Source organism: Nicotiana tomentosiformis, chromosome 1, assembly GCF_000390325.3.
Source record: "Nicotiana tomentosiformis chromosome 1, ASM39032v3, whole genome shotgun sequence".
Lineage (NCBI taxonomy): Eukaryota > Viridiplantae > Streptophyta > Magnoliopsida > Solanales > Solanaceae > Nicotiana > Nicotiana tomentosiformis.
Window position 1 is genome coordinate 149,838,826 of NC_090812.1, and position 72,089 is coordinate 149,910,914.

At 38.5% G+C, this 72,089-nt stretch overlaps 2 protein-coding genes and 2 pseudogenes across 2 annotated transcripts; 1 reads left to right on the forward strand and 3 right to left on the reverse strand.

Moving 5' to 3' along the window:
* Nucleotides 1-9,012: 9,012 nt before the first annotated feature.
* LOC138891568 (uncharacterized) lies at nucleotides 9,013-22,494 on the reverse strand. Its single transcript, XM_070175084.1, has 9 exons — nucleotides 22,356-22,494; nucleotides 22,058-22,292; nucleotides 21,846-21,949; nucleotides 20,494-20,833; nucleotides 11,139-11,220; nucleotides 10,765-11,010; nucleotides 10,223-10,698; nucleotides 9,493-9,676; nucleotides 9,013-9,297 (listed from the first exon to the last, which is right to left on the reverse strand). Exons 1-9 carry the CDS (start codon nucleotides 22,492-22,494, stop codon nucleotides 9,013-9,015), a joined length of 2,091 nt encoding a protein of 696 aa, XP_070031185.1.
* Nucleotides 22,495-38,436: 15,942 nt separating this feature from the next.
* On the reverse strand, nucleotides 38,437-40,472 carry LOC117275561 (interactor of constitutive active ROPs 3-like). The gene is made up of 3 exons (XM_070175087.1): nucleotides 40,439-40,472; nucleotides 39,469-39,633; nucleotides 38,437-39,056 (listed from the first exon to the last, which is right to left on the reverse strand). Exons 1-3 carry the CDS (start codon nucleotides 40,470-40,472, stop codon nucleotides 38,437-38,439), a joined length of 819 nt encoding a protein of 272 aa, XP_070031188.1.
* Nucleotides 40,473-42,192: 1,720 nt separating this feature from the next.
* On the reverse strand, nucleotides 42,193-44,848 carry LOC138891569 (probable LRR receptor-like serine/threonine-protein kinase At4g36180; annotated as a pseudogene).
* A 9,297-nt stretch (nucleotides 44,849-54,145) lies between these two features.
* On the forward strand, nucleotides 54,146-60,226 carry LOC104091372 (putative disease resistance RPP13-like protein 1; annotated as a pseudogene).
* Nucleotides 60,227-72,089: the final 11,863 nt, after the last annotated feature.

The window sequence follows — 72,089 nt, forward strand, 5'->3', positions numbered from 1 at the left end:
TAAACTCAGGTTTCTGATAATAAAACAAGTTGAGTGAGTGTATGACTCCCTATAGGCATGGTTTCCACAAGTGTATAAATCACATCGAATACAATAACAAACAAGATCAAGTAGATCCTATAGGCATGTATGCTACCCTATATGCAAGCATTAGAATATACTCGTTTTTCTAATTTCACTAACACCCCAATTGTTTGTTATTGCAAATTATTACAGGCCCAATTAATGAACATAAATACAAATATAACATGCGAAAAACTGCAGGCTCAAAAAATTAAAATAACCTAGTATTGCTTGGGCCTTCAACAAGATCACTTCACACGAATGCACCTATCAAATAGGAGAACAAGCCCATTTGTACAACCAAGGCCACACGTGAATTCATACTAGGTCAGATAATTATAGATTGACAATTCTACCCAAATAAATTAACGAACCATACATGAAATCAATTAAACAGCCTTGAGGTAATACCTCATAGAGACGGGATTGTATGACAATTAGCAGGATTCACATAAAACATAGTGGTAATTCGGGAGAAAGAGTTACAAGATTGACTAAACAAAGAACATGGGAATTATGAGAATTAGCAAGGCTTAACTTCAAAAATGGTGAATTTGACACGGCAAATTATCAGCATATGTTCAATCATTCAGCAATTGATGGCATGCGGGGGACAAACATAACATTAAAGAATTTAGGGGACATGCTACTTAGATTAATAGAATGAGTATGCCAGACACATATAAAGTGAATACGCTAAACTTTCCAGAATGAGTTTAAAGTAAAGAATTAAACCAGAATTAGCCTGAAACTAAGGTTCTATGTCATGGAGGTCTGATAGAGTTATAATTAGAGGGCAGCAAGTAGTAAACATGCAAGTGGGCATGATTTGTAATAGCCAGTGAGAATCCTATTCATGCTGAGTATAACACAAAGGTTCCCAAGCTCAAAGACATCATGACAGAAAGACATGTGAACTTAAAGTCGAGTAGAGCAGGCAGATTTCAAAACTTATACCAGTTGACTATGCATAGTAAAAGCTAAGTATAGTGAAATTCAACTAGAAGATTAGGACAATATGAAAGAGTGCACAACATTATAGTTCTCATTAATAGAGCCACTTGTTTTTGCTTAACATTGAGACAGTAATTGACATATAAGATTCACGTAAGCATTTAGTAGATACATAAATGATTCATCAGAAAGAAGTTTATGTAAACAAGTTCTGGGTAGGAGATGATCTCCTAAGAGTTCCAGTATAAAAAATTCAGGCAAGGCATGAGAGAAGACTCATAACAAACAATGGGTGGTCAGAATAGCAGGACATGCTTAAGGTAATCATGAATCATTCAAGTTGCACACATATATTGGCATGCCTCGAAAACCAGAATTCAAAAAGGTTCAGGTACTAGCAAAACATAAGGGTATAGGATAATTCTAAGGTAAACAAGAATATGAACATAGGCAAACAGTAATATATTTATTCACGGAAGCCTAAATGACATGAGCATACAAAGCATGAATACAAGCAAATGAGAATGAACTTGCGAGCGTCTCAACACTTACAAGTTTGCTGAACTAAGGAGCAAATAAGGTAGAAGATTAAATGCCAACAGCAGCTCGCTTATCAGTAGCAAAGAGAGAACAACAAAAACTCTAAATTCTCAGTGTGTCAGAGTTCCCAAGGGTCTCTGATGAACCCCTGCCAGTGCTCACACTGAGAGAGGTTCGAGAATCGAATTTCGGTGGCCTTTGCTTTCAGCCGGCCAAGAGCTAAAGTTCAGAACAAAAGAATGAGAGAATAAGAGAGCAATAGCTTTGAATTTCAGTGAATCCAGTGATTAAAGTCTGTCCAAAAGGGAAATTAGGGAGCGGTTTATATAGTAATGGAAATTGAACAAACAAACAAGGAAACACTGTAAAATCAAACATAATAAAGGAAATATAGCATGTAGAATCAGTTTAGAATCAGATTAGGAGAAACATTTGGTAAACTCTAGTTCATGATGGAGAACCAAAATTGTTAAAAATCTCATTGAATGGGGAAAAACTATGTATTACCATAATCTTGTAAGTAACAATGAGGTAACGCGTAAAAGGTAAGAAAATCACAGAAGGAATCAATAACTTGATCGGATTCGGAGAAGAATGAGGAAGACGGCTAGGGTTTCTGAAAGAGGTAGTGTTTGAGAGAGTATAGAGGCAGCTGGAGAAGGGAAATGGGAATTAGGGTTTGAGGATGGGTAATTAAAAGGGGGAGATGGTTTACGGGTCGTTGATCTCTAAGATCAACAGCCAAGATTAAAAGAAAAGTGGGGGCGGGTCATGGATATGGGTCCCGACCGGGTTAGAGTTGGAGGGCTCGTCTGGATTGGGCATTGTGAATTGGGCCAGGGGTTTGGGGTGTTTGGACCATTGTTATGGTCCGAAAATTGGCCTAACTTTGGCTATGTTTTAAAATACAAGAAATTAGAGAAAATAATTTAATAAATAATTAAATAAAATATATTAAATGCTATTTATGAAACTTAACACTTTAAAACAACAATAGAAGATTAAAAAAATGTAAAAACTAATTTTGACCTTGAATAGAATGACAAAATGCAATAAATTATAAAAATAGTCTATTATTGCAAGATTACGTATTTGGCATAAAAGTACAATAAATTTGATTATATAAAATGAAGTAAAATATTATGAAACATATATATGGATGTAAAAAATAATTTTGGATAATAAGATCATAATAGAATAATTTCAAGGATAATTTATAAATATTCAAATAATTTAAATGAAAGAAAATTAATTTTAAAGCTCTAAACATTATGGAAAATTGTAAAACAAATGCTTGTGTAACTCTTGTAAATTAAGTAATGATGCAAATTGACATTTTAAAAATATTTTTTTTTTTAAATGTAAGGGCAAAATTAGGTCTCAACACCCCTAGGACTCCATAAACCTAAGGCTCTGATACCAAGTTTGTCACGATCCATTTTCTGAGCAAGCCGTAACCAGCACCGGATTACTAAACTTGACCGAGCGAACCAACTCCAATATTTATTAGTAGTAACCACTGAAATACTGCTAAGTTATTATCAAAATATCTAAATCTTAAACCACTGACTGTGTCTATGAAGCCTCTACTGATAAACTGACGCGCTGCTTAGGATATGCGATTTCATGGCCCGTTCTCTAAGTAAACAAAGAAATAGCTAAATACTAACGACTCAAAGGAGTACTCCAACAACAAAAGCGAAGCTCACCAAAACCACTGGAAGTGAGGGAAGTCCTAACATGTCGCCTTCCTGCAAAAACGGTTCCTACGTTGTACCGCAGACCAATGTAGGTTCCCAAAAGAGATCCATTGGACTCAGTGAGTCTCAACAACAGGGATACACTACGAGGAAAGATTCTAAATGCTTGGAAAACATAATGCTTCTAAGAACAATTATAAAATAATTGCATAATTTCCGTTTATGAATATTCTAAAAGAAATTCTTTTTTTTTCTTTCTTAAAAACAAATACTTCACTTTATACTTTGGGAGTTCCAACAATCCTAACATATTTCTATCTTAGTCGTCATGTGACCGGCACAATCCACGAGGTGCCACTAGCTTCATGGTTCTCAGCGCTCATGTATCATACATTAACATGGCTAAGTAAATTCTTAGCAACGAGACCATTGGCTCGTGTTCTCCCTACATTGGTACAAGTAGTTTCAGGAAGTTAACGCCTTGGTCAGACCCTCGGCCTGGACGAGGATACTCCTAAAAATATTTTATTCCTAAAACTTCTTCTTGTGACTTTTCAAGTCTAAATGTTTTTCTCGAATATCCTATACATACTCATACTGATATCCTTAAATGTAAAGCATGGCATAAGAATGAAATAAACATTAAAAATTATTTCTAAAGATTCTTGCTTCTTCATGAATTTTCAACATGAAAATGGCATATAAGAATAACACAAAAATATGAAAATTTATGCACATATATCATAATAAATCTTTCAAACTTTAGCTAGAACAATTTTAAGTTAATAGGTACTCACTCGCTCCAATTAAGTACATATTAACTCTTTTAAACAATTCATCAAACACCTTGTATGTGTGCTTTTATGAGTTAAACCACTCTAGTAAGGGGTTATATAAACTCACCTCAAACTTTCTTGAGCCAATACGTAGGACCCAGACCAGTTTATACCCGTCAAACAATCGTTTCTACAACAATCAGTACATTTTAATCAATTTTAAAGTTTTACACATAAACATAGAATTTACTGTTGATACAGAGAAAGAAGGAGATTAACAATTCAATCTTACCTACTACTGTAGGATAATTGACAATAGAAAATTTTATATACCTGTGTTCAAGAACTAATTATTTATAAAGAAGCCTAGAATTTTCGTTGCCTGCGTGAATAGTTCGCTCCCTCTATTGCTTGAGCAAACAGAATGTTAATTTTGTTTTGTTCTTATAAGGCTTTTTACGCCTCTTGCCTTACAACAACCCTTTATGGGCTTAGGCTTGGCTCGTGCTTTATTTTATTGGTTTTTGCTTTTGATTTAACCAGTATTTAATTATACATACTTTTAATAATTAATAATATTAAAATTATTAATATTCCCCTAATTGTATATCCAATTATTGATAAATAGAGAAGTAACTAAAAAATCAATCACAAGGGTTTAAATCCATAATAGAAGAATAATTTAAGATTAAAAAAAATTAAATTCTATATTTAGCGTATCTTGAAACTTTTATAGATTTGAGGAGTGTTACAATCTCCCATCTTTAAAACATTCATTCTCGAATGTTGCTAGGGCCTTATTCTTAAGCTAACAAGCATTCCTTAGGTTCTTGAACTTCTTAAGTTTTCTTAGCACTACTCACTTTCCCAAGGGACTCAAAATTTTGGCTAACTCCCTAATTTTTTAAAACTTTAGGCAGAGTTTCCCTTGTAAATTGGACTATCCAAAAAATATCCTTGTCACAAATACCACAACTACACCAACCACAACCAAATATACCATAACAGGCCATTCATAGGCACCATACACAACTCATAAACTAATTACTTACATTCCGGCAAGGAGGTACCACAATAATCAACCATAATTTAAAGCCCAATACTTCAGCAAAAAGTAAATAACATTAATGAATTAAATGTACTCTGGCATGGTACTAAATAATTTAATAACTAAATATACTCTGACAGGAACTAAAATACTTCAACAACTAAGTATAATATAGCAAGGACAAAAACACATGTTAACTTATATTTAATAAATGAGATATAAATGCCAAGCCAAACTAGGTTCATATACCTTGTTCCTCAAATAAATAAAGATACTTCTTCCTCGTATCTTCCTCGACCTCCCATGTAGCCTCTTTTGTATCATGATTACTCCACAAAACGTTTATTGATATTATATCTTTTGTTCTCAACTTTCTTACTTGCCTATCGTGAATTTCTATAGTTACCTCTTCATAAGTCAAGCCTTCTTTAATTTCTATGGTACTGGAAAGTATTATATGTGACTCATCATAAATGTACTTTCTAAGCATAGACACAAGAAAGACAGGATGAACAGAGGACAACTCACGAGCAATGCTAGTTCATAAGCCATTTTTCCTTTCTTCTCTATAATCTCATAAGGTCCGATAAACCTAGGACTAAGTTTAACTTTATTACCAAACCTTATAACTTCTTTCATTGGTGAAACTTTCAATGTCACCAACCATTAACTCTAAGTCACGATGTCTCTTGTCAGAATAGGACTTTTGACGACTCTGAGCCGCTTTTAGTCTTTCTTTGATTAGCTGGAGTTTCTCTAAGGCCTCACAAACAAACTCTGGACCTATCAACAGCACCTCTGCTGGTTCAAACCAACCCACTGGAGACTAACATCTTCTCATCTTCGCACCTCTGCTGGTTCAAACCAACTATATAGTTTAATGGATATTAAATTTTCACCTTCCAACTTCATTGTATCTGTATAGCTATGCAAATGCGGGCTGCTGGAATAGTAGCACATTTATTGGCCAAGTGTTCTAACATGTCCTTTTCTTTTCTTTTCAGTTTTGTTTTTCTGCGTTGTTGAGAAAGGAAAGTTGGTGAGATATTTAAGTTACTCTGAGAGAGGACTTTCTATTAGGCCTTTCTACTATGGTTGCGTTCGGCCAACAGAAAGCAAACGACGACATAATTATTGGACTTTCTGTGTTAAGTAATCCGAACTTCTGGATGTGAATGGTTAGAGCAAACTAACTGCACTATAAATTGTATGCAAAACAAAGGATATTTTGAGGAGAGAATGTTAAGTTATTAATGATAAGAGTGACACGACCCAAAAATGACTGTCGTGATGGCACCTATCGTAGAACTAGGAAAGCCACAACTCAATATTTTCAACACAGTAAAACCCTTTTAGAAATGACAGCGGAACAATGGAACATTTAGAAAGAAATCCTTTTAAAAATAGAATTTAAAGATAGTGACGAACTCAACCGAGACATATAAAATGAAAATAACTATGCAGAAACGTAGACATGCTATCAAATCAATAGGCAACTCAAAACAGTAAAGTAAAGCATATCCGAACAGTGTAATGAATGTAACTCTGTTATCTACACATGCCAATGCACATTCTATAAGTGATGCACCATATTGTGAGCCTCAAGTGCTCACACTCTCGATATCTCAACCACTCGGTACTGTATATGGCCCACACGACCCAGGGAAGATCCATCCTAGAAAATATGCAACACTGACCATAGGTCACCCACTACCGTAGAAAGGCCAATCCAACCATGTGGAGAAGATCCATCTCCAGGTATCAAGTACTTCAGACACGATCCATGTCCAGGAAATATCCATCCCTCAATAATATCAACCGCGCTCTCTGGGGTGTGTTACCAACTCTGGAGGGGTTCCTAGAGCCCAACCGCTAGCATAACATCAATAAAACTGCTGCGGCGTGTAGCCCGATCCCATATCTGTCACACACAATCAGCTCTCGGCCTCACTCAGTCATCAATCTCTCCAGTCTCACTCATGGCCCCAAAATGTCATGAAATAATATATAACAACTGAGACTAGTATACGACATGAAATGCATGTATATGACTGAGTACGAAATATCAGTAAAAGCAGTAAAGTAACACCAAGAAACGACCACTATGGGTCTCAACAGTACCAGCATAAAGCCTAAACATGATATCTAGCATGATTTACAGCTCAATTACTTTATCACATGATAAAAATACGGATATCTGCAAGATATTATCACTACACAATGCCATGGATTCAACCAGAACACAATTCTCATGGTGAACGATCGCACGCCCGTCACTTGGCATATGCCTCACCTCAATACCAATCATATAATACATATGTCGGGGTTTCAAACCCTCAGAACCAAGTTTGAAAGCGTTACTTACCTCAACTGCGCAAATATCCTACTCTGAAATGCCTTTGCCTCTCAAATCGGTCTCCAAATGCCCAGAATTTAGCCACAAGCAGTATGAGGTAATCAATATAGGCTAAAGGAATCAATTCCATAAAGAAAACATGAAATTCTACCACAAAAATCCAAAATCGGTCCGAACCCGGCCCTCGAGCCCACGTCTCGAACTCCGACAAAAGTCATAAAACCCAAAAGCCCATTCACTCATGAGCCTAACCATACCAAATTTTCTCATATCTGATAACAAAATCCCAAAGCCTAACTCAAGAGTTCTTCCTCTTTTTCCCTAATTTCTCACCCCAAATCACAAATTAGATGATAAATTTAAAGATGTAATCATGGGATTTAACCAAAACAAGTAAGAATTACTTACCCCAATAAACTCCACGAAACTCCCTTCAAGAATCACCCAAATCCATGGTCTCTAGCTCAAAATATGAAAAATAGGTTCAAATACTCATTTTTTAAATTAATACTGCCTGCCCAGATTTCCCACTTCGCGAACGTGACCATCATCTCGTGTTCCCGTAGACCAACTCAGACTGCCCCTCACCTTTACTATTTGCGAATGCGAAGCTTAACAAACTCTGACCTTCGCGAACACGATCCTTACCTCGCGAACGTGTAGACCAAGGGCCTGAGTTCACCAGTTGCCTCTTCTCTTCTTCCCGAACACGAAGAACAAACCCTATGTTCTCAAACTCCAGGTACGCTTCGCGAACGCGAGACCTGCCTCGTGAACGTGTAAGAGGAAACCAACAACAGTAGAAACCAATAGTTATCATCCAACAAGCAAAGTCCAAAATGATCTGTTAACCACCCAAATCTCACACGAGGTCCTCGGGACCTCAACCATACATACCAACAAGTCCTAAAATATCATACGAACTTAGTCGAATCCTCAAACTACCTCAAAACAATATCACTAGCATGAATTACACACAGATTCAAGCCTAATGAACTTTGCAATTTCCAAATTCTAGAAACGACACCGAAACCTATCAAATCACGTTCGATTGACCTCAAAGTTTGCACACAATTCAGAAATGACACCGCGAACCTACTCCAACTTTCGAAAATCCAATCCGACCCCGATATCAAAATTTCCACTGCAGGTCAAATTCATCAAAATTCCAACTTTCGCCGATTCAAGCCTAATTCTCCTATGTACCTCCAAATCATATTCCAAATGCGCTCCTAAGTCCAAAAATAACCTAACAAAGCTAACAGGTTCATCAAAATTAAAATCCGAGGTCGTTTACACATAAGTCGACATCTGCTCGACTTTTCCAACTTAAGCTTCCAATTAAGAGACTAAGTTTCTTAATTCACTCCGATATTACTCCGAACCCAAACCAATTACTCCGGTAAGTCATAATACAATTGTAGAACACAAAATAAGCAAAAAATAGAAGAACGAGGTTGTAACTCTCAAAACGATCGTCTGTGTCGTTACATCCTCCCCCTCTTAAACAAAACGTTCATCCTCGAAAGGGTCTAGAAACATTCCTGGAGTCTCAAATAGGTGTGGATATCTGCTTCACATATCCTGCTCGGTCTCCCAAGTGACCTCCTCCACTGGCTCACCTATCCACTGCACCTTTACTGAACCTATATCCTTTGACCTCAACTTTCGAACATGCCGCTCCAAAATGGACACCGGCTCCACATCATTAGTCAAATCCCCATCCAACTGAACCGTGCTGAAATCAAAAATATGAGACGGATCGCCGACGTACATCCAGAGAATAGAAACATGAAATACTGGATGCACACTCGACAAGCTAGGTGACAAGGTGAGCTTGTAAGCCACCTTCCCGATCCTCTGAAGTACCTCAAAAGGCCCAATGAACCAAGGGATCAAATCTCCCCTCTTCCCAAACCTCATAACGCCCTTCATGGGTGATACCTTCAGCCTAACCTTCTCCCCGACCATGTAAGACATATCACGAACTTTCCTGTTGGCATAGCTCTTCTGCCTAGACTACGTAGTGCGAAGCCACCCCTGGATCAATTTCACCTTGTCTAATGCATCCTGAACCAAGTCTATACCCAAGAGCCTAGCCTTACCCATCTCAAACCATCCCACCGGAGATCTACACTGCCTTCCATATAACGCCTCGTACGGAGCCATGTGAATGCTCGACTGATAACTGTTGTTGTATGCAAAATCCATGAGCAACAGAAGCAGGTCCCATGAAGCCCTAAAATCAATGACACAAGCACGTAGCATGTCCTCCAATATCTGGATAGTGCACTCAGACTGTCCATCCGTCTAAGGGTGAAATGTTCTGCTCAACTTAACTTGAGTGCCTAACTCTCGCTGCACGGCTCTCCAAAACTGCGATGTAAATTGCGTGCCTCTATCTGAAATGATGGAAACCGGCACACCATGAAGGCGAACAATCTCTCGGATGTAAATCTTAGTCAACTGCTCCGAAGAATATGTAGTACCAACTGTAATGAAGCTCACGGACTTGGTCAGCCGATCCACAATCACCCAAATAGAATCAAACTTCCTCGAAGTCCGTGGGAGCCCAAATACAAAATCCATGGTGATCCACTCCCACTTCCACTTCGGGATATCTAACCTAAGAAACAAGACACCTGGTCTTTGATGATCATACTTTACTTGCTGACAGTTGAGACACCGTGCTACAAAACCCACTATATCTTTCTTTATTCTCCTCTACCAATAGTGTTGTCTCAAATTCTGGTACATCTTTGCGGCACCCGGATGGATGGAATACCGCGAGCTGTGGGCCTCCTCAAGAATAAACTCCCGTAGCCCATCTACATTAGTCACACATATCTGGCTCTGCATCCTCAACACCTCGTCATCACCAATAGTCACATCCCTGGCATCACCTCGCCGAACTATATCCTGGAGGAAAACTAGGTGGAGGTCATCATACTGACGCTCCCTGATACGATCATAAAGAGAATACTGAGACATTACGCGAGCCAATACTCGACTCAGCTTAGAAATATCCAATCTGACAAACTGGCTAGCCAAGCCCTGAACATCCAATGCCAATGGCCTCTCTGCGGCTGGAAGATATGCTAAGCTACCCAAACTCTCTGCCTGGTGACTCAAGGCATCGGTGACCACATTGACCTTCTCAGGATGGTACAAAATGGTGATATCATAGTCCGTAAGAAGCTTTAACCACCTCCGCTGATGCAAGTTAAGATCCTTCTGCTTGAACACATGCTGCAAACTCCGCTGATCAGTTTAAATCTCATAATGAACACCGTACAAATAGTGCTGCGAAATCTTCAAGGCGTGAACAATAGCTGCTAACTCAAGATCGTGGACATGATAGTTCTTCTCATGGGTCTTCAACTGGCATGAATCATAAGCAATCACTGTACCCTCATGCATCAGAACACACCCAATATCGATCCGCGAAGCATCAAAATACACTGTGTAAGAACCAGAAGTTGATAGCAGAACTAGAATTAGAGTCGTGGTCAAAGCAGTCTTGAGCTTCTGAAAGCTCTCCTCGCAGTCATCCGACCACCTGAATGGGGCACCCTTTTAAGTCAATTTGGTAAAGGGTGATGCAATAGATGAGAAATCCTCCACAAAATGACGGTAATAGCCCGCTAAACCAAGAAGGCTCTAATTCTTAGATGCTGGACTGTAACACAATCCTTAAATACTGTAACACAAGAAAGCTCCATAAATCTTCTCTTCCTCAATCGCTGTAACACAATCCTTAGATGTTGGGCATGATCCTCCTGCCTACGAGAGTACACCAGGATATCATCAATGAATACAATAATGAATGAGTCAAGATAAGGCTGAAAATAAATTGACCCGACCGGTCATTTTGAAAATTTAAGCTCCGTTCGGCGGCATAAGGTCTGGAACAGGTTTGTATGGTGATTTTGGACTTAGGCGTGCGTCCGGTTTTGGGTTTTGGGGTCCGTAGGCTGATTTGAAGGATTTCTGTGAAAGTTGGAAAAGTTGAAGTTTGGAAAGTGAAAAGGTTTGACCAATAGTGGACTTTGGTGATATTGGGGCTGGAATACGATTTTGAGAGTAGGAACAGCTTCGTTATGTCATTTGGGACTTGTATGCAAAATTTGACGTAATTACATGTTGATTTGATAGGTTTCGGCACGAGTTTTAGAAGTTGGAAGATTTGGAAGTTCATAAGTTCGATTCATGGTACGATTCATAGCTTCATCATTGTTTGATGTAATTTAAGGCATCGAACGTGTCTGTGTTAGGTTATTGGACTTGTTGGTATGTTTGGACGGGTTCCCCTGGCGTGTTTCGGTTAAGTTTCGGATGTTTTTCATGGTTTGAAACAGGTCTGATTCTGGTGTCTCGCACCTTCAACATTTTGGAGTGCAGGTAGAGCTCCGCTAGTGCGTGAGTCTGATCGCTTCTGTGCTCAAAAGGGCCTGCTTTTGCAGTCTAGCTATCGTACATGCGAAGAAGCTCGCTTCTATGTTTCCCCCTTTCGCTTCTGCGGTGCCGCTGGTGCGGCTGTAAATCCGCAGATGCGGTTCTAGGCCTGGCTAGCTGAGTTCGCAGATGCGGACTCTTTCTTGCAAATGCGTGTGCGCATGTGCACCTCCTTGTCCGTAAATGCGAAAATCCTGGCAGAATCATTTAAGTCGAGGGTTTGGCCATTTTCTTCATATTTTGAGTTTTAGACTTCAATTTTGGGAGCTTCCTTGTGGAGTTTTCAAGAAAAACAATTGGGGAAGTGTTCTTAATTTAATATTCCATGAATTTATCTTAAGTTTTATCATTGAATTTGTGTTTTGAGTTAAGGAAAATGGTAATTTTTTGAAGAATGTTTTCAAAATGAAAAATCATGATTTGAGGGATGAAATGGTATCGGAATTTGATAATTTTAGTATGGTTGAACTCGTATCGGAATTGGTGTTCGGATTTTATGAAATGAGTCAGGTTCCTAGGTGCAGGCCCGTGGATCGACCTTTGGGTCGATTTTTAGATTTTGATAAAGATTAAGACTTATAATCCAGTATAGTTTTTTATGAGTTTTATTTGAGCCGTCCGGAGGTCATTTCACCCAAGAAGTTCATTTTAGAGTATCCGTTTATCTTCTTTGAGGTAAGTATCTTACCTAACCTTGTGTGGGGGGACTCCTCCATAGGGTTTGAATCTTCTATGTTTATTGTAGTCCGTGTACGCGAGGTGACAAGTACCTGCACAGACTTATTTGTTGAAATTGGCCTCTTAGAGTTCCTAGATCCTTGTATTCATTGAATATGCAATTGTTCTTGTTATGATTACGTTCCTTAATTACTAGTTTCACCTTTACCGACTTAATTAGAATCAATTGCGCCATGATCCACTCTTATTGTTACTTGATTCATATGTGACCTTAATTGAAATTGTTATCTCTTTCATTGCCATGTTATTTTTTCCCTACCTGTCTATCTTTATTTAAAGTTGTAGTTATCGCTTTTGGAAATGTTCTCCATTTATTGAGGTTATGTTGATCTTCTCACTGCCTACCTTTATTTGAATTGGCTGTATCTCTCCCGCCATTGTCCAAACTTAAAAGAAGCTTAGAAATCTTATGCCTTAGTGGACTTGCCTTTATTTGGAAATATTTGACTCGTGGTAGTTCTTGGTTGTTGAACCGTACATTGTGGGACTATTGATACATATTATTTTCTTCCCTGTTGAGTTGTTCTTATTATGCCTAGTATTCCTTATCATGGTTATTCCTTGTGAACTAGTTCTACCATTTCTTTTGATCTAAGGTTCTTGAGTTGATTAACTTACCGAACTCTGTGTTGTTGTCATTGTTGTACTTATTGTGGTGATGCATGAAGTTTCTACCGTGCAGTTGTTGTTATTGTGATGCACGCGGTTTCGGCCATGCGGTTGTTGATATGGGATTGCACGAGGTTCTTGCCATGCTGTTGTTACTATGGATATTTGCACATGCTGCGTGACAAGGCAGGATATATATATATATATGTGGGTTGCGCATGTGGCGGGACAAGGTGGGAATATGATTATGTACGTCTGGCGAGACAAGGCGAGCATTTACTTTACTATTGCACACATGGTGAGACAAGGTGTGTCACGGATTAAATTGTGATGAGTTGTGATGGTCTGGGGGAATTCTTGTTATTGATATTTGTGTAGTGGTATGCTTACCTTAGTGAGCCTTATCTTGTGAATGTTGTGAGAAAACATTCTACGTGCTGACCGTTCCTTTTTCTTATGTTTACTTTTTGGGTTGAACTATGTTAGGACACTTGCACAAGCATACATATAGTTAAGCACTCTTATCGGATTTAGGTACTTCCTTGCTACTATTGAGTATAGATGCATACCCTTGTTTACTTGCCTTCTATGTGAGAATGGCTCTATTTGGCACGTGAGTGTTTAGTGCGGTTATGAGGTGTACTGAGGTCACAATATGCCAAGTGTTAGTTTTTAGTTATGGAGACCCGTGAGTTGTGATTAGCCCAAGGTTTGGTACCTCGTGGAGTTTATTGACTGAAACTTGATGTGAAAACGGTCGTTATGGTTGAGTGATTACTTGTTCTTTCTGTATCTGTGATTTCGGATTTATGTTGCGTTTCTGTTCATCCTTGTGTGTCATTATTTTGTTATTTCGCTGATACTTGTTGTTTTCCTTTCTTATTGAAATTAATGTATTGTTAGCCATATCGCGTAGTCCTTATGTAAATATCATACTTTATTCTCCCTATACTCATATTTGTTCAGGTTATTTAGTCTAGTGGGTGTGTTGACTGTTCCTCGTCACTACTTCACTGAAGTTAGTCTTGATACTTACTGGGTACCGCTGTGGTGTACTCATACTTTACTTTTACACATTTTAGTGTAGATCCAGGTATTGCAAAGCCAGTTGATCGATAGCTAGCAGCGCGGATTGTTGTTGTGGAGACTCAAGGTAAACTTGTTGTTGTGTTCGCAGGCTTTTGAGTCACCGTCCTATTTTGTATTTGCACTGCTTTTACTTATTTCCAAACAGTCGTATTTAGAAGTTGTAGTAAACTTTGTAGAGCTTATGCCTTGTACTACCGGTTTTGGGAATTGTAAATTTTTATGAAGAATTATATTTCAAAGTTGTTAGATGTTAGTTATTATGGTTGTTATTCAGTAAATGTTAGGCTTGTCTAGTCCCTAAGACTAGGTGCCATAACGATACCCAACGGAGGGAATTTTGGGTTGTGACATGTTGGTATCAGAACTCTAGGGTCATAGGTGTTACGAGTCATAAGCAAGTTTAGTAGAGTCTTGCCGATGGGTACGGAGACTTCTGTACTTATCTTCTAGAGGCTATAGAACTATAAGGACAATTTCACTTCCTTCATTCCTATTGTGAGAGTTCATTGATCTTGAAGTTTGAAATTTTATCATTCAATTCTCTCATAGATGGTGAGAACACGAGGTACAGTTCCTAATGACGCTACCCCCGGAGCAGTTGTCGCTAGGGGCAAAGGCAGAGGCCGACGAGGAGCACGGGCCGCAGCTAGGGCACCTACTAGAGCAGCAGTTGAGGAGCCTCCAGTAGATCCAGTTAGGGGCAGGTACCAGAGGCGCCTGTTGTTATCCCCGGACTTCAGGAGACCTTAGCACAGTCCCTGAGTATGTTTGGTACACTGACTTAGGTGGGATTGATTCCGGGTGCACCAGCTACTTCACAGGTAGGGAGAGGAGCTCAGACTCCCGCCGCCCACACACCAGAACAACGAGTTCGTGTTGGTCAGGTTTCGGGTATCATGGCAACACAACTTGTGGTTTCGATTCAGCTTGTGGTTAGGGAGGCAGCATCTGATGAAGAATAGCTTAGACTTGAGAGGTACAAGAAGTATCACCTTTCGACCTTCAGTGGATTGGCGACAGATCATGCTAGGGTTTTCTGGATGAGTGTCACCGCATTCTTTGCACTATGGGTATTGTGGAGATAAGCGGGGTTTCTTTTGTTACGTTTCAGCTCAGGGGAGAGGCTTATCAGTGGTGACGAGTGTACGAGTTGGGTAGCCCGGCCGAGGCAGTTTCACTTTTATGGGTGCAGTTTTCAGAGATGTTTCTAAGAGAGTTTGTACCTCAGTCCCTTTCGGCTTGCACTTTCGGCTTTGCACAGTGTTTCAGGTACTCATGTGTCTCAAGGTACTCATACTACACAGTTTTCACAGCCACGTCAGTAGAGAGGTTGCCTTGATTGTGGAGATACCAGCAACTTGTTGAGAGATTCTCCCATACTCCAGACAGATGTGTCATAGCGGGGTATTCACGCAAGTAGAGGGCTCCCAAGAGAGGGAGGCCCGGAGGCCGTTGCGCCAGATTATGCCATATAGGTATGCTTTTGATTCGTTGCAAAGGGGCACCATTCGTATTTTATTTCGGTTCTTCTTATCGGCACGAATTCCCTTATTTGTTGCTTCATTTATGGGCGAGTTTCATGATTTTGCACTATGTTTATGTGTTTGACCTGATGGAAGGTTCTATGAGTGGTAGCCCATGTCTATCGTTTGTTTTTGTTCATCATTGAGAGTTGTGAGACTAGAAGTGAGTCCATGTTGTTCATTATGGTAGGTTTTGATGTGACTCCTAAGTATTCTTGGTTACGATTAGTGATTTAATACTCTCACGGGGTAAGGGTTCAGTAAGTGTTGTGATTTTATTGGCATAACTGAGTTAGTGGCAGATTTCAATTGGTATGATGTATACTCGACATGTGATTTAGAGTTGAGGATGAGACTCTGGTGATTTCATGTGATTTGATATGTTTGAGTCGGGTTGCGCGTCGCGGTGGAGAGTTACACCAGGATTGGATCCTTATGATTATTAATGTACTCTGATTTTTCCTATTTAAATTGATTCGTAGTATGGTACTGATAGAGAGTTGTGTATGTCGGGCATGTTTGATATTTCTCTTATGTGTTTCTCTTTATATATTCAGTCATTTTTGTTTTGTGCTTCTTGATTTTTAGCTTGCGGGGTGTGTGCCCGATGGTGTTAATTATGACTTGTTGATTTGAGTGTATAGTTATGAAGACTTCATGATTCTTGCATCATCATCAGTGTTGTGGATGTTTGAAATGGGTTCCTATCAGATATGAGGCTAATTGTCGGTGCTAGTTTTGGATTCCGGGCATCTATTGTGATCAGAAATGTTATTATGGGCCTATGTATGATGTGTTATGTTGTGTGGTCGTAACTTATGGGTGTAGGCATGAGTTGTTGAAGATGGTTGAGACTGATATTGGGCATGGATTTAGAATTGGGTCTTTTGGAAATAATTGAAAGCTGATAATTTTGGCTATCAGGCTTATCAATGTTGGTAGAGACAGTAAATTACAACTGAGATGGTGTCGTTAGGATTATGTGGATTGGGGTGACGTGGGATCACCCAAGAGTGTATGTTGGAGGTATACATTCAGTGATTTGAAGACTTCGAGGCGATTCCTGGCACGTTCGAGGACGAATGTTTGTTTTAAGAGGGGGGATGTAACGACTCGGCCAGTCGTTTTGATAATTTAAGCTTTGTTCGGCGGCATAGGTCTCGAACAGCTTTGTATGGTGATTTTGGACTTAGTTGTGCATCTGGATTTGGGTTTTGAGGTCCGTAGTGTGATTTGAAGCATTTCGACGAAAGTTTTAAAAGTTGAAGTTTGGAAAGTGGTGAGGTTTGACAAATTGTTGACTTTAGTGATATCGGGGTCGTAATGCGACTCTAAGAGTTGGAACAACTCCGTTAGGTCATTTGGGTCTTGTCTACAAAATTTGACGTCATTCCGAGTTGATTTGATAGGTTTCGGCACGAGTTTTAGAAGTTGGAAGATCTGGAAGTTCATACGTTCGATTCATGGTGCGATTCATAGCTTCGTCAATGTTTGATGTGATTTGAGGCCTCGAGCTAGTCTGTTTTAGGTTATTGGATTTGTTGGAATGTTTGGACGGGGTCCCGGGGGGCCCGAGCGTGTTTAGGTTGAGTTTCAGATGTTTTTCATGGTTTGATTCTGATGTCTCGCACCTGCGACATTTTGGAGCACATGTGCGGCTCTGCACGTGCATGAGTCTGATCGCTTCTGCGGTCAAAAGGTCCTAGGAGCTCGCTCGCTTCTGTGGAGGCCGTCATGCAGGTGTGAAGGCCTTTTTTACTGTCAAGGTGTCACACCTGTGAAGAAGCTCGCTTCTGCATTTCCCCCTTTCTCTTCTACAGTGCCGCTGGTGCGGCTGTAAATCCGCAGATGCGGTTCCAGGCCTGGCTAACTGAGTTGGCAGATACGAACTCTTTATCGCAAATGCGTGTGCGTAGGTGCGCATCCTTGTCCGTCGATGCGAAAATCCTAGCATAATCATTTACTTCGAGGGTTTGGCCATTTTCTTCATATTTTGAGTTTTAGACTTCTGTTTTGGGAGCTTCCTTGTGGGTTTTTCAAGCAAAACGGTTGGGTAAGTGTACTTCACCTAGAATTTAATATATCCCATGATTTTATCTATATTTTTATCATTTAATGTGTTTTTTGAGTTGAGAAAATGGTGGTTTTTTGAAGAATGTTTTCAAAAGTAAAAATCATTATTTGAGGGATGAAATGGTATCGGAATTTGATAAGTTTAGTATGGTTGAACTCGTGTCAGAATGGGTGTTCAGATTTTGTGAAATTAGTTGGGTTACGAGGTGCAGGCCCGTGGGTCGATTTTTAGATTTTGAGAAAGATTAAGACTTTATAATCTGAATAGTTTCTTATGAGTTTTATTTGTGTTTTGAAGTTACTTTTGTTAGATTTGAGCCGTCCGGAGGTCATTTCACCCGCAAAGTTCATTTTAGAGTATAAATTTGTCTTCTTTAAGGTAAGTTTCTTGCCTAACCTTGTGTGGGGGAACTACCCCTTAGGGTTTGAGTCTTCTATGTTGATTGTAGTCGAAGAGTACGTGCTCAGACTTATTTGTGAAAATTGGCCTCTTAAAGTTCCCAGGTCCTTGTATTCATTGAATATGCAGTTTTTCTTGTTATGATTACGTTCCTTAATTACTAGTTTCACCATTACCTGCTTAATTAGAATCAATTGCGTCATGATACACTCTTATTGTTACTTGATTCATATGTGCCTTAATTGAAACTGTTATCTCTTCTATTTCCATGTTATCCTTTCCCTAATTGCCTATCTTTATTTCAAGTTGTAGTTATCCCTTTTGTAAATGCTCTCCCTTAATTGAGGTTATGGAGATCTTCTCGTTGCCTACATTTATTTGAATTGGCTGTATTTCTCCCGCAATTATCCAAACTTAAACGAAATGTAGAAATCTTATGCCTTAGTGGACTTACCCTTATTTGGAATTATTTGACTCGTGTTAGTTCTTGGTTGTTGAACCGTACATTGTGGGACAATTCTTACATATTATTTTCTTCCTGTTGAGTTGTTCTTATTACGCCTAGTATTCCTTATCATGGTTATTCCTTGTAAACTAGTTATATCGTTTCTTGTGATTTAAGGTTCTTGAGTTGAGTTACTTACCGTACTATGTATTATTGTCATTTATGTGGTGATACACGAGGTTTCTGCCATGAGGTTATTGTTATTGTGGTGCACGAGGTTTCTGTCGTGCTGTTGTTACGATTGATATTTGCACATGCGGCATGACAAGGCGGGATATATGTATGCAGGTTGCGCATGTGGTGAGACAAGGTGGGAACATGATTATGCACGTGTGGCGAGACAAGGCGGGCATTTACTTTAATATTGCACACATGGCGAGACAAGGTGGCTTGTGTCAGGGATTGATTTGTGATGAGTTGTGATGGCATGGGGGAAGTCTTGTTGTTGATATTTGTGTAGTGGTATGCTTACCTTTGTGAGCCTTATCTTGTGAAAGTTGTGAGAAAACAGTCTACATGCTGACCGTTCCTTTTTCTTATGTTTACTGGTTGGGTTGAACTATGTTAGGACACTTGCACAAGCATACATATAGTTAAGCACTCCTATAGGATTTAGGGGCTTCCTTGCTACTGTTGAGTATAGATGCATACCCTTGTTTACTTGCCTTCTATGTGAGAATGACTCTATTTGGCACGTGAGTTTTCAGTGCGGTTATGAGGTATACAGAGGTCACAGTATGCCAAGTGTTAGTGTTTAGTTATGGAGACCCGTGAGTTGTGATTAGCCGAAGGTTCGGTACCTCGTGGAGTTTATTGACTGAAACTTGATGTGAAAACGGTCGTAATGGTTGAGTGATTACTTGTCCTTTCTGTATCTGTGATTTCGGATTTATGTTGTGTTTCCGTTCATCCTTCTGTGTCATTATTTTGGTATTCCGCTGGTACTTGTTGTTTTTCTTTCTTATTGTAATTAATGTATTGTTTGCCATATCGTGTAGTCCTTATGTAGATATCATACTCTTTTGTTCCTATACTCATATTTGTTCAGGTTATTTAGTCTAGTGGGTGTCTTGACTGTTCGTCGTCAGTACTCCACTAAGGTGATTCTTGATACTTGCTAGGTACCGCTATGGTGTAGTCATACTACACTTTTGCATAATTTTGTGCAGATCCATATATTGCGAAGCCCGTTGATCAATAGCTAGCAGGGCGGATTGTTGTTGTGGAGACTCAAGGTAAACCTGTTGCTGCGTTCGTAGGCTTCGGAGTCACCGTCCTATTTTTTTTTCGCATCGTATATACTTATTTCCAAACAGTCATATTTAGAAGTTGTAGTAAACTCTATAGAGCTTATGACTTGTACTACCGGTTTTGGGAATTGTAAATTTTTATAAAGAATTCCATTTCAAAGTTGTTAGATGTTATTTATTATGGTTGTTATTCAATAAATGTTAGGCTTACCTAGTCCCTAAGACTAGGTTCCATCACTATACCCAACGGAGGGAATTTTGGGTTGTGATAGAAACACACTGTTCATCAGATGCATGAACGCTGCTAGGGCATTGGTCAACCCAAAAGACATCACGAGGAATGCATAATGGACATATTGGGTCCTGAAAGTTGTCTTATGAATATCTGAGTCCCGAATCTTCAGGTAGTGATACCATGACCTCAAATCAATCTTGGAGAACACCCTCACTCCCTGAAGCTGGTCAAATAGGTCATCTATACGTGGTAAAGGATACTTGTTCTTCACTGGGACCTTGTTTAACTGCTTGTAATCAATGCACATTCTCATAGTACTATCCTTCATCTTTAAAAATAGAACTGGTGCACCCCAATGTAACATGCTAGGCTGAATAAACCCCTTATCAAGGAGTTTCTGAAGTTGTTCCTTCAACTCCTCCAGTGCCATACGATATGGTGGAATAGAAATGGGCTGAGTTCCCGGCACCAAATCAATACCGAAGTCAATGTCCCTGTCAGGCGACATACCCCGCAGATCTACAGGAAACACATATGAAAATAACACACCATATGAACAGAATCAATAGCAGGGGCCTCTCCACTAACATCCCTCACAAAAGCCAAATAGGATAGATAACCCTTCTCAACCATCCGCTAAGCCTGCAAATATGAAATCACTCTACTGGGAACATAGTCTATACAGCCGCTCCACTCAACTCTTGGCAACCCCGGCATCGCCAACGTCACGGTCTTAGCGTGACAATCTAGAGCAACATGACATGGAGACAACCAATTCATACCCAATATCACATGAAAATCGACCATACTAAGCAGCAAAAGATCTTCTTTGGTCTCCATACTCCCAATAGTCACTACAGATGACCGATATACACAGACCACAATAACAGTATCACCCACCGGAGTAGATACATGAACATATAAAACTAGAGACTCACGGGGCATATCCAAAAAATGAGCAAAATACTAGGAGACATATGAATAAGTGGAACCAGGGTAAAATAATACAGAAGAATCTCTATGGAAAACTAAGACAATACCTGTAATCACAACATCTGACGCAATGGCATCTGGTTTGACAAAGAGAGCATAGAAACGGACATGGTCGCCCCCTGATGGGCCTCCCTCTCTCGGGCGACCCCTAGCTTACTGAGCTCCACCCCTAGCTGGCTGGGCGGGTGGTGTAGCAACTTGTGCTGCAGTCGCAGGCTCACTCCTATGTTGAGATGAACATCCTGAATGGTGGGGACATTACCTCTTGATATGACCCGAATTTCCACACTCCAAGAAACCTCTCCTTACGAATAGCGGTGGGGACTGAAGGGAACCCCGAGAACCAAAATAACTGCTAGAAGGTCCTAAGCTGGTAGTGCTCTGAATGATGACTAGCCCTGCTGATAACTGTGTAACCCATGGCTAGATGATGCACCACGGTTAACTGGGCGAGCCATCTGAGCATGTCAGAATGGACGACCCCTACCGTGCTGGAACTAACCCCCAGAAGGAACATCGCCAAATCCACTCTATCCACGAGGATTTTTGGCCTCCATCTCAACCCGCAAATGGCTGAGAACCAACTCAATCTGACGAGAAATGTTGACAACCTTATCAAAACTAGCACCAAACACTCTATCTCTGGTCATAAGCAATCACAACTGAAAAGGGAGGCCATCTATGAACCTCCTGATCCTCTCCTTGTCTGTGAGAATCAACCAGATAGCATGTCGGGACAACTCCAAAAACCTCATCTCATACTGCATCACGGACATATCACCCTGATGAAGTTGCTCAAACTGCCTACGCAGCTCCTCTCTGCAGGACTGAGGCACGAACTTCTCTAGCAAGAAAACGGAGAATTGCTGCCAGGTAAAGGGTTCTGTGCCGACTGGCCTATGACTCTTGTAAGCCTCCCACCAACTGAATGCAGCCCTAGATAACTGTAATGTAGTGAACGAGACCCCACTGGTCTCCAAACTACCTGTTGTATGGAGTATCCTCTGACACCTATCCAAGAAGACCTATGCATCCTCTCCCTCTATACCACTGAAAGATGGAGGCTGGAGTCTCCCAAACCTCTCCAATCTATGATGCTCATCCTCAGGCATAGCAGGAACCACATAGTCTTGAGCAGCTCCAACCGGCTGGGATGGTGGTGCCCCCGGTGTCTGGATTACCTGCATCACCTACTCTAGTGTGCGGGTGGCTGGAGTCTGAGGGCCTCCCCCAGTATAAGAAGTGGTTGTTGCCGTCGAAACAGAGGCCGACTAAGCAAGTCCGGTGCACACGGTTAGAATCTGAGCTAAGGCCTCCTGAAGACCTGGAATCACGATGGGCACCGTTGGTGCCTGAGCTGGCCCCGCTGGTGCATCCACAACTGGGACCTGATCCTGAACTGGGGCAACTGGTGGATCTGCAGGTAATGCCCTAGCTACTGTGCGGGCTGCACCTCTGCCCCTACAGTGGCCTCTACCGCGACCACGACCTCTCACGGCCCTGGCTGATGGTACTAGTGTCTGCCCCTACTGCTCGGTGGTACGTGTCCTCACCATCTATGAGAGAATGAAATAACAGAAGTTTAGTACCATAATCAACAGATTCGAGTGACAAGAATTCAAGAATGTGAAGTTTTCCTCAAGGTTTTGCATCTTCTCTTAGAAAGGTACCGATGTCTTCGTACCAATCCACAAGACTCTACTAAGCCTGCTAATGACTCGTGAGACCTATGTAACCTAGGCTCTGATACCAACTTGTAAGACCAAAAAACGACCGTCGTGATAGCGTCTATCATAGAACTAGGCAAGCCATAACTCAACATTTTCAACACAGTAAAACCTTTTTAGAAATAACAGCGGAACAATTTAACATATAAAGAGAAAGCCTTTTCAAAAAAGAATTTATCCAAAACACAATGCAATCCAACCCATAACCGGGATGTCACTAAGTACATGAGCGTCTAAAATAATAATGTAGTCCACAACAGTATATAAAGAATAAAAACGGAAAGCACAGAGAGAATAAGGAAAGGAAATCAAGGCCAGCGAACGCCATGCAACTACCTCGATAGTCCCTGAACTCTGATGCCTAAATTAGCATCCGTCGACGTGACCAGAAATTTTTGGATCTACACACAAGGTGTAGGGAGTAACATGAGTACATCCAACTCAGTAAGTAACAAATCCAAACTTGGATTGAAGGCAGTGAAGGACTTAGTCAGTACAGATAAAATGGAAAAAACTATACAGAAACGTAGACATGCTCTCAAATCAATAGGCAACTCAAAACAGTAAAGTAAAGCAGATTCAAACAGTGTAATGAATGTAACTCTGTTATCTCTACATGCCAATGCACATACTGTAAGTTTATGCACCATACTGTCAGTCTCAAGTGCTCAACACTCGATATCTCAACCACTCGGTATTGTATATGGCCCACACGGCCAAGGGAAGATCCATCCCGGAATATATACAACATTGACCATAGGTCACCCAGTACCAAGGAAAGTCCAATCCAGCCTTGTGGAGAAGATCCATCTCCAGGTATCAAGTACTTCGGATAATATCCATGTCTAAGGAAGATCCATCCCTCAATAATATCAACTGCGCTCACTGGGATGTGTTACAGACTCCAGAGGGGCTCTTACAGCCCAACCACTATTATAACATCAATATAACTGTTGCGACGTGCAGCCCGATCCCATATATGTCACTCACAATCGGCTCTCGGCCACACTCAGTCATCAATCTCTCTAGTCTCACTCATGGGCCCAAAACGTCATGAAAAAATAAATAACAACTAAGACTGGTATATGACATGAAATGCATGTTTATGACTGAGCACGAAATACCAGTCAAAGTAGTAAAGTGACAATAAGAAACGACCACTATGGGTCTCAACAGTACCTGCATAAAGCCTAAACATGATAGCTAGCATGATTCACAGCACAATTATTTTATCACATGATAAAAACATGGATATCTGCAAGATATTATCACTACACAGTGCCATGGAATCATCTAGGCCACAATTCTCATAGTGTACGCCCGCACGCCCATCATTTGGCATATGCGTCACCTCAATACCAATCATATAATACATATGTCGGGGTTTCAAACCCTCAGAACCAAGTTAGAAAGTGTTACTTACCTCAACAACACAAAAATCCTACTCTAAAATGCCTTTACCTCTCAAATCGGTCTCCAAATGCCCCGAATCAATCCACAAGCAGTACGAGGTAATCAACATAGGCTAAAAGAATCAATTCCATAAAGAAAACATAAAATTCTACCCAAAAAAGCCGAAATAGGCCTGAACCCGGCCCCCGGGTACACGTCTCAAAATTCGACAAAAGTCACAAAACCTGAAAGCCCATTCACTCTCGAGCCTAACCATACCAAATTTACTCAAATCCGATAACAAAATCCCATTCAAAACCTCAAAATTCTAACTCAAGAGTTCTTCCTCTTTTTCCCTAATTTCTCACCCAACTCAGACTGCCCCTCAGCTTTACTCTTCGCAAACGTGACCTGTTTCACGAACGCGAAGCTTAACAAACTCTAACCTTTGCGAATGCGTAGACCAAGGACCTGAGGTCCCCAGTTGGCTCTTCTCTTCATCGCGAACGCGAAGAACAAACTCTCCTCAGCCTCCAGGTACACTTCGCGAATGCGACACCTACCTCGCGAATGCATAAGAGGAAACCAGCAACAATAGAAACCTGCAGTTATCTATCAATAAGCTAAGTCCAAAATGATCCTTTAAACACCTGAATCCCACCCGAGGCCCTCGGGACCTCAACCAAACATACTAACAAGTCCTAAAATATCATACGAACTTAGTCGAATCCTCAAACCACCATAAACAACATCAAAAACATGAATTACACACGGATTCAAGCATAATGAACTTTGAAATTTCCAAATTCTAGAAACGACGCCGAAACCTATCAAATCACGTCCGGTTGACCTCATATTTTGCACACAAAACATAAATGACACCCCGAACCTACTCCAACTTCCGAAAATCCAATTTGACCACGATATCAAAATTTTCATTGCCGGTCAAATTTGCCAAAATTCTAACTTTCGCCGATTCGAGCCTAATTCTACTACGGACCTCCAAATCACATTTTGGACGCGCTCCTAAGTCCAAAAATCACGTAACAGAGCTAACAAAACCATCAAAATTCAAATTCGAGGTTGTTTACACATAAGTCGATATCCGGTCGACTTTTCCAACTTAAACTTCCAATTAAGAGACTAAGTGTCTCAATTCACTATGAAATCACTCTAGACCCGAACCAACTACCACGGTAAGTCATAATACAGTTATAAACACAAAAGAAGCAGAAAATGGGGTGTCACAACCCAAATCCATTAAAGGTCGTGATGGCGTCGGGCGTCGCTGTCAGGAAAGCCAAAAAATATATGTTGATTTGGTTCTCATTTTTAATATTTTTGAAATCATATTTCCTTAAATTAAATAGTAAAGTTGGAATTTTCGGAGTAAATAATAGTATTTTTAACAATTTCAGTATAGAATAACCCATAATCACCCCAAAATCCAATGTCATAAGTGCATGAGCATCAAGTAAGAATGTAAAATAAAATACAGCATATGTCCGAAATACAAATTTGGAGAGGAGAAATATAATTTCTCTGAAATAGACTCTCTCGGTTGTGGGTCGTAATATGGAATGCAGCTCACATAAGTCCCTGTATGCATACACGCCTGTGCTCTCACCAGACCACTAGTCACATATGTACCTGCACAAAACTATGCATCAAGTGTAGTATGAGTATGTAATTAACGTGTGCCCACTAAGTATCTTGCCTAACCCCGGAGGAGTAGTGATGAGGGTTCGACATCAACAATTACTAGTGGTCCAATAATATAATGTACAGTAAAAAGGTAAGTAAATGTGAGGCAGTGTAAATAAGTGAGATAAATAAGTATAGATCATCTGGTACAAATACCCCTCTTTACGAGGAACTCAAGCTCTCCATTAGAAATTCCCTCCTTAGCCGGAGCATATATATGAATATAGTGGATCTCATTAGATAGATTTTCATAACCCAAATCGGGAAACTTACCAGATACTCTGGCTTCTTGCCAAATATTACGCATGATTCCATGAGGATATAACATAGGAAATATCGAGGCGTACGGCCCGCTCCAACATAACATTTAAGTTGTGCACTGCCGAGGGTCGAACGACGCGAACCATAGACGCATCTATTAAACTGCCGAGGAGAACCGCCCTCTCCCATGAGAGTGTGGTACAAAATCTTGTCGAGGCGAACGATCGGATCCCATAAGCGTGAAATACATAATCCTGCAGAGGCAAACAGCCTGATCCCATTAAAATAAAAAGCTTTAACGGGTCTTTGACCCCACTTACGAATAAACGTGTGAGTTGTAATTCTTTTCACCAAAAACCTTTCAATGAAGTATATATATCACGAAAACATGCTGTAAGTTGAGTAACATTATTCGGTGACTAATTATGAACTCGTGAAGTCTCTACAATACCAAGTCTAGTCTCAAGTAGAAATGTAAAGCAGAGGAATTTAATAGGCAAGAAAATGCTCAAATAGTGCAGCTACATCATGATGTGAACTTAAGCCTACCCGGAAAATAACATGAATGTAGCTACGTACGGGCTCTCGTCACCTCGCGCATACGTAGCCCCCACGACAAGTAGCACACATCAATATACCACACCTAGGGGTAATTTTCCCCTCACAGAGTTAGACAGGAGACTTACCTTACTCCGAAATTTCATAACCGGTTCCAAAGCCTCTCTAACACCTCAAACCGATGCTCGTCGCTCCAAACTAGTCAATTAAGATGCAACCCAATCAAAATGTACTCTAATACTCATAATTAATCAATTTATAACAATTTCCAACTCCGTTCAAAAAATCGATAAAGCAACCTTCGGGCCCACGTGCCCGGATTCTGAAACTTTTCGAAGATAAACACTACCCATAGCAGTACGAACTCAAATATATAATTTATTATCAATTTCATGCCCAAATTCGTGATCAAAATCCAAGAATACCAATTTCTAGGTTTTTCTTCAAAATCTCAAATTTCTACCAATTTTCCATGCTTGAATCCACATAAAAACTATGTATTTTACTCAAAATAGGTGGGAATTACTTACTTCATAATAGATGATGAAATCTCCTCTTCAAAAGATCCAAAAATCGCCCAACCAAAATGAAAAATGGGTGAAATAAACCCAAACCCCTCTTAAACCCACTCTGGACCTGTGCCTTTCCTTTCGCATTTGCGCCTTCGCAGGTGTGGACATACCCTCACACATGCGCTCCCAGACTCTTCTCTCACTCTCGCACTTGCGACGCACCACCGCATCTGCGACCTTGCAGGTGCGGACAACCCTTCGCACCTGCGGTTACTTCCCAGCTTCACCCAAACCGAACCTGCGACCATTGACTCGCACCTGCGACCTAGAACCTGTGGCCTTTTTTACACAGGTGCGATCACACCAGATATCAGTTGCCTCATCTTTTCTTCCAAGTCCAAACTCAATGCGTTAACCATCCGGAATCCACCCGAGGCTCTCTGGACCTCAACCAATTATACCAACACGTCCCAAAATACATTACAAACTTAGTCGAGCCTTTAAATCACATCCAACAACATCGAAACTACGAATCACCCTCCAATTCAAACTCAATCAACATTAAAACTTAAAACTCCTACAATTGATGCCAAAACCTACCAAATCACGTCCGATTGACCTCAAATTTTGTACACAGGTCATAATTGGCATTACATACTTATTCTAACTTACGGAATCCGACCCCGATATCAAAAAGTCCACTCCTGGTGAAACTCTCCAAAAACCTTCAAATTTCTAACTTTCACCAAATGACCCCGAAATGACCTACGGACCTCCAAATCCACTTCCGGACGCGCTCCCTATACCGTAAATTACCATACGGAGCTATACCCAAACTAGGAATCCCAAATAGACATTGATAACATTGAAATGCACTTCAACTCAAATTAATGAAATTTTTCCAAAATGCCATCTTCCATAATAAGCGTTGAAACGCTCCCGGGTCATCCAAAACCAGATCTGAACATACGCCCAAGTCTAAAATAATCATACGAACCTGTTGGAACCTTTAAATCCCGATTCTGAGGTCATTTACTCAAAAATCACACCTTAGTCACTCTTTCCAACTTAAAACTTCCGAAATGGGAATTTCTTTCCAAATCAACTCCGAACTTCCCGAAATTAAATTTCGACCTCACGTACAAGTCGTAATACCTGAAGTTAAGTTGCTCAGGGTCTCAAACCGCTAAACGACGCGCTAGAGCTCAAAACGATCGGTCGGGTCGTTACATGGGGGAACGGAGTTATAACTCTCGAAACGACCGGCCGGGTCATTACAAAGAGAAAATGAAGTTTCAATGGTCTCTTGTTTTCTTTCATCAAGTTGGTTAGTGAAAGTTGTGTAGGCATTCTTTGGAAGTTGGACGTATACTCTGCTTGTCAATTCAGGACGAATTCAACTGAATTCATTGCTTTTAACTCAAATTACTTATCATTGCCACTTAACTTTGATAGCTGAAGATGGTGTTAGAGATTATAACATGTTGCTTATATGGTGTTTCTTACTTCTTGTAAGTTTGGTTGAGCAATAATCCAATTTTAGTAGTAATGCACAATAGATGGAAGCAATACTTCTTTGTAAGTTTATTTCATCAGCTAGCCTCGTTAGATTGGTTGAGCGATAGTGCATCAAATTAAGCTCCAATATTCTAAAATGGAGCACATGTATGAGGAGTTTTCACGTCAGATTGGTTGAGCAATAGTGCATTAACTTCTATCCACTAACACTGTAAAGGAGTTTTTACATTAATAGGTTGTCTAAAGTTAATTATAAATAATTGTTCATACAATAACAATAACAATTATGCCTCAATCCCAGAGACTCCGCCGTCTCACAGATTAACACATCATTCATGATGGTAGTTTCGAAGAGATTCTTGCTGATGAAAATTGGAAATTGCCTTGCTCTATTCGACATTTTGAAGTAAACAATCTGAAAACATTAAGCAGCCAAGTTCTCAAAAGCCTCACCTCTCTGAACAATCTGAAAACATTAAGCAGCCAAGTTCTCAAAAGCCTCACCTCTCTGGAATATCTATCTATTCGTAATTCACCTCAAGTTTGGTCACAACTCGAAGAAGGTATTCCATCGTCCCTCAGTTCACCTCGAAGTCTAGATGTAAGTTATTCTCTACTTTAGTAGCTTCCTATTTTTTGTTACTTCTATTTCCTCGTTTTCAATTCTTTTCCTTTGTGAAATCGTATTGAGTAGTGTGTAGCGTCTATTGCGCTATGAAGCCAAGGAAGCGTCTTCAGTTTGGGATGAAATTTATTGTTAGTTGAAAAAAAGAAAAAGTGATAAAATCCTTATATTTGCTCCAGAAAGTTGATAGATTTATGTAATCTTTTACCATGCACATAAATGTCCACTCTTGAATGCCAAGCTCTAAAAGAATCAAAACGATACACGACAAAAAGTTTGTTTCTTATCTATCAAAAATAAAAATAAAAATTGCTTCCCAATAATTTAACAACTAAAAGCATCAGCACTGTATAGGTTATTATGATGATTTTCGAGTATCAACTTTTAATTTTTTTTGTTCTTTATCAGGATTTTGGTAACAATATGTAAGCTATTATAGCTCTTAGCTCAGTTGATGAAAGTAAAGTTGTGCTGATGTTCTTTATTGAATTAATTGACAAACACCTCGACTGTGGTCTATCAACAAAGTATTGGCATTTTTATCGTCCAATGCTCTTAACTATCAGAACTGATATTTTTGTCAGATTAAGAAAGGTTCGCGGTTTTGTTATAGCTGAGTGTGATGTTATGCTTATACTTTGAACTGTTAATACATTGTTCAGAGTAATTCTTTGTTTATTGTTGATTTGTCAGTATATAGATTTGATGGTAGAGGCATGGCTCTATTTTTCATTTTCTCTACCAAATTCATCAGCTTAATAATTTTACGTGATTGCACCACTTTATTGTTGATCTGTTGGCAGCATAGTTGAAAGGATATTAATTTTGAAATTTTCTAAGGTAATACTGCTTTCTTTCAAACTTATTTCCCATTCAAAGATTTTGTCTACAATATTCCAGTTATTGCAAATTTAAATGCTGGTTCAAAATGGTGGGGATGGAAATGACATTTGATTCCTTGAAGCTATTTTTTTCTTCTTTTGCAGAAGGTGGTTGATTGGAGTTATGTAATGGATGAAGTTTCATCTTAAATATTATCTCAATAGCTTGCATTTTATTATTACTGTTCAAATGTAGTATAGTAAGGAGAATTCCTTTCCAGTGACTAGGGAATGGGAGAATTCCCACTACCACTAGCAGTCCAGCCGGGCCTACGTCACCGTGCTGGCGACGAGCTTCACATAGAATGAAGGAAACGCATAGGCTCGGCTTTGAGAGGAATTCAATCCCCAAATTACCCCAAATTAGTAATGCAGATAAATAGGAGTATAAGATAAATGTGCCCTTTTCTATATTAAATTCTTGCAATTGATAAATTCTATCAAACTAACATGTTTAACAAATTCTTTAAGAATAACAATCACAATAACGGTCCAATCTATCAATAGTCAATATCGGTCACCCACCTACGACCACCCCGCCACCAAGAAAAGAGGAAAAAACAAAATCCAACAAACAAAAACATAAATTTATGGAAAGTAAAGATATGAACTCTTGAATCTTTTTCTAGATAAGGGAGATAATTTATACGTATAATTATACATAATAGACTGTCACTATACAATTTAAATACAATAGACTGTCACTATACAAAATATATACTAAATAGACTGTCACTATATAAAAATTATACTAAATAGACTGTCAATATACAATTTATATATAATAGACTATCACAATACAAAATCTATACAAAACAGACTGTCATTATACAAAAAATATACTAAATAGACTGTCTCTATACAAAATATATACAAAATAGACAGTCACTATACAAAAAATATACTAAATAGACTGTCACTATACAATTTATGTACAATAGACTATCACTATACAAGTTATATACAAAATAGACTGTCATTATACAAAATAGACTGTCACTATACAAAAATATACAAAATAGACTGTTACTATACAAAAAATATATAAAAGAGACTGTCACTATATAAAAAATATACAAAATAGACATTTCGGGCTATTAGATGTAATATGTTTGGACCGGATTGACATTTCGTGTCAATGGAAAAAAATATGGGCTATTAAAATTCTGACAGGCTATAGAAGATCATTTTCTCAATTAGCAAGGTATGATCCCTAACACTATTCATCGCAAATTATATCATTATTTATAAAAAGAGAAAGAAAAATATCTATACTTAATGAAATGAGACCCAATTAATGATTCAAACTCAGACCTCCATTAAGTGAAAACAATTAAGGCCTAAATTAGAAAACATCGGTAAAGAACGTAGACAAACCTTGCACATTTATTGAGTTTTAAACTTGTATACGGGTAAATCCGGGCCTAGGAGACGCCCCGGTTATTGGTAAGGTAATCGAGCAAGAGACGCAATGACAAGAAACCAGAATCGAGGCAAGGGTCTCATCGAGACAGGGTTCGGGGGCTCGACGCCCACCCACGAAAATATCAGGTCCATGACCTCGGGACTGGTCCGAATCCCAAAAGACTTTAGAGAGCATTATCGGGCAGTCGAACTCGATTAACAGAAGGCCGTGATATCCGAGAACAACCAGGTGTCACGATGTGGATCTCGGCACGTACCGACAAAAATTCGGTGATTAGTTAAATGGAAGATTTTTACCTTTTATGGAATTGTACCTAGAGTATGACTCAGGGTGGTCTGATTATTCATTAAGGATATTGTAACACGCATACCAAGGCAATATACTATTATTTTTTTTGTTCTCATTCTTGTTCATCAGTGTTTAGTTACTGTGAGTCCAGATCAAGGGCGGATATATCATTAAGGCTGGAATCATCCTCCTCAAGTGGTATGATAATTTACTACACCTTTAACTGTCTAATCTAACGTAATTTATCGTTTTTATCGAATTAATCCGCGTATCCTTAAAATCACTTTCAAATTTAATTGCTATCTATTTTTTAGGGTAAACAGTTTGGCGCCCACTGTGGGGCTAAGGATAAGGATAACACACCCTATTTTACACTTGTTCTTTTAAGTTTCTTTAATTTCAGTTCAAAGGTCAAAAATGTCAAACTCCCAATCTGCCCCTCTGAACGTTGATGCTGAGTCTGGCCACCACGGTGAAAACAACAATATAGCGCCCAACAACGAGGTTCACCCTATTGACCCAAACGGGACCCCGGTCGCAGACTCAATCGACGTCAGATCATACGTGGCCATCGATGCTAACTTGCCCACTAACCTAGAGGTCAGCATTCGCGGGGAAATCAGGTCGGTAGCCGAGGATACACATGGTAGTAAAGTCGATGGGATCAACTTGCGGGTGATCTTCGAAATGCTACAGGCTCAACATGCGGCAATAGCTCAACTGCATAACCAAAGCCGTGCCCCCAGCAGAATTGATCTCGAACCGTCCCGGGAAAACACTCTCAGAAAGGAGCCAATCACGGAGAGGCCGAGTGAAGACGAACCCAGGACCAAGCCTGAGATCATAAAAATGCTCGAGGAACTAACAAAACGGGTGGAATCGGGAGAAAATAAATCGAAGCCAATGACAAAAAGGTGGAAACCTACAACTCTAGGGTCGACCAAATCCTAGGAGCACCACTGATATTGAAGGACCTTGATTCTAAGAAGTTTGTTCAAAAATCGTTTCCTCCGAGCGCAGCTCCGAAGCCAATCCCAAAGAAGTTCTGCATGCCCTAGATTCCTGAGTACAACGGAACAAGTGACCCAAATGAACATGTGACCTCCTACACATGCACCATCAAAGGGAACGACTTGGAGGATGATGAGATCGAGTTCGTCCTGCTGAAAAAGTTCGGAGAGACCTTGTCGAAGGGAGTTATGATATGGTATCACAATCTACCCCAAATTCCATTGACTCGTTTGCTATGCTTGTAGATGTCTTTATAAAAGCGCATGCCGGGGCCAAGGTTGAGACCAGGAAATCGGACCTTTTCAAGGTAAAGAGAAGGGATAACGAGATGCTCAGGGAGTTCGTATCGAAATTTCAAGTGGAATGGATGGACCTGCCTCCAGTCACAGACGATTGGGACGTTCAGTCCTTCACCCAGGGACTCAATGCTCGAAGTTTGTTGGCTTCATAACAGTTGAATACCCGGCGGTAACTTGGGCTGACATCCATAACTAGTACCAGTCAAAAATTAGGGTCGAAGACTGTATCCTGTCAAAACTAGTGTCCATCACAAGGGAAAAACAGATTAGAGATTACGTGCCAGAGGGAACTGTATCCTTCAACGGCGAGGATGCAGAAGGCATTGTGCAACCACACAATGATGCACTGGTGATATCTATACTCATAAAAATCTTGAGTTAAGCGTGTGTTAATTTATCCTACTAGCTCGTCTAATATCATCAGATTGATGGTCGTTGAGCAGCTGGGTCTACAAGACCAAATTGTGCCTGCAGTTCGAGTTCTAAACGGATTCAACATGGAATGTGAGACCACTAAAGGAGAGATAACCCTACCGGTGAGCACCACCGGAACCGTTCAGGAAATAAATTTCTACGTGAACGAAGGAGATATGAGATACAATGCGTTGTTTGGAAGGCCATGGATTCACAATATGAGGGCAGTGCCCTCGACACTACACCAGGTGTTGAAATTCCCAACACCAGAAGGGGTTAGCAGTTTACGGTCGATGAGGAGGACCCGATATCTGCGCTCTCGACATCTAAGAACTCGAGTTCGATCGACAAGGAAGAAACCAAATAGCAATCACCGATGTCGGCCCCAAGCGAGCCAGAAAAGCAGGGGACGAGTGAGGATGACGATTATGGAGTTCCAGGTCTTTCATAGCGCCCGATGAATCGGATGCCACAAAATCAACGGTCGAGGAACTGGAGCAAGTCATATTGATCTAGCACCTGCCGGCTCCTAAGGTATACCTAGGCATGGGGTTAAGTCCCGAGCTCAGAAAAAAACTCATTGAATTTCTTATAGCTAACATAGATTGTTTGGCCGGTCACTGTATCCTCAACTTTCTCGATGCCTATTCCGAGTACAACCAAATTCGGATGGACCCGAGCGACTAGGAAAGAACATCCTTCCTCACTAAATATGACACCTACTATTATAACGTAATGTCGTTCAGGCTAATAAACGTCGGTGCAACTTACCAATGCCTAGTAAATCGGATGTTCGAAGAGAAAATAGAAAACTTAATGGAGGTTTGCATTAACAATATGTTAGTTAAGTCCCTGCAACCAGATAACCATTTGAAAAATTTGCAGGAAACCTTTAACATATTGAAAAAATACAATATGAAGTGGAACCCAGATAAATGCACATTCGGAGTCGGGTCCGGAAAATTCCTCTGATTCATGGTGTCCAATCGGGGAATCGAGATCAATCTCGATAAGATCAAGGCCATAGAGGATATTACCATGGTGGACAATGTCAAGGTCATTCAAAGGTTAATCAGGTGCATAGCCGCCTTGGGTAAATTCATCTCAAGGTCCTCCGACAAGAGCCATCGGTTCTCGGAGTGCCAACAAGCCTTGGAAGAACTCAAGCGGTACCTTTCGAGTCCGCATTTTCTTCATACCCCGAAGACAGACGAGTAGTTGTACCTGTACTTAGCGGTATCCGAGATAGAGGTAAGTGGAGTCCTGGTCCGGGAAGAGAAAGGTACGCAATTTCCTATCTATTATGTTAGCATGACTCTAGGCGAGGCTGAAACTATGTATCCTCACCTGGACAAATTAGCGCTGGCTTTGCGAAGCGCCTATAGGAAGTTAAAACCGTATTTTTAATGCCATCTCATATGTGTCGTGACTACTTACCCATTGAGGAACATAATGCTTAAACCCAAGATCTGGGGACGATTAGCCAAATGAGACGTGGAAATCAGCGGGTACGATATCGAATATTGACCCCGAACAGCCATCAAATCTCAAATTTTGGCGGACTTTGTGGCGGACTTCATGCCGGCCCTAATTCCCGAGGTATAAAGGGAATTATTGTTAAACTCGGGGACTTTATAGGGAGTCTAAACCCTCTTTACGGATGGTGCCTCGAATGCAAAGCGGTCCGGACTCGGCATCATATTGAAGCCACCAACGGGTAATGTAGTTAGGCAATCCATTAGAACTGTAAAATTGACTAACAACGAGGCCTAGTATGAGGCCATGATTACAAGTCTCGAACTGGCTAAAAGCCTGGGGGCCGAGGTGATCGAATCTAAGTGTGATTCCCTCCTTGTGGTGAACCAAGTCAATGGGACGTTCGATGTGAGAGAGGAACGAATGCAAAAATACATGGATAAACTACAAGTAACGCTACATTGGTTCAAGGCGTGGACTCTAGAACATGTACCTCAAGATCAAAATAGCAAAGTTGATGCTCTTGCTAACTTGGGATTGTCGGTTGATGACGATGAATTCAACTCGGGAGTGGTCGTACAACTCATGAAATCGGTAGTGGAAGAAGGCCACTCCGAGATAAACTCGACAAGCTTAACCTGGGAATGGATAAACAAGTATATAGATTACTTGAAGACCGGGAAGCTGCCCTCGGATCCTAAAGAATCGAGGGCTCTGTGCACAAAGGCGGCCAAGTTCATCATGTCCGAAGATAACACCCTATTCAGGAGAACATTCGATGGCCCACTCTCCATATGTCTGGGACCGGGAGATACCAAATATATTTTGAATGAAATTCATGAAGGAACCTGCGGGAATCATTCGGGTGTCGAATCGTTGGTTTGTAAGGTAATCAGAGTCGGATACTACTGGATAGAGATGGAAAAAGATGCAAGGGAGTTCGTACGAAAATGTGACGGATGTCAGAGGCACGCACCAATGATTCATCAGCCCGGAGAGCTACTACATTCGGTCTTGTCACCCTGGCCATTCATGAAATGGGGGATGGACATCATCGGTCTCCTGCCATGGGCACCCGGTAAAGCTCAATTTATATTATTTATGACAGACTTATTTTCTAAGTGTGTGGAAGCCCATGCATTTGAGAAGGTCTGGGAGAAAGAAGTTATTGATTTCATTTAGGACCATATAATATGACGGTTTGGAATGTCGGCCAAGATCGTGTGTGACAATGGAAAGCAGTTCATCGGCAGTAAGGTTAGCAAATATTTCGAGGACCATAAGATCAAAAGGATCCTATCAACACCCTATCACCCTAGTGGGAACGGGCAGGCAGAGTCTACAAACAAAACCATAGTTCAAAATCATTAGAAGAGGTTGACCGACACCAAAGGAAAATTGAAGGAAATGTTTTCCGAAATCCTGTGGGCGTATCGTACAACCTCAAAATCTAGTATTGGGGCCACCCCGTTCTCGTTGGTCTATGGTACCAAAGCGTTAATACCAGTCCAAGTAGGAGAACGGAGTCTCAGGTTCCGATATACAATGGAAGAGACAAACGGTAAGGCCATGTGCACGAACCTGGAACTGTTGAACAAGCGGTGCAAAGCCGCCATCATCCAGTTGGCCGCCCAAAAACAACGGATCAAAAGGTATTACAACTGGAGAGCCAACCTCCGACACTTCAATATCGGGGACTTAGTGTTAAGAAAGGGGACACTAGACACCCGGAACCCGAACGAAGGAAAGTTGGGACCGAATTGGGAAGATCCATATCAAATTATCGAGATCACCGGCAAAGGGTCATACAAGCTCGAAGTAGTGAACGGTGAGCGACTACCGAAAAACTAGAACATAACCCCCTTAAAATGATACTACTGCTAAGGTATGATCCCATTCGTTCTTTTCCTTACATATATTACAAATTGGACTGACGCTTGTAGGCAACAACCAAAGGATGATGCAGCTTTTAGTCCTGAAAGCATGCGTTGCACTCTTTTTCCCTTGAACCGATTTGGTCCCAAATGGGTTTTCAGGCAAGGTTTTTGACGATGAAATGGTATATATGCTAACTTAGATTTGAAGACCGGATATGAATCGGAGTCGAGGATCACATCAACAGTATCTGAGCCTTCTCTATGATCGGCCTCAAATACAGGGGGCCATCACCCTCTGATAATGATTTTAGCAAGGAAGGAAACTTTGTGCTTGAACAGTCTGGGCTCGGTGGGTAGGATTTATTGTAAGGGCCAAATGGTCAAATGAGTCGTGCCCACATAGACCACTTGAGCCATAACACGAAGCTTGTACACATTTGTGATCTTGTATGTCGTGCACATAAATGAAAGAAAGTTTTTTCCTTGCGGATACATATTTTGTCCCTTAAGACTATTACATTTTGTTCCTTAAGGATATTGAGCCCAAGGGCCGCATCTATCCAGATCTAAGAGATCATCCCCACTCGAGGACCGTCGTCCAAGGCAAACTCGGGCTATCGAAGTCTGGGGGCACAAAATCCTATTGGGCGGTGCCTAAAACTTTAAAGGCTACGACCACTCCCACTCGGGGACTGCTGTCCTAGGCAAGCCCAGGTGACTCAGGTATCGAAGCCCAGGGTACAAAGCCTATTAGGCAACACCCGAACTTAAAAGGCTATGGCCATCCTCAAAATGGCTCGGAGACTTCCGGTGCCTGTAACCAAAACATAAAGCCTCCAAAAATTCTAAACCGGTTCAAAGGCTACCTTCGGCAGAATTTATCTAAGTAAGCTCTTTGGGGAAATCTTCCAGTCATACCAAGCTCCCATGAGTTTTAAACAAAATTACATCAAGAACGAGCCTTGCTCGAACCTCTGAGCAAGACCTCATTACTATGTTGTACTCCGTAAAAAGGCATTTGAAATCTTAGCAATATTCAAAAATTGCCAAAGGGGAAAAAAGCCTTATATATAAATATTCTGATAAAGCTATTTACAATAGTCAAATGGCTTCAACAAAATATACAAAAATACAAATACAAAGAAAAATCTACAAGGCACCTAAGCATGATCATCGCCAGAGCCCGCCTTGTCACCGAGGCCATCGGGGTCTTCTCTGTCCTCGGGTTTGTAGGATCCCTCAGATCCTTCCTCGTCATCGGGATCGGTCAAATCCTTCGCCTCGACCTCAAGCCTCTTTGCATTTTCGATATTGGCTGAGAGATCAAAATCCTGGGAATGAACCTCTTTGAGAGCCTTTCTTCGGGATTGCCACATCACGTACTCGACAGTGACTTTAAGGCGGTCCTGGGCTGCCTCAACTTCAGCTCTGGCTTGGGCCACCATCTCTTCAGCATCGTCCCTGGTTAATTCTATCACTAACTTAGCTATTTTATTCTCCAAGCCAAGGGTATCCCATTCAGCAACGACTCGAAGTTGATCGATCCGGTCAAGCTTCTGCTGGACCTGCGGGTTTTGACTGTTAGTCGCCATGTCTAACTCGTTATCACTAACTTCAAAGATCTTTACCTGTTCCACCAGGTCGGCATGTTCTTTCTGAGCCGCGTCCATCTTATCCTGGAGTTTCTCGATTTCTCCTTCACGTTGCTCGCTGAAAAGCTTGTACATACCCCTCCTATCAGCAAGCTCTTTGACCTCAGTCTCGAGCTGGCTAAGCTCAGCTGGTACCGAAAGAAGGTTTCATGGTGGAGTACCAAAACCTGCAAAAGTGTGAAAAGGAAAAGGCATTAGAGTTATCAAAATTTAAATTCGAAGATAAAAGAGTGTAACCCGGTTCAGTGCCTGTTGTGCTTCGTTGAACAAGCACGGCGTATCCACCTCCCTCATTTTTGCCTAGTTTTCTTCGGTTTTTAGGCATCGGAAGTAGCTAGCTACCCCAACATGGGAGAAAAGAAAATGGGCATCCTCCGGGATGGTGATAATAACTTACCGCTTTCGACCAAGATCCATACTCAGAGCGGGGACAGACGGGCTCGCGGGCCACAAAAAGTTCATCCTCCTCGGGCTCGTCCCTGAGCTTGTAGAGTAAGTTTGAGTCAGGCACTCAGGAGTTGGAGCTTTCCTTTGTCTTACAAGCCAACCTTCTCCTTGGTTTCTTTTTCTCCGAGCTTGGGGAACTTGGGGCCCTCCTCGTTTTATTCTCTCCTGTTGTGGCTCTGGGCTGCCCCGAAGCAGAAGGATCAACGGGCAGGTCCTCGCCCCCTACCAAGGGCCTAAGCTCGATGGTCTTAGGCAAGCCTGCAAAAAAGGAGAAGAGAAGCAATGAGGACATAGTGTCGGAAATGAAAGTTTAGAGTTGCTTATTCAGAAAATGGGCCCCTCAGCGGCCCTTCGAGAGCTCGCGCCATAAGCGCTCGGCATAAGGCATATGCGAACAAATGCCTCTGATCCACTCCTTGAGCCGGGAATGGCGTTTGGGACTCGAGTGAGGGCTGCACCACAGCAAATACCGATGAGAAAAAGAAAGATAAAACATAAAATCAACATTTAAAAAGAAGTTATACTTATGTGTTATGTTCCACTTCTCGAGGTATGGCCTCAGCTCGGTAGGGATCAAGTCTGTGGTCCTCACTCGGACAAAAGCATCAATGCCAGCCCCAAACCCGCTCCTCGTTGATACTTGAAAAGAGGGCTTTGTTGGCCCGACGTACGAGCTTTATCAGCCCCCCCAGAAGATTCGGGGACTGTACAAGCGGAGTAGATGATAGATGGTGAACGTGTAGGAGTCCATTTTGTTCACAACGAATTGGAGGACGATCACGATCCTCTACAGTGATTGGCGGATTTGGCCGAGGCATACGACATACCTCCTATAGAATGGAACATATGTACCGTGACACCGCCTCGCATCGGCGTTGAACAGAAGAGGGCTTTTCGACCTTGAAGTTGTCATTAACCAAACACCCTCTGGGGACGAACATTTTCAAGCGGGGCTAGGCCGTTGGTTCATCAGTGGCCGCACCCGGAGCGGGCCTCTTGAGGACAACCTCATCGAGGACGGTCTCCTCGACCTTAGTGGTCGGCTGCGAAGAAGAAGGAGCACCTTTTTGGGGGACAATCTTGGAAGTCTTCGTCATTTTTATTTGGGTAAAAATGTTTGAAGGTATGAAGGAAGATGAGGAGATGAAGAGTTGAAACTTGCTGAGAAAATTAAGCACGCTGGCTTAAGTGAAGGGTAAAATAAAGACTGCAACTTGAAGAACGAAGGTAAGAATGTTGAAGAATAAAGGTATGCAGTGATATCTTGAAGGATTGAAGATAGAAGCTTGTTCAAAAGTAAAAAATGAACGAAGGAAGGAGTATTTATAGAGACTTTGTGCCGTTTCATATTCAGGAACGACATGCCGATGACTGACACGCGTTTGGGGTCATTATGATGCGGCTGACGGGACGATTCGGTTTCTTTATCTTTTTGTGTCACTGCGGGTTGAAGAAGGGATCAAGAACTCATGTCGTTCCTTGTCGTTTCCGTAAAACTTACTCTTCGTGAAACGAGGGGAGTATCTGTATACGGGAAAAACTGGGGCTAGGAGACGCCCCGATTTCTGGTAAGGTAAATCGAGCAAGAGACGCAATGACAAGGAGCCAGAATCGAGGCAAGTGTCCTATCGAGACAGCATACGGGGGCTCGATGCCCACCCTCAGGAATATCGGGGCCATGACATCGAGACCGGTCCGAATCCCAAAAGACTTCACAGAGCATTATCGGGTAGCCGAACTCGATTAACAGAAGGTCGTGATATCCGTGATCAGTCGGGTATCACGGCATGGATCATAGAAAACTTAGAGTAGGACTCCCCTACTATATAAAGAAAGGTCTGATTATTCATTAAGGACATTGTAACACGTATACCAAGGCAATATACTAATATTTTCTTTGTTCTCATTCTTGTTCATCAGTGTTTAGTTACTGTGAGTCCGGATGAAGGGCGGATATATCATTAAGGCTGGAATCCTCCTTCTCATTTATATCGAATTAATCCGTGTATCCTTAAAATCACTTACAAATTTAATTGTTATCCATTTTTTTAGGGTAAACAAAACTATAGAAGAATATTTAACAATACTATGTGGACACAAATTGAACTTTCTAGTTCACCCTTATTACTAAAATGGGAAGTAGAGGATCTAAAGAACTGTATTCTCTCCTTTTTATTACTTTCTTTCTTTTCTTTCTTTCTGTATCACTTGATTGTAGAACATGTTCTGCGTGCACTAATTTGAAGTTTCATAGAAAGAGTTTTTTGGTATGTTCACGGTTAGAATCTTTCCTTCTATTCCAGCATGCATTTTAAGAGATCACATCAATTTTCAACAAGTTTATATTTGTTTTGTTTCCTTAAAGAGTTTTCTTCACTTATGTCTAATATCATACTCCCTCCGTTTCAATTTATATGAACCTATTTCTTTTTTAGTTCGTGTCAAAAAGAATGACCCATTTCCTTATTTGAAAACACTTTACTTTTATGCAATGATTTATAGCCATACAAAATATATGTGCCTTATTTTACACCACAAATTCAAAAGTCTTCTCTTTTATCTTAAACTTCCTGTCTAGTCAAATTGTTTCACATAAATTGAAACGGAGTGAGTATAAACTTCATTTTTTTATGCTAATAGACCCACTTTCCCCTCCAAAGAAAAAACAATATCACATTTCCGTAACTACGGAGGTTAAAAAAACGTACTCATATAACTAGGGAGACTAAAACAAAATGCTTAAAGAAGCATTATTTGCAAATATTTTTTTTTATTGAAGGAAAAGTAAGCATATAATAAGACTTTTGAGAATAACAATATCTGCAATCACATCCTTCCCTATATTTGAAACTTGAGAATAACAATAGGCATGTCTAAAAAACGATAATAGACATGTCTCCATGATTTCTTGAAAATTAAAGAAAAACATACTTCCCAAAAACTAAGAGCAAATCCTATTGCCATTGAAATATAGAACCAATCCAATTTATCTTCATCACTCTCATCCTATACAGTATGAATATCGGGAATTTGACCATTTGAACTACAGTTCTCCAAGAGTGGAAGCCCGCAAAGCTCATTTTTCCGGAAACTGGAGGGGTTAAAGCTTTGAAGTTGAGTGCTCACAGGTATCTTCCCTGACAAATTGTTATAAGATATATTCAAGAAGATTAAAATTGACAAACTCGAAAAGCTTTGCGGGATTTCACTAGAAAGTCGATTTTCTGAAAGATCTCCAATACTTTCATGTCACCAATGCCATTGGGAATCCTACCTGTCAGGTGATTTTTGGAAAGCTTAAAGTATCTCAATCCTAAAAGACCGGTAAAACTTATAGGAATATCTCCAGAGAGATTATTGTTTGACATATCCATGCTTGTAAGCAATGCCAATATGGTGTCATGCTGGTAAATATTTCCTTTAGTTGTCACTATTGCATTCTCTCACAAATACTCCAAAATAAGAAAAAAATCTAACTCAATATCATTAGCTTCCACCAACTTATTTCCGGTGATCATTGCTGTTAAATTGCTGATACGCCTTGGTATAACTCCAAAGAAACTATTGTTCGCAAGGTCTAAGATCTGAAGATCTTTGAGGTGACAAATTTCTAGAGACAATTCGCCATAGAATTTGTTTGAGCGAAGACTAAGGATTATCAAATTTGAAAGCCTCATTCCCAACCATGATGGTAACTATCCAGCAAGCTCATTCTCAGTTATATCTATCTTTTGCAATTTTTAGAAGTTTTCCAGTGATGAAGATAATGGACTGGTAAGTCGATTTCTTCGGAAGTCTAAATATTTCAAATTACTTAAAACCTACATGGATCTTGGTATACCTCCAATCAAGTTATTGTCCCTCAAGATTAAAACTTTCAACTCTGGCCAGTTCATCCAACATTCAGGAATTTCTCCTAACAAATCATTTCTCCTGAGGTTTAAGACCTCCAATTTGTAGGATTGGCTCTTATTTGTTGCACAAAATAGATGAGATAAACCTCCTCAAAATGAATTATTGAATAGATCCAACTCACCTACATTGGTTGAGATCCGAGGTAGTGGACCACTAAAATTGTTCGAACCCAAGTACATTAACAGAGGACTTTTGCGCCGACTTAACCATGAAGGTGTGGAGATGAAAGGAACCTCACCAACAAATTGGTTGTGAGAAAGATTTAGTAATTGAAATTGAAAAGATAAGTGCCAAAACCAAGTTGAAACCTCACCTTCTATTCCACCATTTGATATGTCCAGACTTATTATTTGTTTTTGAGTCTGGAGCCATTTGGGAAACAAAGGGCCTATATTACAACCACCTAATTCCATATATGTGGCATGGAAAGGTGGAATCCAGTTCTGGCTTACTTTTAAAGTCAGATTATTCATTAATGCAATGAAGTACCATAATCGTGTCAAGTTGGTGAAATAGCTTTCTCTTACAACACCTTCCAACCTATTATCAGAGATGTCAAAGATTTCTAGCATTTGGAGTTGGCGCTGACTTTCAGGGAGCCTTCCGGTCAGTTTCTTATTAAAGAGCTCCAAGTATCTCAAAGAAGATCAATTTTCCAAGGCTGATGGAAGGAAATCACTCATTCCGTTGCATAATTCAGATACTTCTCCTTCAAATAAATTATTTGAAAGATCAAGAAGTTCTAATTTTGATAACTTTCCAATTAGAGTTGGTAATTTTCCAGAAAGGATATTGTCTGAAAGGTCAATATGAGTTAATGAGCTCAAAGATACTGTCTGAAAGGTCAACTAGATTTGAAAGTACTCCCTCAAGATTGTTTTCACGAAGCTCAAGATATTCAAGATTATTTAAATCAAATAACCATATCCAGGTAAAAGACAATTGAAGGAATTGCTAGAAGCTCTGAAGGTTGTGAGAGAAGTCAAGTTTACAGGGCCTAGAGGAAACGGGCCGATAAAGTTACTATCTGTCAAATTAATAGATATAAGAATAGGGAGATTGAAAATCCATTTGGGAACATGAGAATTAAAGTCGTTCCAAGAAAGGTCGAGTGTTCAAGTGAAGAAAAATTATGATAAAGTAGAGGTGGTATATGTAGAAGACTACAATTATATAAACGAAGCTCAACAAGAGAAGGAAGCATGTTAATGACCTGTAGCCAGTTAGTTGCTTTGCTGAGATTCACACTATTAATCTCCAGATTCTCAAGATTCAAAAGACTTGGCATCCACTCAAGGCTATCTATCCTTAGATATCTAGATATGTGCAACTCAATCACATGACGAGTTAGACTGTGGCACACAACTCCTTTCCATTCACAACAATCTTTTCCAACAATCTAAGAAGTGAGACGATCTGAGGGATCATATACTTCTTTCTTCAGGCTATCCAATGCTTGTTGCTCATTTTCTCTGCAAATTACAATGCAAACACTAAAATTGGCAATTGTCAAAATAAGAAACAAGAAAACCCATAGTGTTTTTGCCAATACCTTCATGATGTGAAAAGTTTTATACTATGATTTGAAAAGTATGTGTGAAATGGCTATTTGCTTATTGATTGTTATTAGGCCAGACTTACGTATATATAGCATTTAGAACTATAGTTGAAGATTACATTGTCTTAGAAGATTTTGACTGTAAAACTCGAAGTCTTGTTGATTTTTAAAGTTTTTTTTCCTTTTAAAACTATACAAAAAGTTATAATTGACTAACCTTAATTTCTTGCTAAGTCAAGAGAACTCTAGCAAGTCTTCTCCAAAGTATAACTTTATCAAGTGTCCCTTTTGGTTCATGTAACATCGCCCCAATTGATGAAGTGAAAATAAGTTTTAGCTCAGTTTAGAGTGTGGTGATATCATTTTATATATTCTTTAATTAGATGGGATTTCACCTTAAAAATAAAAATGACCTTGATATAAAGTTGTGGAGAAGACTTAAGTAAAAAGTTACATTAAATTCCATCAATTATAATCTTTTGTATAGTTTAAAAGAAAAAAGACTTGATGGAGTCGTCAAGTTCCATCAATTATAATTTTTTGAATGGTTTAAAAGAAAAAATAACTTGTGATGGAGTCGTCTTGACTTAGCAAGAAGTTAAATTAAGTTCCATCAATTATGATATTTTGTATTGTTTAAAAGGAAAAAGATTTGGTTGAATCATCTTGACTTAGCAAGAAGTTAACTTAAGTTCCATCAATTATAATCTTTTGCATAGTTTAAAAAAAAAATAAGACTTGATGGTGTCGTCTTAACTTAGCAAGAAGTTAAACAAAGTTCAATCAATTATAATCTTTTTAATAGTTTAAAAGAAAAAAAGACTTGATGGATTCGTCAAGTTCCATCAATTATAATTGTTTGTATAGTTTAGAAGGAAAAAAACTTGTGATGGAGACGTCTTGACTTAGCAAGAAGTTAAATTAAGTTCCATCAATTATGATATTTTATATTATTTAAAAGGAAAAAGACTTGGTTGAATCATCTTGACTTAGCAAGAAGTTAACTTAAATTCCATCAATTATAATCTTTTGCATAGTTTAAAAAGAAAATAAGACTTGATGGTGTCGTCTTAACTTAGCAAGAAGTTAAACAAAGTTCAATCAATTATAATCTTTTGTATAGTTTAAAAGAAAAAAAGACTTGATGGATTCGTCAAGTTCCATCAATTATAATCGTTTGTATAGTTTAGAAGGAAAAAAACTTGTGATAGAGACGTCTTGACTTAGCAAGAAGTTAAATTAAGTTCCATCAATTATGATATTTTGTATTGTTTAAAAGGAAAAAGACTTGGTGGAGCCATTTTGACTTAGCAAGAAGTTAACTTAAGTTCCATCAATTATAATCTTTTGTATAGTTTAAAATGAAAAAAAGACTTGATGTTGTCGTCTTGACTTAGCAAGAAGTTAAACAAAGTTCCATCAATTATAATCTTTTGTTTAGTTTAAAAGAAAAAAAGACTTGATGGAGTCGTCAAGTTCCATCAATTATAATATTTTGTATAGTTTAAAAGGAAAAGGACTTGATGGAGTCGTCTAAGTTCCATCAATTAAAATCTTTTGGATAATAGTTTCGTTTATTATTAATCTAACAGAACAGTATAGTATAATATACAACATTTCGGATTTTTATTTGCCAACTCCACTATGGACGCACAAGGCTCAGCTTTGAGAGAAATTAAATTTCATCCCCAATTACCAAAAATTATCAATGTATGATCCCTAACGCTATTTCATCCCCAATTATATCACTATATGTTAAAGTAGAAAATCAAAAATCTATCCTTAAGAAAATTTGACATTCAAACTATCTATAATCACTCTCTCTTGTGGAAATATTTGTTGATATGACAACATAGAGAATTAAACGTTCAAACTTGGTGGCAACTTTTTTTTTCTTCTCAGGCAAATGCCAGGAGACTGGGAAGTGGGACCTACAAAGAGAAATTGGATCCTAACATTTTGAAATTTGCTTCAATAATTTGTTATTTGATATGTACTGTAAGTCAACAATAATCGCAAACAGTCTCTCTACCCTATGGTAGGGGTAAGGTTTGCGTACATATTACCCTCTTCATACCCCACTAATAGGATATACTGGGTTGTTATTATTTTTGTTGTTGTACGTCAACAATAAGACTTTTGAGTGCTATAGTCAACATTTCCAGCAAAGCAACTAACTTCCTTCTTTGATTCATCGGTGTAATCTTCAATGGCGTAGCTACTCTATTACAAGGTGGTCAATCGCACACATTTTGCCGAAAAATTATACCGCGTATATAAGTTAAATAATACTTTATATGGTTGTATATTATATTTTAAATACTCTTAACACAGTTGAGTGAGACAGTTCAGCAGTTCAGCAGTTCAGGATATTCAAAGTGACGTATTGTTCATGAGTTCAAAGTTCTGCTCATTTCATTTGCTAAAACTAAACGGAGACCACCATGTGTGATCTATTTGATTCTTTTTCAATCTAAAAATTTCCTAATAAAATAACTCATAAAACTTAAAATTTGTGTAGAAATAAACAACTAATCTTAAGAGTAATTTTTTAACTAAAAGTTATTTCTTAAACAAATTTTATAATTTAAAAATCAAGCTATACGAAAGTTTCTTCAACAAATGTTCTCTACAAACAAGGGAGGCTCAAGCACATGTGGGGCCTAAAGCCAAAATATTTAGTGTGAGGCCTTAATTTTTAAAAGAAGGTTATAATATATATTTTTATTTGAATTCTAATCTTATGGTTTTTTGAGATACAAAATCTTTAATAATTGTTTTTATAATCAATTTTCTTCAATTATTTCTTTTCAATTGATAATATAACCAACTTAATCTTTTGCTTGAGACATTATAGATCATAGCTAAAATTCTATAGAGCAATAGAAGTAAAGAACTATTGAAAGCATAAAAGTACCGTCGAACACTTGAACTAATGAATCTTGAAAAAACAAGGTAAGTAAGAATATTAAAGAGAAAGATAGAAAATATGTAGGAATTTCTGAAATATGAAGAGATAGGGGAAAAAAGGATTGACTTTGACAAATTAAGGAAGGGAAGAAAATATTTTACACGTTATCTAATGAATGAGTAAAAAGAAATTGTCAAATTAACTCAAATTGAAATGTTGGAAAAATTATTTGTCTTACCAATTTTTAAGTAAGTCAAACTGTTACCTTATTTATATATCTAAAAATAATTTCTTTCCTTTATATAAAAACTCTATTTTTGTATTAAAAGTATTAAATATTATTTTTTTTAAATACCTATAAACATATTATTTTTATAAAAATGCCTCCCCAAGTTGGGGGCTTACGTCACAAGACTTAATACTGCTAAGGTTAGAGCTGGCCCTGTCTACAAACTACAAATCCTCTCTACTCTCTCTTTTTTTTTATATGCTTACTTTTATTATTAAAATCTTTAATGTTGTCTTTTTGTTATTTTAATTTTGATTTATGAAATTATAGTTCTATTTTTTATTTTATTATTTAGCTAAATATTGCGTATAGTTTGATCTTCAAATTTTGGTACACCATTCATCAACAAAAATATTATTTGCTTGTTTAAAGTTTGAACATCATTAACTAAATTTCTGACTACGCTGATAGTATTCTTCATCATATATCACCTTTACTTAATCACAAGTTTTCTTCACCTGAGACTCTTGATCTTGTTGGCAACAACTTTAATTCTCCTGTTCCGAAATTGGTTTTTAATCTCTCCAATCTTGTTTCACTTTATTTGTTAGGTATTAATTTTATTGGCCCATTTCCTAAAGGTTTTAACTCGACTTCTCTCACTAATACCTGAATGTTTGTTTGATCTAAATAATCTTGAAAGTATTGAAGGTACGATACCGAGTGAGAGTGACAAAACTTACTTTTCTCCAACTTTCATCCAATAGCCTTATCGGAAATCTTCCGAAAATTCTTTTTCACCTTCCAATGCTAGAACACTTTAACCAATAGGTTGGAAGGTGTTGAAAAGTCATTTTTCTGAATTAACATTTAAAGGTCTTCCCTGCATCTGGAATAATCTGACTCTAAAAGTTAGTCAAAATTGGACTCCACCATTTCTAGCCGAGGGCATTATGATTGGCAGCTGGAATTTAGGCCCTCAGTTTCCCATGTGGCTCAAAACTCAACATAAAAAGATAAGGTATATTGACATATCAAATGGTGGAGTAGAAGGTGAAGTTCCAACTTGGTTTTGGAACTTATCTTCTGATATTCAATTTCTCAATCTTTCTCACAACCAATTTGTTGGTGAGGTTTCAACCATCTTAGTACTCGCTTGGTCAGATGTGGGACAATCAATGTTTTTGAGTTCCGACAATTTTAGTGGTCCTATATTTCGAGTTTGTCGACTTTGAGCACTCAATTTTGAATTTGTCTTATCACAATTTAACATGAAAGATACCCGTGATCATTCAACTTCAAAGCTTTAATCTTTCAGGTTTTCAAGGAAACAAACTTTGCCGGTTTCTATTCTTTGTGAGCTACAGTCATGTGATCAAATTCCTGATGTAGATACTGAAAAGGATGAGAGTGATGAAGATGAATTACATTAGTTCTACATTTCAATGATAATAGGATGTGGTCTAAGCTTTTGGGGAGTATGTTCTTCTTTTGTCTTCTAAAGATTACAGAGACATGCCTATTATCGTTTTTAGATAGCAGTTGGGAATCCTCAACTTGTCCGAAACATGAAAAAGCTAATTTTTGAGAATAGCAATATCATTAGTCATATCTCTCCCTATATTTGTAACTTTACACACATGGACTTTCCAAGTGCTATCTAAAAAACGATAATAGACATGTCTCCATGATCTCTTGAAAATCAAAGACGAACATACTCCCCTAAAGCTAAGATCAAATCCTATTACCATTGAAATGTAGAACCAATCCAATTCATCTTCATCTCTTATCCTTTTCAGTAGCGATATCAGGAATTTGACCACCTGGACTGCAGTTCACCACGAGTGGAAGCCCGCAAAGTTTGTTTCCTTAACCTGAGATAACAGACCACTGAAATTCTTGGAATCGATGTACATAAACTAACAAGGTGTTGAAATTATTGGAACCTTACCAACAAATTGGTTGTGAGAAATATCAACTAAATGAATTTGAGAAGATAAGTTCCAAAACCAAGTTGGAACCTCAATTTGCATGGCTTGTAAAGATGGAACCCCGGTTCTGACTCACTTATAAAGTCATATTATTATTAGATGCTTTGAAATATCTTAATTGTGTCCAGTTGGTGAAATGACTTTCTGTTACAACACCGTCCAACCTATTGTTAAAGATGTCAATATTTTCTAGCATTGGGAGTTGGCAAAGACTTTCTGGGAGCAGTTTATTGTTTCCTAGTCTCAATTCCATCAAAGAAGAACTATTTCTCAATCCTGTTGGAAGAAAATTACTCCTATCATTAAATAATTCAGATAATTTTCCCTCGAATAGATTTTCTGATAGATCAAGCAAAGGTAATTTCGATAACTTTCCAATTACATTTGGTAATTTTCCAGAAAGCATATTCCTAGAAAGGCCAACTAGTTATTGAGCTCAAATTTGAAATCGTATTGAAACTACTCCCTCAATATTGTTTCCACGAAGACTAAGTGATTCCAAATCTTTGCATCGATAGATCCAATTCGGGATACTGGAGTTGATGTTATTGAATTCAAGATTAAGATGTTTAAGTATTGTTACATTTCCAGCATCACTCGGCATACCTTCAATACCACTAAAACTAAGCTCAAGATTTTCAAGATTATTAAGATCAAACAACCATCTGGGTAACAATTGAAAGAGTTGCCGCCTGCTCTGAAGTTCGTGAGAGAAGTAAAGTTAACAAGACCTTCGGGAAAAGGGCCAATCAAATTACTAAAATACAAATCAAGAGAAACAAGACTAGGGAGATTGAAAACCCATTTGGGAATAGAAGAACTAAAGTTATTCCAAGAAAAGTCAGAGTGTTTCAAGTGAAGAAACATTATGATAAAGTAGAGGTGATATATGTTGAAGACTACTATCATATAAACGAAGATGAAATAGAGGAAGGAAGCTTGTTAGTTGCTTTGCTGAGATCCACATAATCAATCTCCACATTCTCAAGATTGAAAAGACTAGGCAGCCACTCAAGGTTATTGATCCTTAGATATCCAAACAAATTAAAACCATATATGTGTAGCTCAATCACATGACGAGTCAGATTGTGGCACACAACCCCTTTCTATTCACAACAATCTTTTCCAACAATCCTAGAGTAGAGAGACTCTAAGGGATCATATTCTTCATTCTTCAGACTCTCGAATGCTTGTTGCTCATTTTCTCTGCAAATTCCTACACTAACACTAAACTTGGTGAACCCACACTCGCTCAATTTTGAAGTCTTTGTCTTTTTTTTCTTCTTAATAATTGACATGACATTAATGTTTCAAGACAAGAGACTTGCAAGCCTTCTCCAAAACTTTATCAAGCTTCCTATGTGGGTCCATGTACTTCATCCTATATCCTTAAATATGGATTTTGTTTTTGGTAGGAAGTACTTTCCCATTTTAGGCCTTGCTCTACACGAATTAGGATTAGTAAGGACCTCAATACGAGTATCGAATGTAAAGTGAAAAACCAAAAAAAAAAAAAAAAAGTCTTCCCCAAAATATTATCATAACCCCTATTCAGATCCTTGTACACTGTCTCAATTTGATAAAATGAATACAAATTGGTAGATTCACCATTTATTGATCTTTCAAATCAAGAAAAGAAAGAGATAAAAGAATCATATACATCATTAACATCATAAAATGACTAGGGCGTCCTACCATTTACAGCTTTCAAGTGGTGATCGAAAAAGTAATAGTTAACTCGGTCTCTTTAACCTTTCGAGTTTGGCAATAGCATGCTATTCTGTTTTTTTTTTTTTAAATCTAACTTAATAATCATCAGTCTAGCTAATATTTTTCCAAATATTTGAAGTGACTGTGCATTGATGCAAACCAAATGAAATCTGCGATTCATACAATTAGATAATCTAAAAGCCAACTATGAGTAACTTTTATAGCAAGCATAGATAACCAACCAAATATGGTAATTAACATGTAACACTGGTAAAACAAAATTATGGTGATAGTGTAAATTTTCTTTGCAAAAATGATTAATTTGTTAAACCTCACAAAATCTTGAACGCAGAAAAATAATAAGAAAGAAACTCGGGAGAAAATGAAATCTTTCAAGAATGTAGACAGTAGAGTATCATTCAAACTTTAGCAATAATTTTGACATAAATCAATTTTCCACAATCTCTAAAGGACTAAAACATATTCATGATAAAATTAAAGAACTTCCTTAATAATTTGGTGAGATTATAAATATATATTGGAACCTATAATTTTATTTAAAATTAAAAACCCTATCCGTTCTTAAGAATCACCGCTATCCCACAAATATAGTAATAAATGATAAAAGATAGTCTACTGATGCAAAAAAATATCTCCACCACTATCCGCCTTATCGTTATCTCTAGCAATAGTGAAAAAGAAAAAATATCTTACAGAAAGCTACAAGATGCGTAATTTATACTAGAACACGCAACTAGTACCATACTTCTTTATATTATCTAGCAATTATACTACATAAAATAAAGTTTTCTGTAGAGATTATTTCAAGATATCTGTCTAAGACACTAAAGTAATTATAACTACCTATATTTATCTCCAAAAAACTCATACTAGAACTGCTAATATGCTTCTTCTCTTCTCAAACTCTAATACTACATAAAACATGGTGTTAAAGAAAATTCAACATTTAGTTTTCTTAATGGTGGTTCTCCATTGAAAATATTAATGTTCATTATAGTTTTTCACCTATATATTCTCATGAGCGTGACTCAAATTTCGATTCATTATCTTAAATTGTAAGCAATGTATGACGAACCAATCCATTTCAACCCAACAGTTAAAATTGGAAGCTTATGATGACAATTAAGTGACGCCAACACAAGTGATTATGTGGATAAATTGTAATAGGGAAACATGTTTACTCATTGGTACAATTCAAATTATAAATTCAAATTATGAACAATATTACAAGAACATTCTACACGAGGAAAAAATAAAGGGTTGTTGATGATTAATTGGAAATGATCACATTGAAATTTCTTTATCATTAGGTATGAAATATTGAAATATACTATATTTAGCTTTTAAGTAATTTGATTGTAAATTATTTACATTATTAATATATATTAACTGTAAATTAGATGAGGATTGATTCTCATAGTAAGCAGGCAGATTTCAGTTATTTCACCTCAATCAAAATACAGCATGTCATTCCTGACTTTATTGTCCTAACTCTTTTTCGTAACTTTCTTTGTAATCTCTTTTTTCTGCTTAATTTTTGCACTATTCAGAAATATGTTAAATTGTAAGAAAACGGTAAAATAAAAATTGTAAGTACTTATCATTAATTGCAAAAGCTCATACTAGAACATGCTTCTTCTCTCCTCAAGCTCTAATACTTTCTAAAACATGATATTAAGGAATTCCAAGATTTAGCTGTCTTTTTCAATTGATTTTTTCAAATTATTCTGAAACTCTGGCACTAATAACGCTTAGCTACATTATATAATGGAACAATAAATTTTTTTAGAGATAGTGACTTTACTATTAAAATTTAAAGCCACCATTTAACTTTTTTTCCTACCATTATTTAGGGTTTCAACTTCAAAGAGGTATATTCCAGGAAAATCATTTACAACCTCACAGAACCTTGAACTTGGAAAAGTGATAAGAAAAGGAACATTTTCTAGAATGCGGAGTGCAGAGTTTCATCCGAATTTCAGCAATAATGTAACAGTTAGTTTACTCTGGTCTAGGAGGGACAAACGGGTGGGTTGGGTTGGATATGGTTCGGGTCGAAAACGGGTAATGAAAAAACGGATAAATTATCCGATCCGACTCATATTTAATACGGATAAAAAATAGCTTAACCGACGGATAATATGGGTAACCATATTATCCATGACTTCTTGAATATGAACACTTTTAGGAGAATTCCTAGTCTCCCAAACTTGAGGAACCCTCAATTTGAAGCTTTACAAATGTAAAAGTTAAACCATTAGTTATTCATTGGTTATCCATTTTCTAAATGGATAATATGATTTTTATCCATATTTGACCCATTTTTAAAAAGTTCATTATCCAATCCATTTTCTTAATGGATAATATGGGTGATTAAATGTGTTATTTTAACCATTGCCACCCCTACTCTGGTCATTCAAATTTCCACAATTTCTAAAAATAAAATCAGGATATGAGCAAAAGTCACACCTAACACATACCCCCACAGCAATTTAATCATTTCTACACTCCCAGTAGCCTTCCTCTCTTGCCTCAATTATTCAACGAATAGTTAAGAAATAGTCTTTGTCTTTTTTGTTGGTTAAAAAGTCTTGCTTTTTGAAAAGACAGAAAGAGAGAGATATAAGGTCTTCTAAGAAGCACTAGTAACTTTGCTAAAGCACGGACACAACTAGCATATACTCTGAACATTACTTTTAGGATTGGCCAGGTAAAAACTAAGGCAATTTTTAAGATTGAAACATTAATCTTCTCCAAATTCTTGATCATTTTGTGGTAGCTTGTTTTGCAGCTTTCAGAAATGGAGATTGGTTTAGCAGTTGGAGGTGCATTTCTATCTTCAGCTTTGAATGTTCTCTTTGATAGGCTTGCTCCTCAGGGTGAGTTGCTGAAGATGTTTCAAAGGGGCAACAAGCATGATGTTGGACTGCTAAAGAGGTTGAAGATGACTTTACTTGGCCTTCAAGCTGTGCTAAGTGATGCAGAGAATAAACAGACATCTAATCCATACGTCAACCAGTGGCTAAATGAGCTTCAAGATGCTGTGGACAGTGCTGAAAACATAATTGAAGAAATCAATTATGAAATTTTGAGACTTAAGGTGGAAGGTCAGCATCAAAATCATGCAGAAACAAGCAACCAGCAAGTAAGTGACCTTAACTTGTGCTTGAGTGATGAATTTTTTCTTAACATAAAGGAGAAGTTGGAAGGCACCACTAAAACATTGGAGGAGTTGGAAAAGCAAATTGGTAGGCTTGGCCTAAAGGACTATCTTGTTTCTGGTAAACAAGAAACTAGAGGACCTTCAACTTCTTTGTTTGATGAATCTGATATCTTTGGTAGGCAGACTGAAATAGAGACTTTGGTTGACCGTTTATTGTCTGTTGATGCCGATGGAAAAAAGTATCTTGTAATTCCTATTGTTGGAATGGCGGGGGTTGGCAAGACAACACTTGCTAAAGCTGTGTACAATAACGAGAAGTTGAAAGATCGTTTTGATTTGAAAGCTTGGATATGTGTGTCTGAACCATATGATGCTTCTAGAATAACAAAAGGATTACTTGAAGAAATTGGTTCATCCAACTTGATGGTTGATAACACTCTTAATCAGCTTCAAATCAAATTGAAGGAAAGCTTAAAAGGGAAAAAGTTTCTTATTGTTTTAGATGATGTTTGGAATGACAAGTACATCGAGTGGGATGACTTGAGAAATCCTTTTGCACAAGGAGAAATTGGAAGTAAGATCATTGTGACGACACGTAAGGAGAGTGTTGCGGAGATGATGGGTAGTCGGCCAATTATCATGGAGATTCTTTCTAGCGAATTCTCTTGGCCTTTATTCAAAAGACATGCATTTGAAAATAGGGATCCTAAAGAGCATCCAGAACTTGAAGAGGTAGGAAAGCACATTGCAAAAAAGTGCAAAGGTCTGCCCTTAGCACTAAAGACGCTTGCTGGTTTGTTACGGTCCAAATCAGAGGTTGAAGAGTGTACGCATTTTGAGAAGTGAAGTATGGGAGCTTCCAGACAATGGCATATTACCAGCCTTAATGTTGAGCTACACTGATCTTCCCGTGCGTTTGAAGCAATGCTTTTCCTTCTGTGCAATATTTCCGAAAGATTATCCATTTCAGAAAAAACAAGTCATTCAGCTGTGGATTGCTAATGGTCTAGTACACGGGTTGCAAAAATATGAAACAATTGAAGATTTAGGCAACCTATTCTTTCTCGAGTTGCAATCAAGATCACTTTTCGAAAAGGTCCTAGAGTCTAAAAATAATGCAGAGAAATTCTTAATGCATGACCTTGTCAATGATTTGGCCCAAGTTGCATCTTCAAAACTTTGTGTTAGGTTGGAAGAGTAGCAAGAGTCTCATATGTTGAAACGAAGTCAACATATGTCCTATTCAATGGGCTGTGGTGACTTTGAAAAGTTGGAACCTCTCTACAAATTGGAGCAGCTGAGGACGTTGCTTCCAATCTACAGTATCAAGCTATTCGATTCTTCTCTAAGCAAGAGGGTGTTGCATAACATATTGCCAAGATTAACATCCTTAAGGGCACTATCATTGTCTCGTTATCATATCAAGGAGTTACCAGATGTCTTGTTTATCAAATTAAAACTCCTAAGATTGGTGGACCTTTCTTTGACAAAGATAAAGCAGTTACCGGATTCAATTTGTGTGCTCTATAACTTGGAGATACTTCTCTTGTCATCTTGTGAATTTCTTGAGGAGTTACCGCGGCAGATGGGGAAGTTGATAAACTTGCGTCACCTTGACATTAGCGGCAGTTCTCGCTTGATGATGATGCTACATTTGAGCAAGTTGAAAAGCCTCCATGTCTTATTGGGAGCTAAATTTCTTCTAGGTGATCGCGGTGGTTCGAGAATGGAAGATTTAAGTGAACTATGCAGCTTGTATGGAACTCTATCAATTGGACAGTTGGAAAATGTGGCGGATAGAATGGAAGCTTTGAAGGCAAATATGAGAGGAAAGGAACATATTGAAAAGTTATCATTGGAGTGGAGTGTAAGTATTGCGGACAGTTCACAAAATGAAAGAGACATACTTGGTGAGCTACATCCAAATCCAAACATAAAAGAACTTGAGATCAACGGATATAGAGGGACAAACTTTCCAAATTGGCTAGCTGATTATTCATTTTCTGAGCTGGTGGAATTGTCTCTAAGCAACTGCAAGGACTGTTATTCCTTGCCAGCATTAGGACAACTTCCTTCTTTGAAATTCCTTGCAATTCGAGGGATGCGTCGAATAACAGAGGTGACTGACGAATTCTATGGTAGTTCGTCCTCCAAAAAGCCTTTTAACTCACTTGAGCGACTTGAGTTTGCAGATATGCTGGAGTGGAAGCAGTGGCACATACTAGGGAATGGAGAAGAGTTTCCTATACTTAAGAATCTTTCAATTAAAAATTGTCCCAAGTTGATTGGAAAGTTGCCTGAAAATCTTTTTTCTCTAACAAAATTGACAATTTCAAATTATCCGGAACTCAATCTGGAGACACCTATCCAACTTTCAAGTCTCAAAAAGTTTAAAGTTGAAGGTTCTCCTAAGGTTGGAGTTCTTTTTCATCATGCTAAACTGTTTTTGTCTCAACTTCAGGGAATGAAACAGATAGTTGAATTAGATATTTACAATTGTCAGTGTCTTACCTCCTTGCCTTTTAGAAGTATGCCACATACCTTGCAGAAAATAAAGATAAAGCGCTGTGGGAAATTAAAATTGGAGTCATCAGTTGGTGATATGATTTCGAGAGGAAGTAACATGTTTCTGGAGAAATTGGAACTGGAAGAATGTGATTCTATAGATGAGATATCACCTGAGTTGGTCCCTTGAGCATGCTATCTGAGTGTATGGAGTTGCCACGGCCTTACTAGGCTTTTGATTCCCAATGGGACTGAAGATCTCATAATTGAAAAATGTGAGAATCTCGAAATACTTACAGTGGCATGTGGGACTCAAACCACGTCGTTGCATAATTTGCATATTAGAAAATGCCATAAGCTGAAGTCGCTACCAGAAGGAATGCAGAAACTGGTACTGTATGAGTGTCCAGAAATAGAGTCCTTTCCTGAAGGAGGATTTCCTTTCAATTTAGAAGTCCTTGAGATGGAGCATTGCAAGAAACTGGTGAATGGGCGAAAGGAGTGGGGTTTACAGAGACACCCTTGTCTCATAGAGTTACACATCTACCATGACGGTAGTGACGAAGAAATTCCTGCTGGTGAAAATTGGGAGTTACCTTGCTCTATTCGAACTCTTTGTATAGACAATCTGAAAACATTAAGCAGCCAAGTTCTCAAAAGTCTCACCTCTCTTGAATCTCTATATACTTATAATTTACCTCAAATTCAGTCATTGTTGGAAGAAGGGCTTCCCTCGTCTCTTTCTGAGCTATATTTATCTGACCAAGATGAGCTCCATTCACTACCGACCGAAGGTCTTCGGCACCTTACCTCGCTTCGAAGCCTGCATATCTGGAATTGTCGTAATCTCCAATCATTTCCAGAACCAGCGCTTCCCTTCTCCCTCTCTAAGTTGGTCATCTGGGATTGCCCTAAACTCCAATAAAAGGGATGCCCTCTTCCATCTCTGAACTATACATTACTCGCTGCCCATTGCTCAAACCACTCCTAGAATTTGAGAAGGGTGATTACTGGCCAAATATTGCTCATATTCCCACCATAGCGATCGATTGGGAATACCTGTGATGATTAAAACGAAGGTGCTCTAACAGATGTAAGTTATTCTTTTAACTTTTTTTCTTTTCAAGTACCTTTTTATTCTTTGTTACTTCTCTTTTCTTTTCTGTTAATTCTCCCTTTGTTAAATCTTGTTGAGCAGTGTGAAGAGTCTATTGCAACTATGTTGCAGTATATGATTCATTTTGTTTTCTTGAAAATTTTAGTTCATTATTTCTTGATGTTTCAACTAAATAGAAATTCATGTAATCTTGTTGTATTTCTTTTTCCAGTGAGTTGAGGAATGAGGCAGCAGTTTATAGTAATGTACATTTTCACTCTTGAGCTTTGATCTGTCTACTGGACGTGTAAAATCCATTTTTTTCCTACTCAAAGGTACCCGAGACAGAAAAGTTTTTTCCTATTTATAAAAAAATATAACTGTTTGTTTCCTGGTTATTTAACATTTAAAAGCATCTAGACCATATTAAGGCTGTTATATATGTATAATTATCATCTCAACTTAACAATTCTTTTTCTTTCATTCTCAGGATTTTGGTAACAGCATTTAAGCTATTGCAACTCCTTACTCAGTTGGTGAAAGGAAAGTTGTGCTGAAATTCTCTATTGAATAGGCGATGACCTCAACTGTGATATGTCATCAGAATGTAAGTGAAGAATCATACTTCTCTTTTGTGTATAATTTCCCAGCATTAGTTCTCTTTAATCAATCAGTGAAAAGGGCTAGTCGTTTCTCTGCATCAATTAAGTCATCCACTGCTCTTGACTGTCAATACTGGTCTGTTGTCCAAGTTAAACTAGGTCATTGTTTTGTTATAGCTGAGATTGACACTTGATTTGCTCTGAGCAATTCTTTTTTGTACTATGGATTAGTCAGCATAAATTTGATGGTAGTAGTTTTAAGACTTCACTCTATTAAGATTTTCACTTGATTGCACCACTTCCATGTTTACTTTCCAACATATCATAACAGATCACAAATGCAATGTTTGACGAATGAAAACCATTTTGTTTAGAGTCTCTCTAATGAATCAATAAGTATTTGCACTCTTTTCCAGTTAAACCCAACCATGAATAAAAAAAATCTTCTTCTCTTGATTAAGAAGAATGATTCATCCTACTGTGTGAAGTTTGTGTGTGTATGTAATCAGGGACAACGTTTTAGGAAATAATTAAACTTGCATTGTCAGGAGTTGATAGCAATACGGCTTCAGATAGTGTCTCGGCTAGATTGTTTTTTTCATTAATGTAAGAGTAATTTTGCCTAACCGATAGCAAAATCATATTAAGGAAGTATATTATGCTTCCATTGTTAAAGTTTTGGTAAGGGTCAACTGTTATTTTAGAAGGGAAAAGTTTTTATGGTCTCTTTGATCAAATTAAGAAGAGAAAAGCTGTTGGACTTTTAGTAAACATTTATTCCGACGTTGAATCATCAATGTTGTTCTCGGGTTGAGCACGCCTTCATACTTTCAGTGGTTGCTCCACACTAAATCAGTGGCAGTATCTTTGGTTATTATTATTATTATTTTTTTTGATCATTTTTCTGGCTACATCCCATTCTATTTCTGTATAATGAATTCTAGTTTCCGATGAACCATTGTAGACTGCTCTCCACTAACACCATGTTCAACTTCAGCAGCCGAGCATTATGTTATTCTGCAGACATGCTATGCACCTAACTAGTTGTAAATTAGGCTTTTTCTACTCTGATTCTATGTTTTGGCCTACAGAAAGTTAAAGACAAATGTAACTATTCGACGTCTGTATTGGAAATTTTGATTTGTTGGATGTGCTGTTTGATCTTTGTGTTAAATCTAACTTGTAAGAGAGAATGTTTCCTTAATGTATTGAAAATTCTACGTTTTGCTCTACGAAGTCTTAACTAGTTGTGAATTTCCGTGCCAATTTTCGACATGAGAGTTGTTATTTTGAGAGTTCGGAACCTAAATGTGAGCTTTTTGGACTCAAATGATCGAAATGAGTGGAAAAACAATATTGTGACCAAACTACGAGGTGGTGCCAAGGAAGTTACTATTAGAGCGGATGGTGTTCTGTGACTCCAGGATCGTCTATGTGTTCCTAATGTGGATGGACTGAGGAAAAAGATCCTGGAAGAGGCACACAGTTCTCGATATTCTATTCATCCAGGTGCTACTAAGATGTATCGTGACTTGAGGCAACATTATTAGTGGCGACGAATGAAAAAGGACATAGTTGAATATGTATCTAGGTGTCTAAATTTGCAGCAAGTTAAATATGAGCACCAGAGGCCAGGTGGCCTACTTCAGCAGATGACTATACCAGAGTGGAAATGGGAACGAATTACTATGGACTTTGTAGTTGGGTTGCCGCGGACCTTGAGAAAGTTTGATGCAGTTTGGGTGATTGTTGACAGGTTGACTAAGTCGGCACATTTTATTCCTGTTGTGACTACGTATACTTCAGAGAGGTTGGCCCAGATTTATATTCAGGAGATAGTTCGGTTGCACGGTGTGCCAATTTCCATCATATCAGATAGAGGTCCTCAATTTACTTCACATTTCTGGAGAGCAGTACAGAGTGAGTTGGGGACCCGTGTAGAGCTCAGCACAACCTTTCTTCCGCAGACTGATGGACAGTCAGAGAGGACAATTCAGATTTTGGAGGATATGCTCAGGGCATGTGTGATTGACTTTGGAGGTCAGTGGGATCGTTTCCTGCCTTTGGCCGAATTTGCTTATAATAACAGTTACCAATCCAGCATCGAGATGGCTCCATTTGAGGCTTTATATGGTCGGCGATGTCGTTCACCTATCGGATGGTTTGAGCCAGGTGAGGCTAAGTTATATGGTACCGATTTGGTAAGGGATGCCTTGGAAAAGGTAAAGTTGATTCAGGAGCGACTTCGTACAGCACAGTCCAGACAAAAGAATTATGCGGATGTGCGTGATATATCATTTATGGTAGGTGAAAAAGTTCTCTTGAAGGTTTCGCCGATGAAGGGAATTATGAGATTCGGGAAGAAGGGCAAGTTGAGCCCAAGGTTTATAGGCTCATTTGAGGTGTTGAAACGAGTTGGGAGGTTGCTTATGAGCTTGCATTGCCTCCCAGCCTATCGGGAGTTCATCCGATTTTTCACGTATCTATGCTCCGGAAGTATCATGCCGACCTATCACATGTGTTAGACTTCAGCACAGTTTAGCTAGATAATAGGGTTATGAAGAGGAGCCAATTGCCATTGTTAATAAACAGGTTCGCCAGTTGAGGTCCAAGAGAATTTCTGCAGTAAAAGTCAGTGGAGGGGCCAACCAGTCGAGGAAGCGACTTGGGAGGCCGAGGAAGACATGCGGAGCAGATATCCACACTTATTCAGCACTCCAGGTACAATTCTAAACTCGTTCGAGGACGAACGTTTGTTTAAGAGGTGGAGAATATAATGACCCAATTAGTCATTTTAACTTTTAAAACCCCGTTCCCTAAAAATAAAACTTCCTGTATGTGCTTGTAATGATTTATGACTTGCGTGGATAGTTGGTTCGGGATTTGGAAGTGTTTGGGGTGAAACCGGAACACTTGGTTCCTTAAGTTGGCCTTAAAGTGTTAAGTTTGACTTCGGTCAACATTTTGAGAAAACGACCCCGAAATAGAATTTTGATGATTCCAACAGCTCCGTATGGTGATTTTGGACTTAGGAGCGTGTTCGGAATTTTATTTGGAAGTCCGTAGTTAAATTAGGCTTGAAATGGCTAAAAATAAGAATTTAAGTTTGGAAGTTTAACCGATGAGTTGACTTTTTGATACCGAAGTCAGAATCCCGTTTCGAAAATTTTCACAGCTCCGTTATATAATTTATGACTTGTGTGTAAAATTTGAAGTCAATCAGGATTTATTTGATAGGTTCCGACATCGAATGTAGGAGTTGAAAACTCTTAGTTTCATTAAGCTTGAATTGGGGTATGATTCATAGTTTTAGCGTTGTTTGATGTGATTTAGAGGTTCAACTAAGTTCGTATGATATTTTAGGACTTTTTGGTATATTTGTATGAGGTCCCGAGGGCCTCGGGTGAGTTTCGGATGGTTAACGGATTAAAAGTTGGACTTAAAAAAAGCTGCTGCAATTTTCCTTTCTGCTGTATATTCTGGGCTGTGATCGAGCCCCAGATCGAACCCAGATATCGAGCCCACGATCGAGGCCTGAGTTGAAGCCAGGGACGGGGCTCAGTATCGAAGCCACGATCGAAGGCAAGGCTCGAGGGCCAGGATCAAGACCCAAGATCGAACTTGATCGAGGCCATGACCATGTCCCAGGCTCGAGGCCTGATCGAGGCCATGACCAGCTCCCAAGATCGAGCTCCTTGATCGAGCTCCCTGAGATCAAGCTCCCGAGATCGAGCTCCCCTGATCGAGCTCCTTGATCGAACTCGACAGAGCTGTAAGTTATAAAAACAGAGGACATTCATCCCATTTGCCATTTTTGACGAACTTGAGCTTGAGAAGAGGCGACTTTTGACAGATTTTCAAGGGAAAAATATTGGGGTAAGTGATTCTAACTCGGATTTGGTCTACATATCCAAGTATATCATTGTTTTTACCATAAATTAGTGTTTTGAGATTTAAATTTGGGAAAAATTTAGAAATCTCATAGAAACGAATTTTTGAGATTTCGGTATCGATTCGGAGTCGTATTTGAGTGAAACTGGTATGGTTGGACTCGTAATTGAATGGGTTGTCGGATTTCATAACTTTTGCCAGATTCCGAGATGTGGGCCCCACATATGAATTTTTAATTAATTTCGGAATTTTTATTAAAAATGTAGTATTTTCTTATAGAATTGATTCCTATAATTTTTAGTGATTGTATCTAATTATTTTGGCTAGATTCGAGCCAGACAGAGTTGGATAATCGTGGAAAAGGCCTTATAGTGGATTAAATTGAAGCAAGACGAGGTAAGTCTCTTGTCTAATCTTGTGAGGGAAAAATTACCCCATAGGTGATTAAATTAATAATGGTTGTTAATTGTGGGGGCTACGTACGCACGAGGTGACGAGAGTCCATGCGTAGCTACTATTAATGCTAAAGCCTGGGTAGTTTAGGACACAAAGCATGAATTACTTGTGTAAATTATATTCTTTATTTAATTTAATTATTTGATATATAAATTGTGAATTGTTAGGAAATATAATAAAGTTGAAAATTTCATATGCTTAATTTTCTGTTTAAATTAATTAACTGTTTAAAAAAAATGTTCATCCTCCCGAATTTATCTTATAATGAATATACTCTCCTTCTGGAGGTACATAAGAAAGTGTCCTCCTTTCTTGTGGAGCGGGCCGAACGCCTCGGCAGGATATATGCATCTATGGATCGCGCCGCACGTCCCTCGGCAGTGTACACGACACAATGGATCGGGCCGTACGTCCTCGGCAGAAATCGTGCTTAATAATAATAATTACACGATACTTTAATAATTTATTTCAGCTTGTGAAGCTAGTTAATAAATTGAAAAATCCTTGGAATTTAATGAATTATTATTCTTGCTTGTTAAGGAATTAATTGTTACTCCTGTAAATGAGATTTAATTGATAAATTAAAAATTATTTGAATTGAAGGAATTTAATTAATATATTGAGAATTTTTACATTGGAAGGAATATGATTATTTCCGCTGATTAAATAAATTATCGTAAATTCTGTAAATCATGCTAATTTAAATATCCTAGTTTTATTTCAGTTATTATTATTGACCCATAGTGAGTGTCAAAGTCGGTTATCTCGTCTCTACCACTTCGAGATTAGGCTTGATACTTACTGAGTACACATTGTTTACGTACTCATACTACACTTGTTGTACTTTTTGTGTAGGATTTGAGACAGGTACTAGTGGAGGACCTATCATCACATACCCACGTCATCCCGAGGCATAGTGGTGAGCTGCCTTTCTGAGCTGTTCTGCAGCTACCAGTGTCTCTTCTTATATTTACATTCTGTCTATTTTATTTCAGACAGTATTTGGAGTTTTGTATAATCTACTAGATGGTCATTCACTTGTGACACCAGGTCTTGGCACACATATTGGTAGAGTTTGAGTTTATATTTTTCTTGGTTTTAAACTTTATCAATGTATGCTTAATTTATTAGTTGGCTTGCCTAGCTGTAGTGTTGGGCGCCATTATGACCTATAGCTGAAATTGGGTCGTGACACGTGTTAAATCACAAAAATTTAAATTGCCTCACCATGGTCTCATCGGGCTCCTGAATATAATCATCCGTCGCAGCCAAATCAGCATCACACAAAGTGACCTCCGTGACGGGCGAGGATGAAGCCTTAATAAGAAAAACATAAAGATATTTATGGCTAATCAATGAGATAAAAATAAATTTAAATTTAATAGTAATACAAACATACCTGCGCCTGTGAAAGATCCCCAGCACCCCTCGATGAGGAGCCATAACTCAGCCGGCGCCCACTATCCAAATCTCGGGTCGGCCGATCATCAACAACGGTCGATGGACCTAGAAAGTATTGATCCCAATCCTCTCGTGTAATGCTCGTGCCCGTGATCAACAATGGATCTGACGGGGTCACATGCGAATTCCCTGGAGTGAGCTCAAGGTGAAGGCTGTATGACGGCATGTTGTTGTGATGGTAGTCTGGCTCACAGAGGTCACTCGGCTGATCAGCTCCAACATCCTCAACAGGTGCCCCAACGCCCTCTTGTTGGGGACCACCTCCTCGCCGGCCCCCACGACCCCATGGGATAGCCTTGCCTCGTGGTTGCCCGGCACATCTGCCTGTACAAGTAGGCGAGAATAGCAGCACCCCAGTTGTACTGGGGTAAATCATCTAGCCGCTCAAGATGATGAAGAAATCTCAAGCTGACTAGGTTCCCCGGAGTGTTCGGGAACAAGACCCCTCCAACCATAAGGAGCAGTAGCAACCTCGTGTACCGGTGAATATGCAGCTCTGGTGTATCGCCTGTGATGTCAGGGTGCAATACCTCCAAATGGTCTTAGATAGTCATCAGCTGCAGACGACTGGCCCCAGCCAGTGCAGTCTCCTCTTATGCCCGAAAACCAGTGAGCTGCTGCAGCATGTCCAGGTACTGCCCACCTGTCAGCTCTCTCATGGCATGCGGTAGAGCAACGGGGTATCCATCAACGGGCATCCCATATATAACCTCCACGTCCTACAGTGTGATGGTGGCCTCGCCAATGGGCAAGTAGAATGTGTGCGTCTCCGGTCGCCACCGCTCTATCAGGGCCGTGATCAAAGATCAATCGAGTTGCAGTCGTCCGATCTCCAAAATCCTATAGAAGCCCATATCCTATAGGCGTCTGACTACACGGGGATGGAGAACTTTTCCCTGCAGAAAGTCCCACATGTCGTCCACTCTCCTGACGCGAAGAGTCTGGGCCAGTAACTCTCCCTCCCATATGTGGGAGGACCTATGATCGCCCTGTAACGAAAGTAGCTCATCGCTGGAAGGTCCGAGATGCATAGGCGGAACCTCCATGTCGTCTACTGTAAATTAAACAATATTAATTACATGTTAGTTTTATAATTTTATATGTTTGTTTGTAAATTAAATAATTAAGTTTTATAATTATACAAGATTTAATTATTAAGTATTCACATATGGGTTTCAGACTCGATATTTGAGGCCCAGTAGCACCAAGATATCCTGAATTCTTGTATGTGTTAGTCTTATTATTTTACATGTTAGTTTTATGATTTTATATGTTTGTTTGTAAATTAAATAATGAATTTTTATAATTATACAATATTTAATTATCAAGTATTCACATATGGGTTCCAGGCTCGATATTTGAGGCCCAATAGCACCAAGATATTCTGAATTCTTGTATGTGTTAGTTTTATTATTTTACATGTTAGTTTTATTATTTTATATGTTGTTTGTAAATAAAATACTTAATTTTTATAATTATACAATATTTAATTATTAAGTATTCACATATGGGTTTCAGGCTCGATATTTGAAGCCCAGTAGCACCAAGATATCCTGAATTCTTGTATGTGTTAGTTTTATTAATTTATATATAGTTTTATTATTTTACATGTTTTATTTTATACGTTTGTTTATTACTCACTTATTTTTTACTATAATAAAATTAAATAATTAATTTTTATAATTATACAAGATTTAATTATTTAATATTCACAAATAGGTTCCGGGCTCAATATTTGAGACCCAGTAGCACCAAGATATCCGAAAAATATTGTTGTTTTCTCATGTTATTTTCTTACGACCGTTAACTAGAATTGAACAGAGTTTGTGTTTGATCTATTAGCTATTTTGACGTATTTTTGGGTATAAGAGATACTTAAATTATTAATTTCAATAACTACAGGGATACTACGCTAAAATGCACTATATTTTACTATGCTAAAAGGCACTACATTTTACTACGCTAAAAGGTCACTATATTACTAGTCTTTAAGCAAATAAATAATCTAAACCAGATAAAAACAACAAGTACATTTAATCACAAAACATTCACGAAAATACATATACAACAGTAAAAAGTAACTTATTAATATTTTTTTTAATAAATAATAATGATTTCTCAATTTTTACATATTTGTTTAGCACACTAATATCTTGGTCCGGATAAAAATAACATACCAGTTTAATCGCAAAAAAACACAAAACAACATAGAACACATTAAAACAACTAAAGTAATATGCATTTTTTATACGAGTTTCGACAAAAACTAAATCGGAATACCTCGATTTATGTTTTTTAGAAAGTTGAAGATTTGAATTCGAAACGAGCAACCCACAACGAGAGAAGTCTTAACTAGGATGTGAGACCAATAATCTTTACTTTTTGTGGGACGGGTGGGGTCCACTCGCATTTTTTTGGATCGTTAATGAGGGGGACCGCTGGTTTGATTTAAAAATTTGGGGGGGGGGGGGGGGGGTTGTTTTGCTTCTGTAACGGGGGAAAGGGAAGGTACAGATATTTGAAGGGGTATAGCGCCGTTTATTAAGGCTCTATACATATAGCGCCTTAATAAACTGCGTTATACCTGCACGTCTAATCAACTTCACATATAGCGCCCTTTAAAAGGGCTCTATATATAGTTTGGTCACAATATTGTTTTTACTCATTTCGGTCATTTGAGTCCAAAAAGCCCACATTTAGGTTTCAGGCTCGTTATTTTGAACACTCACATGACACCAGAGTGGGTGAATTGGGTATTTCCAAAATTTCGCACTCTTTTGAATTTTGGGATTTTCCCTAGAGATACAAAACTAGAATAACATTTACCAGTTGAACTAGGTTTTCCTATTTATAAAAAATAACTAGAGTTTTTTTACAAAATATATACAAATCCGGTTAAAAGAAATAATTTATATATTCTTGTATACAAATTTTTGTTGTACAGAATCCGGTCAAAAACTATTATTTACATTTAACTTATATGTATATAATTTTTGTTGTATAGAATTCGGTCAAACACGTATAATTTGCATACAATTATATTAGTTGTATGTATTTTTTATGTCGTTTGTACACCCGATATACAAAATACATACAACTTATTGTTCTTCGAGTTTCAATCTGAAATTTCAATCAAAACCAACTCAAATCTTTACCACTCCCTCAAAACTGAGATATAAACGCCAAAAGATATTCTCAATCGTTTACAACAACATCCAATTTAAACAAATAACAATTTCTCAAAACTCAATTTTCGAATTCAAAGTTTTAAATCTTTTTAATGGATGTCAATAGATTTTAAGCTCATGTTTTCATGGTTTTCACACCCAATCAAGGTTAAATTAGTTTTTGGAGCTTAATATATTATTTTGTATATAAATGGTAATTTTGTAAACTATATATAATTAAATGATAACCTCTCTAATACAGTGGTAGAGCCAGATTATTGGTTAAGAGGTGTCAAAGTATATAAAAGTAAACATACCAGAAAATTAAGGGGAGTCAATACATAGTATATATACATATAGTTTATTTTTTTATCTACCTACACAGCGTATTGTTTCCGTGAAGGAGTGTCATTTGACATCCCTTCCTATAAAGTGGCTCCGCCACTGCTTTAAAAGGGATAATTAAGTTTATAATGTAATATAGATAAGTAAAAATTCTGATTTGGCTAAAGTTTGCTCGACCTACAGGAGCTAACTGATGGAATTGGTTCTCTAGCAAATTCTAAAGCTTTCGGATCTGCTGTGGATAATTCCAATTTCGATTGCAAGTGACGTTGCTAACTTATCGGTGACGGCTGATGCTTTGTTTATGTAGATTTCTAATCTAATACAGTTTCTCTTTTGAAATGCAATCCTTGGACAATGTATCCTTTACTTGTCCCCAAATCTCATCTACAATGACACGATAGGTCATTTATAGTTTTACACTTTATTTTTGTGTTTCGACACCTCGAATAGCTCTGTTTAGACTTTCTCAATTTACATGCACAGTCCGTGTCTTTTTTTAGAAAATTTTTATGTGAAAAAATTGAAGAAAATGTGAAATTTTGCCTTAAAACTCATTTGAGTTGACTAAGGTCAACGTTTTATGTAAACGGACCTGGATCAGTGTTTTGACGGTCTCGGTGGCTCCGTATCATGATTTGGGACTTGGGCATATGCCCGAAATCGAATTTGGAAGTCCCTAACTTGATTTAACGTGTTTTGTTGAAAACTAGCAATTTAAAGGTTTAAAGAATTTTTTAAGTTTGACCGTAGGTTGACTTTGTTGCTACCGAATTCGGATTTCTGTTCCGGAACTTGGTATATGTTCATTTTCAGTATTTATGATTTGTCTACAAAATTTGGTGCAAAACGGAGTTGATTTGACGTATTTCAGACGTCCGGTTGAAAATTTTCATGTTCTTGAGTTTCGTTGAAAATATCATTCATTTTGATGTCCGATTCGTAGTTCTAGGTGTTATTTTGATATTTTGATCGCGCGATCAAGTTCGTATGATGTTATTACACTTATGTGCATGTTTGGTTTGGAGCCCGATGGGCTTGTTTGATATTTCTTTCCATGCTGGTGGGGGATCGCATTTGCAACGTCTGGCCAAGTCTGTCATGATCGCATTTGCGAAAATTTTGTTCGCAATTGCAAATAGTGTCTGGGAATAGCAGAGATCGCAATTGCGATCAATTGATCGCTTTGGCGAAGTTCCAGTGTTCGCATTGCGATGACAGCAGAGATGTGGGTTTCTTCGCATTTGCGATGGATTTCTCACATTTGCGGGGTTCGTATTTGCAAACCACAGGTCGCATTTGCGACATCTGCGCCTAGACGAAAAGCAGAAAAGACGGGATTTAGCTCATTTCTCACAAACTCTCAACCTTAAATACCCATTATTATAATCTATTTAATCTATTTATTTTCAATTACTCATTATTTTCCAAGTGTTTTCAACATTAAATCTAAGATTTTCATGGTAGAAATTAGGGGTTTGGGTAGATTGTAAAATTGAGATTTAGACCTCAAATTGAGGTCAGATTTCAAAACTAATCATATAATCGGGCTCGAGGGTGAATGGGTAATTGGGTTTTGTCTGAATCTCGAGTTTTGACCAAGCGAGCCCGGGGTTGATTTTTGTTGACTTTTTGGGAAAAGTGTAAAGATATAGGGCGTGTTTGGTATAACAAAAATGTTTTCCATAGAAAATGTTTACCAAGAAATATTTTCTTGGAAAACAAGTAGCAATCTTACTCATTTTTCGGTGTTTGGTACGCAATTTAAGAAAATAACTTCTCAAGAGTATAAATAATTTAGATACAATAAATATGAAGCCATAAACTTTCGAACCAACAACCTTCTGAACCCACAAATTTCATAAACTTCTGAACTGCTAAACTTTCAAACCCTCAAACTTTCAAACCTGTAAACTCTATAATTTCTAAACCCGCAAACTTTCAAGCACATAAGTCTCCGAATTCATAACTCTGGAATTCGTAAAAGTTCGAACCTGTAAACTGAAAAATAAAAAAATCAGAGTTGAAAATATATTTAAAAAAATTGAGTTGGCGTGGGTGGGTGGTGCAAAAAAATAAAAAAAAAACAGAAAAGAGAAAATTGAAAATACAAAAAAAAAGTAGGTGGTGGGTGGTGCAGAAAAATAAAATAAAAAATTAAAGTTGGAGGGGGGTGGGGGGTTAGATGTTAGGGTAGGTGGAGTTTCTGGAAAATATTTTCCTAACTTTTTCTAGGGAAGTCATTTTCGTCCAATTTCAGGAAAATGTGATATTTAGAAAAATATTTTCCAAACTATTTTGTGCAACCAAACAGTGGAAAATGGAAAAATACTTTCCGAAAAATATTTTCCACCATGCCAAACACACCCATAAACTTTATGTATTGTAATTGATTTTCCTAGCATTGTTTATTGATATTAAGTCGATTTTGGTTAGATTCAGTTGGTTCAGAGGCTAATTTTAGAGGAAAGGCCCCGACTGAGCTTTGATTTGCTTGCGGAGCGAGGTAAGTGTTGAGTCTAACCTTGATTTGAAGGAAATAGGAATCCTTGAACTATATGTTATGTGAATTACATGTGTAACGGCATATATGCGAGGTAACGAGTGTATATACGCCGTCAAAATAGTTGTTTTCATGCTTTTCTGTATTTCATTAATTATTTTATTCCATGTCTTAACTGTTACATGCTTTAATTGCTTTCTATGCCATAACTTGTCACTTGTCATCTATTTACTCTTGTATTGAAATGTCGTTTCTTCCATAATTCCATGATTAATTACTACTTGCCTTACGTGTCTTACTTGTACACTTTAACTGTCATATATTTGGCTTGGCTTGTTGTTTTGTATTAATTGTAGCATTCCTTGATTTGGTACGAGGTTCCTTATTGCTCTGCTTCCATATTCTTTAATTGTAGGAATTCTAGTGAGTCGAGTTGTTGAATTGATTATATTTATTGATTTTGTTTATGGATCGAGTTGCACGCCGCAACGGGTGGAGTAAGGTAAGATTGGTATTGATATGGTAGGATCGGGTTACATACCATAACAGATTTTATATGTGGTTTTGATATGGTGAAAAAAGAGAGGATAATGATATTGATTCTAATTATATGGTGCGATCGAATTGCGCGCCGTAATAGATTTTATATATTATTCTTGATATTGATATGGTGAAATAAGGGAGGATTGTGTTGTACGGTGGGATCGGATTGCGCGCTGCAACAGATTGTATGTATTGTATTCATTGTTGTATTGTGTTAGCTTTCAATATTTTCATACGTGATTTTGAGGACTGATGTTTCTGGATTTACTGATTTCGAGGATTGAGTTTGTTTTCATAAGTTAACTCCCTTACTTTTCCTGTGTTTCCTTTCCTGTTATTATTATTATATTGTATGCAGGTTATTGTTAGTGACATGCCTTAGCCTTGTCACTATTTCGTCGCGGGTAGGCTTGGCACTTACAGAGTGCATGAGGTCGGTTGTACTCATACTACACTCTGCACTTCTTGTGCAGATTTTGGAGTCGGTCCTAGTGGCGGTCAGTAGATTGCTCGGATTGATTGCTTTACGAGGACTTGAGGTACAGCTGCACGGCGTCTGCAGCCCTGAAGTCCCCTTTCACATCTCTCTTGATGTTTACTGTATTCCAGACAGTTATGCTTTCATTCAGACTTTTATTTGTAGTACT

Coding starts and splice junctions, on each gene's coding strand:
- LOC117275561 (XM_070175087.1), bottom strand. CDS start 40,472: ATGACGAAGACTTCCAAGATTGTCCCCCAAAAAG. Junction 39,634..40,438: donor CAAGATTGTCCCCCAAAAAG/GTGCTCCTTCTT, acceptor CCTTTTTTGCAG/GCTTGCCTAAGACCATCGAG. Junction 39,057..39,468: donor ACCAAGGAGAAGGTTGGCTT/GTAAGACAAAGG, acceptor TTTCGGTACCAG/CTGAGCTTAGCCAGCTCGAG.
- LOC138891568 (XM_070175084.1), bottom strand. CDS start 22,494: ATGCAGGTAATCCAGACACCGGGGGCACCACCATCCCAGCCGGTTGGA. Junction 22,293..22,355: donor CCAGCCTCCATCTTTCAGTG/GTATAGAGGGAG, acceptor TCCATACAACAG/GTAGTTTGGAGACCAGTGGG. Junction 11,011..11,138: donor TGGAGCTTTCTTGTGTTACA/GTATTTAAGGAT, acceptor TTGACTTAAAAG/GGTGCCCCATTCAGGTGGTC.